At 40.4% G+C, this 65,580-nt stretch overlaps 1 protein-coding gene and 1 long non-coding RNA gene across 5 annotated transcripts; one reads left to right on the forward strand and one right to left on the reverse strand.

Annotated features, from left to right (window-relative positions):
• Positions 1–8,820: 8,820 nt before the first annotated feature.
• Positions 8,821–56,850, reverse strand: rcan1b (regulator of calcineurin 1b). 4 transcript variants are annotated; one of them, XM_044344519.1, is made up of 5 exons: positions 56,636–56,850; positions 56,198–56,343; positions 23,850–24,023; positions 17,644–17,803; positions 8,821–10,158 (listed from the first exon to the last, which is right to left on the reverse strand). In XM_044344519.1, exons 2-5 carry the CDS (start codon positions 56,318–56,320, stop codon positions 9,974–9,976), a joined length of 642 nt encoding a protein of 213 aa, XP_044200454.1. In that variant the 5' UTR covers positions 56,321–56,343; positions 56,636–56,850; the 3' UTR covers positions 8,821–9,973. The 4 variants fall into 4 exon arrangements, with proteins under 4 accessions (XP_044200454.1, XP_044200456.1, XP_044200455.1 ...); XM_044344521.1 differs by lacking the exons at positions 56,198–56,343; positions 56,636–56,850 and adding exons at positions 26,384–26,874; positions 26,950–27,083; XM_044344520.1 differs by lacking the exons at positions 56,198–56,343; positions 56,636–56,850 and adding an exon at positions 26,384–27,084.
• Positions 40,464–41,843, forward strand: LOC122976196. The gene is made up of 2 exons (XR_006400858.1): positions 40,464–40,502; positions 40,882–41,843. It is a non-coding gene; the product is annotated as an uncharacterized LOC122976196 (long non-coding RNA).
• Positions 56,851–65,580: the final 8,730 nt, after the last annotated feature.

A 65,580-nucleotide genomic window follows, 5' to 3' on the forward strand; every position in this document is an offset into this window, starting at 1 on the left:
GTTTCTATCAATTTCAGTGTTATTGGGCCCAAACTAGTCACTTTTCATCATATTCGATCGGGACTCACACCTAATGCTTGGTTCTGCTAGCAGAGTGAAGACACACAGAGAATATGCATTTTCATGTGTTTCTATCAATTTCAACTAGTCACTTTTCATCATATTCGATGAAAACTAGTCACTTTTCATCATATTCGATCCAGACTCACACCTAATGCTCGGTTCTGCTAGCAGAGTGAGGACACACAGAGAATATGCATTTTCATGTGTTTCTATCAATTTCAGTGTTATTGGGCCCAAACTAGTCACTTTTCATCATATTCGATCCAGACTTACATCTAATGCTTGGTTCTGCTAGCAGAGTGAAGACACACAGAGAATATGCATTTTCATGTGTTTCTATCAATTTCAACTAGTCACTTTTCATCATATTCGATGAAAACTAGTCACTTTTCATCATATTCGATCCAGACTCACACCTAATGCTTGGTTCTGCTAGCAGAGTGAGGACACACAGAGAATATGCATTTTCATGTGTTTCTATCAATTTCAGTGTTATCGGACACAAACTAGTCACTTTTCATCATATTCGATCCAGACTCACACCTAATGCTTGGTTCTGCTAGCAGAGGAAGGCACACACAGTATATGCATTTTCATGTGTTTCTATCAATTTCAGTGTTATTGGGCCCAAACTAGTCACTTTTCATCAGAATCGATGCAGACTCGTCCAAAACGCTCTGCTGTACTGGCAGAGTCACGGCACACACCGTACATGCATTTTCATGTGTTTCTGTCAATTTCAGTGTTATTGGGCCCAAACTAGTCACTTTTCATCATATTCGATCCAGACTCACACCTAATGCTTGGTTCTGCTAGCAGAGTGAAGACACACAGAGAATATGCATTTTCATGTGTTTCTATCAATTTCAGTGTTATCGGACACAAACTAGTCACTTTTCATAATATTAGTACCAGACTCACACCGAATGCATGATTCTGCAAGCAGAGTCACGTCACACACAGTATATGCATTTTCATATGCAGAGATATCAGTTTACCATGAGTAAGGGTAATGAGAAAAAAATGCTATTGTTAAAATAATCAAAATTTTCGATTGTAAATCAATTAAAGACCATTTAATTCCATGATTCATTCTCATTTCATCTTCCCCTATTTTTTTATTTTTCAGTTCATGAATTAGCTTGAAAATTATTTAACAACGCCATCTACAGGCGTTATGACACTTAGTCATTATTATGAGATACTAAGTCAATATTATGGTCCACGTGACATAAATCTCGTCATCAGAGGGTGTGCGCGTGGGCTCTGTGCAGACATCCGTGTACTTGCAATTTGTTGCGTACGCGTTGACCTGTCCGCACCAGTCCGCGCGGTCTTTTCGTAGGGAAAATGAATAGATCACATGATTTAGGAATAACGATAAAACGAATCGGTAAAAACCAAAGACGAAAACAAAACAAATAACAGCAGAAAAGGCACTTCAGATGTCATGGAGCAGAAATTAGTGGTTTTTCATCAGATCTGAGCCAGAATCATCCAAAATCACTCATTTCATGAGCACTTTCACTTTACACAGAATAGTACTTCATAATCTCTCTTTTGGCTATTTTCTACTTACTCTGCATCAAAAAAGAGTGTTTTGCCAGGATGACACCATGTCATTGAGTAGAAATTAGTGGTTTTTCATCAGATCTTAACCTGAATCATCCAAAATCACTCATTTCATGAGCAGTTTCATCATACATAGAATGGTATCTGGATCTGTCATTTCTGGCCTTTTCCCACGTACTGGGGCTCCAGTAGCGGTGTTTTGCGAGGATGACAGCAGAAAAGGCACTTCCCATGTCATTGAGCAGAAATTAGTGGTTTTTCATCAGATCTGAACCACAATCATCCAAAATCACTCATTTCATGAGCACTTTCACCTTACACAGAATAGCAGTTCATAATCTCTCTTTTGGCTGTTTTCTACTTTGCATCAAAAAAGAGTGTTGGCAAAACTAATATCTGCACCACTTCCTATGTCATGCTGCAGATATTAGTGGTTTTTCATCAGATCTGAACCTGAATCATCCAAAATCACTAATTTCATGAGCATTTTCACCCTAACCCCAACCCTAACCCTATTTGATCCAGACTCACACCTAATGTTTGATTTTACCTGCATAGTCACGGAACGCACAGAATATGATTTTTCATGTGTTTCTCTCAATTTCACCGCTATTCGACACAAACTAGTCATTTTTCATCAGAATTGAGACAGACTCATCCCAAATGCTCAACTCACACACAGCAGTGTCACGGCACACAAAGCATATGTTTTTTTTAAGTGTTTCTATCAATTTCGCTGCTATTCCCCACAAACGAGTCACTTTTCATCAGAATGGACTCATCCCAAACGCTTGATGCCACTAGCAGAGTCACGACACGCACAACATGTGCCTTTTTTATGTATTTCCATCAGTTTCACTGCTATTCAACACAAATTAGTGACTTCTCATCATATTCGATCCAGACTCACACCTAATGCTTTATTCTGCTAGTAGAGTCACGGCACACACAACCTGTACCTTTTTTTATGTGTTTCCATCAGTTTCGCTGCTATTCCTAGTCATTAATAAAATATGTGTCGATTTTCTTCATCCTTGAGAGAAAATCATCCAAAATCATTGATTATATGAACATTGTGAACGCCACACAATCAGTGGCGTTTTTACATATAAAAAAATCGGTGGGGCACCAACTACTTCAATATACCAGGAAAAGTATAATACTTGCTCTTGCTTTTTAAAAAAAAATGTTATGGCTCCACAAAATACTTTTAACAATAAAGTGGCTGCTTCTAGCAGACCTTGTACACATCTACAGAGGAAGAGAGAGAAATTGTGTGTGTGTGTGTGTGTGTGTGTGTGTGTGTGTGTGTGTGAGTGAGTGAGAGTGAGTGAGAGAGTGAGAGAAGCCCTCACTGGAGCTCCAGGCTCCTGTGACATGACCAACATCAGACACATGCTCACCCTCATCTGCACTCGTCTTACCGGCCAGGAGCCCTGGTACACACACACATACACACGCATACTCTATTTACAAAAATTACAGGGTTACATTTTTTTGATTAAATAAATATTAGGAGTCTGCATGTAGACATAGATGATCATTGCATTTGTGTTGGGCTGGTTTATTTGTGTTATCTTAAAAAAGAAAGTCCTGCTGTGACTGCATATTTCCGTCAACGCGGGCCAAAAATAAATAGGCCTATGAGACCACTTACACCGGAGTTGAATGAAGGTTAAAACTGGTTGTTTGATTAATCGAACACAATTATAACACATTTCATACATTTATCAAAGTCAGCCCTATGGCTGTATTATAAAAGTCCAACTCCCAAACACACAACATTACCCAAGCATGTACCACCTCTTCCGTCACCATTAGAGACATACAAATAATAGCATATAAGCCTGCTGTAATTTTGCCTCACTGTAGTCGGGGCCTAAGACAAACCCTATTTTCAAATATATATAATGTACTATATTGCATTGTCGCCTAGGTTAGATGCGGCCTCGTCGACGTGCGCATGTGTAACCATCACGTGTGTAAAGTTTGCGCTTGTAATGTATTTTTTTTTGTATTGTTCTTATTTAGCTGTTTCCTATGAACACGGAAGTGAAAAAGACAATGTATGTATGTATGTAACGAGCGGGAACTGACGGTAAAACTGGGAGCAAACAGCACATAAGCGGCAATACAAAGCACGGGAAGAAAAACAACTGATAAGAATGAATAGGGAGAATACGCTATCACTGAAGTATAGCACCAGTCGAGAGTGGCCACATGCTCTTACGTTGGTCTATGAACTTCAAGGGAAAAGAATAAACGGCATAATTTCGACGCAAGGGCTGTTGAACAGCCCTGCGCGTGCAGAACTGACACGAAAGGGGTACCTAGAGCGTCATGGTTTGAAGTGTCGGGCCATTGACCAGGCGGCAATATTTGACAAATTAGGGATGAGAACGTGTTGCAACAGACTAGTGCTGTTTCATCCGATTTGAGCCAGAATCACATCAAATCGCTAATTTCATGAGCATTTGCATCATACACCTACACTGTAATTTCTGGCCATTTCACACTCATTCGGCCTCATAGATCGCTCTTTTGCAGCATTGATGCATGAAAAGCCTTTCCACTGTAATGATACATAAATGATTGTATTTTCATCACATCTGAGAGAAAATCATCCACGATCACTGATTCTATGAACAGTTTCTGCCTCAAAACAATGTTTTGCAGTATCCTCGCATGAAAAGTGAAAAGCTATTATTTGTACAGAAATTAGTCGTAAGTCATCAGATCTGAGGCAGAATCATCCAACTCAGTAATTCTATAACCAATTTCATCATACATACATAATTTCATCATTAGACTTTACCAGGGAGGTCTGGGGGGAGGAATGTTATTGTTTTTTAAATAGCCATAAAATGTGTGTTTGTCTTGAATGTTTAGAGTAGCAATACAACAGATCTGTCTCTGCATAGTTTGTATTTGCCACGGATCTAATATGAATTAAAAGCTATCCATCCACTTACAACAGGCACAGATCAAGCAAAGGCATTGAAGTAAAGGAATGTTACCTTCTCTCTCATCATTAATTTCTCCACCACAAAAGTTCTTGTGGTGGAGAAATTAATGATTTCTTATCAGATCAAGCCAAGACTCATAGAAAAACACTGATTTCATGAGGAGTCTCAGGATACGCAGAAAAATACTATTTTCTTTCTTTTCTGCCCGTTTCCCACTTCTTCTCCTTGAAATATAGTGTTTTTGAAGCATCCCAGCAGAAAAAGCACTTTCACTGTCATGGTGCAGAAATGAGTCGTTTCTCATTAGGGTTAGCCAGATGATTCTGGCAAAACCACCATTCGTTTGAATGGTTTTTGATGGTGCAGTATTTAGTGGTTCTTCATCATATCTAAGCCAGAATCATCCAAAATCACCAATTCTATGAGCAGTGTCATCAAAAGCAGCTTTTTTCTGCCTGATTCCCACTTCTTCTCCCTGAAAAAGAGTGTTTTGGAAGCATCCCATCAGAAAAATCACTTTCACTGTCATGGTGCAGAAATTAGTGGTTCTCATCAGATCTAGCCCAGAATCATAGAAAGACACTGATTATATGAGTTCCAGGATATATAGAAAAATAACTTTTCTTTCACTTCTGCTCCTGCGTGCTGAATTTGACGCTTCTTTTCCTCCCAAAAACAAATAATTTTAAAATATTTGTATGAAACAAATATTCGTAAAAACCCACTATTTGTGCTAGGCACTATTTGTATTTGGGCACACCCTCATTCCCTAGTTAATTTGTGAAGTTAGTTTATAGAGTTAATCTACCTTCCTAATCTTTCTTCATGTTCTTTATATTCCAAATTGTAGTAGAATTTTTTTCCCCCATTTTTCAACCCTGGCTCAAAAATTGAGGTCTGAACCAAATCATTACACCCTTACTTTCCACCACTGGTAATGTGTTGTGTTTGAATTTTCCGCGCAAATTTTCTAAAATGCACAACACTTTGTGGCAGATCCTCCATACTACCTTTTTTTGCTGTTTGCCCCTGGGACTAGCATTGACAAAACAAAATTTATGATGATCAGGGTAATAGCGGGTTGTTGTGAGGTGGTGACATCTCGGCTCTCAAGCCTTCTTCAAGATCCAACAATCATAGTAGGACACAGGCACTGGACACAGGACCACACCCTAGTGGTACAGCTGATGTTCCACCATTAGGGTGAGAAAAACAATCAAAAGGCCTTCAGCACTTTTAACAAATAGTGACAGGAACTGCAAAGTATTATATATATAGTATAGTATAGTATTATGCAGTGTGTAACTTCTTGCTGCCAAATTCAAAGGGAATATATCACTTTTGGCCTAAATACAATCATTATAATTGGCCCTGACCATCAGCATGTACAAATGCAGTCCACCAACAATACTAAACCTTCTGTTAAAAACCTAGTTTGCTATTGTCTCAATCTTGAACTAGATATTAAGAAAGTTGTCTTATCTTGTTTTTACTGTCTTAGAAATATTGCCAAAATCCATTAAATTCGTAGATTCTGCATCCATTTTAATCCTGATCCTGAGTCTCCTGACTGGAATTAATCAGAAAACGATCCACATACTGACAAAACTGCACAAAATTCTCTAGATTCTTAACAAAGTAAAAAAAGATCATTTACTCCACTTGTAGTATTTTTACACTGGCATAAGATTTTACTTCATTGCCTTTACATCTCTGTAGATGCTGGATGTGGAAATAAACTGTTTGCTAATAAGTTTATCATACTGACTTAAAGGTGATCATCTATAAATGTTCACAACTTGTTTCCCAAAGTGGTGAAAAAAAAGGTCCTGAAGATTTAAAGACACGTGAATTTAGATGGTCGAATCCTTATTTAATGGTGACTCAATAATGTTCATGACCTCTTTAAGATAAATGAAATTGCAACACCAGTAGTAAAAAAGTAACTAAAATGACAGAGCACTCTGCAACAACAAGATGATCTGTTTGCTGGCAGTGTGTCATGTCTGTCACAGTGCTGTTCCACAAGACAACATTCTTTCTTTCTTTAATCACCCTGAATGATTCTTTTAGAAGAAAAAAAAAGACAAACATTTTCTTCAAAATTGACATCTAAAGCAGAGGCCTGTAGCAACTGATAATAACTAGAAATAATGTAATAAATTACATTTTTCATCACATAAAAATAGTCAGCATTAATACATTCTGCAGTCAAAAGTTTGGATACACCCACTCATTCAAGGGTTTTTCTTTATTTTTACTTTTTTCTTTTACAACAATTCTGAAGACATCAAAACTATAAAAAATAATACTACTACTATCATGTAGTAAACAAAAAAGCATTAAACAAACCAATATTAAAGCAAAATATGTTTCATATTTTAGATTCCTCTAAGTGACCACTGTTTGCTTTGATGACAGCTTTAGTATTATTGGCAATATCTTAACCAGTTTAATGAGGTTCACCTGAAATGCTTTTGCAGTGTGCCTGGTCAAAAGTTAACTGGTTGAATTTCTTGCCTTCTTAATGTGTTGAGACCATCAGTTGTGTTGTCCCAAGGTAGTGTTGGTAATAGCACTATTCCACTACTGTAGTAATACAAATTATGGCAAGAACCGCTCAGAACCGCTAGAGAGTTTCTCCAAGTGTAGTCACACAAACCATCAAATGCTATGATAAAACTGTCCCTCAAGGGGACAATCCCAGGAAAGAAAGACCAGGAGTTACCTCTGCTGCAGAGGATAAATTCATTAGAGTTACCAGCTCAGAAATTGCCAATTTGAAGGAGAGTGATGGAGTGTTGCATCAGATGACCTGGCCTTCACAACCATCCAACCTAAACCCAGCTGGTGTGGTTTGGGATGAAATGGGCCGCAGAGTGACGGAAAAGTAGGAACTCAAGACTGTTGGAAAAGCATTCCAGGTGACCTCATGAAGCTGGTTGAGTGAATGCCAATAGTGTACAAAGCTGTCATCAAGGCAGCAGTGGCTACTCTGAGGAATCTAAAATATGAAACATATTTTGGTTTGTTTAACACTTTTTTGTTTACATTATTCTAAATGTGTTATGTTATAGTATTTGTTCTACAATATAGAAAATAGTAGAAATAAGAAAAACCCTTGAATGAATATATTTGTCCAAACCTTTGACTGGCAAATATCAATTTAACATTACAAAAACAACAGCTTTTATTGTTTTCAACAAATTTAAAGTGACATTTTAATGAATAGTGAGTACATTATCCAATCAATTATCGATTACTACAACTAGCCTCAGAATTAAAAACTAAAGGTTCACACCAAGACAATAGAAACAAAGAGCTATCTTAATACACATACAAGGTGTGTTCTGATTCATATCATGAACAGTTCAAATTAAGAAATAGACTTGTTCCAGTCATGGAAAGTGTGCTGGAACATCAGGGTAATCTTGTATGAATCTCTTATCTAATCCTATATTCTACTCTGGTTGTTTTACGCAGATTCCCACTTAACACTATCATTCACTTTCTCATTATTTTCATGCGTGCACATCCATGTAACAGGTGCAATTATTTGAGGGAATGGTTTATGTAGAAGGTTTCAGATGACTGCTCCTGTTTTAAATATCATCTTTGTGAAGCTGACAACAGTTGCAACAGACAATCTGTCCAGATAGTTTTCATAATTTGTTTTACAAATGGGAAATATCAGTTTCCTCAAAAAACATCCCCAAGCTATACAAGTGATTAAAACTAGTATGATTTATAAATTATTTTGATGTGTGCCAACTTTTTCCGTCTGCAGCATTTCTTTATTGGTGCAGGTCAAACTAACCCAAAGTGTGGTCTGTAACATCTTTGCATACCTCTGACCTATCATGAATGCTAATGAGAGAAGTTTTGCTAACAACTCCACTGCTAATGGAGAGACAATAGTACACATCTGTCTTAACAGAAGTAAGATACACATACACATGCTTCTCGTTCACATTTTTCCTACATACTGTACACAAACAACCAACCAGCCTGTACAAATACAAAACAAAATAAACTACACTGTTTGGGATTAATCCTCATAAAACATACAATCTTTTTTAAATGGGGGCCCACCAGAAGAGGCCCTGAGTCATAACAGCACCTTGGTTGTATTTTCCCACACAGATTAGAAGCAAGACTCAATAGAACATAATACTATTTCAAGTAAGTAGCCCAAATATGAACAAAAAATAGTTAGACCTGTTTTTTTTCCTCCTTTATTTTACCAACAACGTACCATGGTCAGTGTAGTTGAAGCCCCCAGATTAACTTGGTGTGTGTGTGTGTCCGCTACATTCAAAAATGTAATGTAAAGCATTGAAATTCATTGCATGTCAAATAGCACAGTCCTTTACTACACTACAACAAAAACACAGACAGGCCCAAGAGTAAAATAAAAATTCAAATAATCTCAAATAACACTTAGAAAACATTACAGGAACAACACAGTGGCTGCAAGCTCCTCATTTTGGAACAATGTTTCAGTGTAAGCAGTACACACAAGAGTATTGCCGGTAAAATGTAAATAAGGTGAGCTTTGACTTAACTACACATCCATGACAAAACTGCAAATGTGACATCACAGATATGCAGTTGCAGCCCCAACATGTCCTCTTGGGTAATGACCACACAAATGAGGGAAATCAGAAAAAGCACACATTAACAATGTGTAAAATGTAGCTTTTCAACTTCTACACCTGACTGACGTGTGTAGCACCAGCAGTCGCAAAGTTATGATCAAAATAAATCTTTTCAAAAATTGTTTCCTTGTGTCTGTCCAAAACTCTACTTCAGGAAAACACAACCATGACTTGTCATAAAGATGCTGCATTCATGTCATGTGGGAATAACCATATTCAAATCACTCTGATGATCTTGTATAGACTTTATTTTCCCTTTAGCAGCTTTATCTCACACACACACAGTCATGGTATATAACCACAAACCAAAAATCCAGCAAAGACATGTTCTCCTGCCATAGTTTCTTAAGCACGATCATTATAGTAGAATACATTATTTCCTACACTTCAAAACTAGCATGTCCTTCAGTTCCATCTCAAAACCTCAAATTCACGAGCAGTGTGTATCACTTGATGACTAAACTCAACAGTAATTTCCATGAGGAACTTCATATCGCCTGTCTTTCCCACGGGACATGAATGCAGCATGTGACACTATGTTTTCTCTCTCTCCAGCTTATGAAATGCTCGTGTACGGGACAACGCAGCACCGGCGGGTGCCTTCCCAAAGTCCCAAACCCTTCTTCAAAGCTCTGAGAGCATACTCTGCTCTTGAACCAATCACTTCAAGATGAAATGTTACAGCTGTCAACTGCGGTCCCCGCTCATTGTTGTTCACTGCTTGACACTGGGCGTGTAGTCCGGGCGCCGTGTCTGGATGATCTTCGGCCGTGAAGGGCGGGGCTTGTCATCTTGGTCACTGTCGTCCTGGGCTGAACTGTCGCCACGCTCGTCCTCACAGACGTGGACAACCACGCTGGGGGTAGTGGGAGTGGCAGTATGGAGCTCGTACTTTTCCCCTGGGAATCAAACACACACACACAGTCACAATCCAGGATTACAGATCTATTTTCTGTAGATTCTAACAGAACAGGACCTTCTAATAGTAAATCCTCTTTACTGCCTTCTTAGACCATTTTGCTCAATATAGGATAGTCATTTTTTCACATAAGATATTTAGTCATGTCACAGTAGGAAAAGCATGTGTAAATTATCAATGGCTGAATTTTATTGAGCTGCTTCATTTTCAGGGACCTGGTATTGTGATCACATAGTCATGACTTACTGGAACTCTTAAACAGAACAGAGCCATAGTTCATTTAATATCTGTGCTTTTCCCACTATGAAAAGTCAAAATGTCTGCTGGGAAAAAAGTCTGTTGATGTAACCAGATACAGAATAAAGAGTATAACTGACCTTGCACTGCTTTCATTTAAGTTTTCCATGAGATTTCATCTAAGACAACAGAGACCTGACCAGAGAGTTTATTTTTATTCACCAATGGGCACTGTCAGCAAGATGGCTGGAAGTTTTGTGAGTAGTAAAAGGATTTAATTTTTTCATTATCTTTTTACTCACCCTGCATGCCACCTGACGGGATCAAAAAAGAACAAATTATGCTAGTACAACATAAATAGTGTAAATTAATGAGCAGTAAATTTTATACATGCCACCTGCCGTGCTCCCGAAACCTGTCTCCTGGCTGACACAATTTACCACAAATGTAACACTGCTTCTTCCCAGAGTCATAACCCAGTCAAATGGAAACACACACATTGTGGACATCTCACTACAATCTGCAGGATTCACTCTTTACAGTGGTGTCAGGATCTCCATCATGAATAAACATACTTAAATCCAGAGAAATCACATTTAAAAAACAATCTCCTCATTCACTTCAGATCTTGGTCCATTATCATCAGACTCAAACTGTTTCTTAATTACCAAAGTACTCCAAGTGATTGATATCTGTACAGTCTGAACAGTAACTCCTAGCGGCATGACTTTGCATGATGCAGATGTGCCAGAAAGTAGACAAATCGTTAAAGGCTAAAAACACAGTGTTTCAAGTGATACATTCCAAGGTACATATAGGCCTATTGTGCTACCAATCCAAGCAGAGGTCAATCCCTGTTACCTGTTCAGGTAACAGGGACTGACCCTGTACAATACATTTTCCACATTTTTTGATATATTTGTCCCACCTATCAGTGCTTCTATATGACATTTGCTCATAAGAGGCTAGTTTACCAGTATCAGTAGACCAGTCCTGAAAGGAGCGGCTCCGTGGTGTCTTCCACCCCCTCATTAAAACCTGTCTACCCACCATGATGCAAGTCAAAATCCAAATCGGACGCACTATAATGGGCAACTTGTAGATGATCACCTACCTACAGCCTTGGTTCAAAATCAAAATTGTCCTCAGAAATTTCTGTAATACGTTCATGGACCTGCTTCCAAAAGTCTTGGATCACCGGGCACTCCCATAGGGCATGGAATAAAGTGCCCTCTGAGTCTGAGGCCTGACACCTCCAGCACTCTGCTGAGTCCTTAAGACCTAGTCTGTGAAGCTAAGAAGGTGTACAGTAAAATTGGTTGAGAAATTTGAATTGGATAAGCCTAATTCTAATATCCCTTGACATTTTATTAAAGTTTCCACCAGAAATGCCCTCCCACTCCTGTACAGTTAATCAAAGGCCCAGGTCCCATTCCCAGGCTATCTTTAGAGTATTAGGTACTGGTATTGGCCTGATCAAAGATCTTTGAATAATAACTACGCTGTTCCATATAGCGTAGTGACAGCAGCGAGAATATCGGAATTTTGAGGGACATTTCTGGGTGAGCCAAAGACCTGCATTACTAAATGCTTTACTTGTAAATATTGACAGAACTTATTAAATATTTGAGAGTGTTTTCTTCGTGTAGATCTCCAAGTGTGAGAATGCCTTTATCCAACCATTCTTTCCATAAGAAAGGGGGCTTTGCCAGTTAGTAATTTGGGATTCAACCATATACTGGAATCTGAGTTAAGATAAGGATTTAGATTGAACGTCTGACATATTATCCTCCTTGTATCCTGCAGATGGAATATGATAGGATGGGACTGATACCAAAAAAGCAGTTCAACAGAGAGAGAGGAGAACCTACTAACTGCTCCATCTCATACCATGGGGGAGCCCTCTCTGGAGGTAATGCCCACTGAGCTAAATGTCTGGTACCGAAGGCATAATGATAAAAATAGCAGTTTAGGCAGCCCTAGACCACCCTTGTCAACTGGAAGTTGGAGCCTTTCCAAACGCATCTGGGGAGGTTTCCCATTCCACAAGAAATTGCTACATATTCTATCAAAATATTTGAAAAACTTTCTAGGTATGTTGACAGGTAGAGATTTAAGTAGATACTTTATCTTAGGCATGCAGTCCATCTTCAATTTGTTCACTTTTCCCCATAAGGATAAGAAGAATGAGGACAGCAGGGACTTAACAGTACATGTTAATGATGAATCCTCCGTGAAGGCAAAAGTTAGACACGGAGTTCCACAAGGTTCTGTACTTGGACCAATTCTATTCACCTTGTGTATGCTTCCTTTAGGTAATATTATTAGGAAACTCTCCATAAATTTTCATTGTTATGCAGATGATACCCAATTATATTTATCAATGAAGCCTGATATGAAACCAATCAGTTAAACAAACTCCAAACATGCCTTAAGGACATAAAGACCTGGATGACCTGCAATTTTCTACTGCTAAACTCAGATAAAACTGAAGTTATTGTGCTTGGCCCTAAACACCTTAGAAACACATTATAAATAGCTACTCTGGATGGCATTACCCTGGCCTCCAGCACCACCGTAAGGAATCTGGGAGTTATTTTTGATCAGGATATGTCCTTTAACTCCCACATAAATCAAATCTCAAGGACTGCATTTATTCACTTACGTAATATCGCAAAAATCAGGCACATCCTGTCCCAAAAAGATGCAGAAAAACTAGTCCACGCATTTGTTACTTCTAAGCTGGATTATTGCAATTCCTTATTATCAGGCTGCTTTAACAAGTCTCTAAAGACTCTCCAGCTGGTCCAGAATGCAGCTGCACGTGTACTGACTAAAACTAGAAAAAGAGATCACATTTCTCCCATTTTAGCTTCGCTACATTGGCTTCCTGTAAAATCTAGAATAGAATTTAAAATCCTTCTCCTAACTTACTAAGCCCTTAATGGACAGGCACCATCATATCTTGAAGAGCTCATAGTACCGTATTATCCCACTAGAACACTGCACTCCCAGAATGCATGCTTACTGGTGGTTCCTACAGTCTTTAAAAGTAGAATGGGAGGTAGAGCCTTCAGCTATCAGGCTCCTCTCCTGTGGAACCATCTTCCAGATTCGGTCTGGGGTGCAGACACCCTCTCTATGTTTAAGAGTAGGCTTAAAACTTTCCTTTTTGATAAAGCTTATAGTTAGGGCCGACCAGGCTCACCTTGGATTAGCCCTTAGTTATGCTGCTATAGGCCTAGACTGCTGGGGGACATACCATGATGCACTGAGCTCCTCTCTCTTCCTCCTCTCCATCTGTATGCATTCATGTAACATCAATGCATGTCACTAACTTTGCTTCTTCCCCGGAGTTTTTTTGTGCTTTCTCATCTCGCAGGAAACCCTGGGTTCTGGGCCGAGCCTTTGCGGTCCTTCACAGTCCTGTTGGCATCCTTCCCTGGCTGTTGCTGTTGCTGATGACGTTATGATTGTTGTTATTCTGCCCCCCCCCTTTCCCTCTTTCTTTCTCTCTCTCAACCCAACTGGTCAAAGCAGATGGCCGCACACCAAGAGTCAAGTTCTGCTTGAGGTTTCTACCCGTTATAGGGGAGTTTTTCCTTACTGCTGTCAGCAAGTGCTTGCTCATGAGGGAATTGTTGGGTCTCTGTAAATCAAAGAGTACGGTCTTGACCTGCTCTATGTGAAAAGTGCCTTGAGATGACTTTTGTTGTGATTTGGCGCTATATAAATAAAAATTGATTGATTGACTCAAAGTTTTTTTCTTTTTTTTCTTTTTTTTTTTTTTTTTTTTTTTACACAATATCACTCAATTAATGAGGAAATAAAAAGCCCTCAAGAGGGTATAAGGTACCTAGACCTCATACCTTCTTGAGGCCATTGAAATGACCCTGCTTGGAAAAAGGATTTGGGGCATTAGGAAGTCAGTGGGAGTGCTTCAGATTTTGACCAATTCACTTTATACCCAGAGAGTTTTGAGAATGAGTCAGTAGAGTTAAGCAAGATTGAGATGGACCTCACCGGATCACATACCATCGACAAAATATCATCCACATACAACATAAGCTTTTGAACTGTATTCCCTATTCTGACCCCTGGGAAGGTGTCATTTCAGCGTTTTGTAGCCTCTAGTGGTTCCAGTGCTAAACAGAAGAGTGCAGGAGAAAGACATAAGCCTTGTCTAGTGCCTCTGCCTAATGTGAAATGGGAAGAAATGATTCCATTTCTCTGCACCCCTGCCCCTGGTTGATTATCCAGAACCTCTATCCATGTCATAAATTGCTGACCAAACCCAAAGGCTCTGAGAATGTGGAACAAGTATCTACATTCCACACAATCAAACACTTTTTCCGCATTTAGTGAAACAGCTGCAATTGGACAATTTAAATCCTGGACTGACCACATTATATCAAGTATCAGATCTTATGTTATCAGATGAGTGTCTTTTACTAATGAATCCCACCTGAATCGGGATGAATTAGAGATGTGATCACTTTGTCAATTCTATTGGCCAGTACCTTCGATAAAATTTTTCAGTCTGTTGAGATCAAGCTGATTGGTCAGAAGCTTTTACAGTCACACGGATCCTTAGAAAAAGGATATTAATGGCTTGTGATAAAGAAGGGGGCAGTTTACCTTCTCTAAAAGCTTCCAGCTGTTCCTAATTGAGCCTGGGAAGGTTCAAATCATCCACAAAAGATGTTTTATCTTCATCACTTGCTAAGTATTCTAACATATAAAGATCTGTGTAAAACACCCTGAATGTACCTTTAATATCCTTTGGACACAAGATTCCCTCCCTGAGACTATATTGCAGGAATTGCTGAGCTTGACTGCTTCTGCTTAATGTATGTAGCTAAAAATTTCCTTGCCTTATCCCCACATTCAAAGTAAGTTTGTCTTGCCTGAAACAAGAGAAACTCTACCTTTTTGGAGAGTATACAGTTCTATTCATATTTGAGTTGTGTTAACTCCCTCAAGTTAGATGCAGACATATTCTACTTCAGATTAGTCTCAGCTATTTCTATCTTCTTCTCTAGTTGGGTGAGCTGAAAGGTATTTAGCTTTTTCCTGTGTGATGGATATTGAATGATATAGCCCCTAAAATTAGCCTTCATTGCCTTCCAGGCAATACCAGCAGAGGGTGCCGTGGGCACATTGATTTCCATGTAGTTTTTAATGTGTGCCCTTCTTTGAAAACAGGGTCCTGTAAAAGAGAGGAGTTGAATCTCCATCTAGATGATCTAATTGTTTCACAGTATGGTTATAAGTCCAACTTAACATTAGCCCGGTCAGAGATCAGAATATTCCCAATTGAGCAGGATAAAACAGCAGGAAATAGAGAAATGGAAGTAAGAGATAGGTCAATTCTTGAGTATACCTTGTGAGCATTAGAGTAATAGGTGTAATCCATGCCTGTAGGATTCAACATCCTCCACACATCTGTAAGCCACAAAGACGTACATAAATTTCACTGTGAGAACTGAGTTGGTTAGTTTACTACCTCTATAGCTACTCCGATCTAAAGTCTGGTCCAGAGTGATATGGGAAGTCCCTACTCTCAAATAATTTACTCTCAAGGTCTATAAAGAACCATTTGACGCATAAATATTAGCCAGTATCACTGACTGTCCCTGAATTTCTGCCAACACAGTGATAATCCTACCCTCTCCATCAGATTTCCTTAAGACATTTAAATTGCATCTGTTTGCTGATTAAAATAGCAACCCCTTTGTTTCGACTTGAACACCTGCCCAACCCAAGAAACTAAAAACTTATCCTTAGGCCCATGAAAAAGGGAACAGGATGGAGATGACAATAGATTAATTGCCTAACCATATTGTTGGTGGGGGTTAGTAAAGTGACTGCAGTAACACTTTTTTTTCTCTCAGAGAAAAACAAAAGAGGGCTGTCCTTCCAAGAATCAAATTAATTAAAAATCAAACATCTATATAATGTTTTACAGTGCTTTTACTGAAAGTGTTTTAATGTTCTGCATCATCTGCTGGTTTAGAAATGTTACTGAGGCGCAGAAAAAGACTGTCAGAAAAACTGACAGCCAGTAAACTGTTAGGGATTATGTGACCAAGTATGTAATGCATCTACAGAGATAGAGTGATGAAGAGGGCAAACAAGACTGCACCCCCTTGCCTCATTTGAATTGTTGCCATCCAGGCAACGATACTGCCCCCTCTATTCATTAAAAATGGATCCAAGTTTTCATTTGTTCCACAAGCCCTTCAGTTTTTAAACAGGTAATGCACTAGCACCTATCCCACATGCACTTTGACCACTCCTTCCTGGTCACAAAGGATGTCCAGCTGGTCTGGACTGTCCTCCTCCTCCTGGTATGTGTATTGGTATGTGTAAAAGTATGTGTATTTGTGACTTTTATGATGAAATGCCTTGTGATTGTGCTGCAAACAAATTTCCCCACAGGGACAAATAAAGTATCTGTCTATTTACTTCTTAAACAGATACAGATACAGGTTTGTGCTAAACCCCTACTAATTATTCTGGTGGTACACTCCAGACTCCATATGCATCTTACCTATATTTATGACAGTACACCTAGCAGTTTTCCAATCACATACAAGCTCCTATTTGTTGATAATAGGGCTGCAACTAACTTACTTCCATCATCGATTTATCTGTCAATGATTTTTCAGATTAATTAAATACTTGTTTTGTCTTTAATATGTGAGATAGACAAACAGTAAAAAATGCCCATCACAATTTTTCAGAGCCCAAGGTGACGTTTTCAAACAGTTTTGTCTGATGTTTCCACAATACTGTCAGACATGCAGCCCCCAGCTGTAGCTACAGTTTGCACTGCGGCAAGTTTATGCCTATGCCACTGTGAAAGCTCAGTCAAAACAATGAACAAGCTATGTTAGCCACTTTAGAAGCCATTGTCTGCCTGACTACATAATCTTGGGCACTCTGGGGTTGTTGTCTTGAAGATAGAGTGATTTTGCAACATGATTTGATCAACAATCCTATCAAGAAAGTTGAAAAGCAGTGAGTATCTCTTTTATCATCATCTTTACTGAGTTCCTGTCAGCTTTGATTTAAAGTCTATATTTGCTTTTACTTTGTGATGAACAGCTCCCAGAATCACAGCCTGTGCACTTTATAAAACACAGATATAAGACTAAATATGATATAGCAATATGACAATTTAAAATTCCAGGATGTTGTGTGATCAAAGAGAGTGCTATTGTACCTGGTCCTAGTTTTGAGATGGCACACAGCAGGTCGTAGTTGATGACTGGGGTGGCGTCCTGAGACTGTTCCCAGCCGACTGGAGGCGAGGCGGGGGGGGATATCAGGAACTGCTTCTCAGGTTTGGGAGGCTCCAGCCGAGGACTCCCTATGTGAACAGACTGTAGGACAGAAGAGTAGAAATGGGTCTTGGTGACAGTGGAGTAGGATAGGGAGTCGGATTAAAAATACACTAAGAAACTTTGAATGTTGGTGGCCCAAGGTTATATTTGAACTGATATTAAACAAATAAGGCATTATGAAATAAATAATCACGTCAATACATTGCGTAAAATCTTAATTAACCAATTATTTATTGTTGTATTGTATTTATTGGGACAATATACAGTTTTAAATATAAATGTTAACATCTGATAACTTAAGAAATCAACTCATTACTGTGAAATGTTATTGCATCAGATTTATTAAAATAATCACAGTTCATTTTGCTTTCATTAAAGACAATTTTATTTCAAAATGCCCTATTTTGTTTCCCAATTATACTTTTGTTTCATGTCACACTTCATTTCATAATGTCACTTTCTATTTCATGAATTCACATTTAATGACAGTGGCATTGTCACCTGCCTCTTAATTCAACAACTGCTAACTAACTAGGGTGAGTCAGTGTATTTGGATGTCAGCATCAAACTGAAGAGCCAGTGTTAGCAGTGTTGGCTAGCTCCTATTGGTGAGAACAAGCACAAGACTGTCTTTTTACTCTTCATAGTAGGGGTGCGCAAAAAAGTCAATTCACATAAGAATCGCAATTCTATCTCTGCTGATTCAGAATTGATTCAGAAATTCCAAGAATCAATCCACATTTTTCAGTCTTGACATAACGCTGTTTTCCATTTTTTCCTGACATGAGTTAGCTGCTAAATCCCGTAGATGGCGCAATGACACCATGCCAGTTTTCGCCCGGACCCAACTCTGGGGGCAAGAAGGAAGTGAAGTGTGTGTCATGGAGAGGCCGCGAGCAATAGAGTGCTTGACAGAAAAACAAATACAACCTGTCCCACTGGCAGTGAAGGCGATCATTTGGACATATTTTGGATTTTATTATCTCAAAGGGAAGAAGGAGCTTGACAAGACTAAAGCCATTATCAGGTGCTGCAGCGCACTTCCACAGGTTTGTGTGGCTGTGGGCTTATTTATTTATAACCGCTGTGAAACAGTCAGAAAATAACGTTTTATTGATCTGATTCACCAACTTCCTCACTCACGTTACCAGCGCTCCCTCTCTTTATTTACTCTCCAGCTCGCTCGACCACTGCCTCTCTCTCTCGTCTTTTTGAAATGAGTCAGGAAGCCGTCAGCAGAGCCTTACTTTACTTTTAATGTTATCAAACGAAGAAAAATGTCCTCCCCTCTACCTAGTAATGTTTTTGTCATAGGGCAGCGTTGTCCAGTGTTACAGATCGCATTTCTCCAAAAGTTGATTCTGGTTAAACTTTCTTGCTGCGGCCCCTGCAGCCCCCACCCCCCGCAGCCTAAACACACAACGGACAACAGGTCTGCTGCCGGCTGGTTATCTGAGGACAGGAATGAGAAATGAATTTTCTCTCAATGAAAAACGTAGTCTCCTTGAAGCTTATGACAAACTGCCAAAAACGGGCCAACGAGATGCAGCAGTGAAAGCGTTAATACATCTGTTCTGTATTTTGAAACAGTCAATAAAATTCAGTAAATAGCGAAGCTGCCCGTTTCATTACTTTATATTCGTGTAGTAAATATACAAATATCAATTATATGGTAATCTGCATGAGAAATTAAGAAAAAGAAACTAAATCGGTTATGATAATCACCCGCTAATAGTGATCAATTTTCTTGTTTGCAATTTGCAGCTAAATGTAGTAGGCAACTATTGTTTGTTTGATTTTGTTAACTGAAGTGGGAATTTAAGTTATTATTTGACGTTTTACACTTAGCAGTTTATCTTTGCAATCATTTTTATTTTTGTATTAAGTATTCATTTTGACCCTTTGTCTCAGGGCTGCCTTGGTTTCCTGATGACTGAATGAACTAAAGGAAAATAAATCTTACTCAGAGTTGACATTGAGTAATAAATGTTTACGTTTGATTCAGAGTTATTTTTTTCCTTTGAGAACTATAAAAGTGTCTACTGCAGTCAAATGGAAAGAGTAACTCAAAACATCAATCTAGAATCAAATCTATGAATGTATTGAATTGAGAATTGATTTTGAATCGCAAATCGATTGTGCATCGAATCGTGACCCCAAGAATCGGAATCGAATCAAATCGTGAGATTTCCTGAATCGTGCTCCCCTACTTCATAGAGTTGTGTCTTTCTCCAAGGATCATGTTTAGAATAAAAAAAATCTTAATCTTGCTAAACTAATAACTCCTATCATGAAAAGTGCCATGACATAAAAAGTGAAATGATGAAAATGATTTAAATTGTCACATGAAATAAATTGTCATTGGTAAAAATTCCATTATGAAATAAAAATAAATACTTGAATAGGGGCAATCTGAAGTAAACTTTACCATAAATATAACTGTGAACCTTTATGCGCTCAACAGAAGAAGGCAGCTCAAGCTTTGAAGGAAGGAGTGAGACCAATCACACACTTCATCAGAAAGCCTACAGCATTTCAATAATTGCACACTCAAAGTTCTGCCATTCGTCCCACCTTAATCGGATTTGAATGAAACTCGGTATGTACAGTACAGACCAAAAGTTTCGACACACCTTCTCATTCAATGAGTTTCCTTTCTTTTCATGACTATTGACATTGTAGATTCACACTGAAGGCATCAAAACCATGAACTAACACATGTGGGAATATGTACTTAACAAAAAAGTGTAAAACAACTGAAAATACGCCTTATATTCTAGTTTCTTCAAAGTAGCCACCTTTTGCTCTGATTACTGCTTTGCACACACTCTGCATTCTCTTGATGAGCTTCAAGAGGTAGTCACCTGAAATGGTTTTCACTTCACAGGTGTGCCCTGTCAGGTTTAATAAGTGGGATTTCTTGCCTTATAAATGGGGTTGGGACCATCAGTTGTGTTGTGCAGAAGTCAGGTGGATACACAGCTGATAGTCCTACTGAATAGACTGTTAGAATTTGTATTATGGCAAGAAAAAAGCAGCTAAGTAAAGAAAAACGAGTGGCCATCATTACTTTAAGAACTGAAGGTCAGTCAGTCCGAAAAATTGGGAAAACTTTGAAAGTGTCCCCAAGTGCAGTTGCAAAAACCATCAAGCGCTACAAAGAAACTGGCTCACATGAGGACCGCCCCAGGAAAGGAAGACCAAGAGTCACCTCTGCTGCGGAGGATAAGTTCATCCGAGTCACCAGCCTCAGACATCGCAGGTTAACAGCAGCTCAGATTAGAGACCAGGTCAATGCCACACAGAGTTCTAGCAGCAGACACATCTCTAGAACAACTGTTAAGAGGAGACTGTGTGAATCAGGCCTTCATGGTAGAATAGCTGCTAGGAAACCACTGCTAAGGACAGGCAACAAGCAGAAGAGACTTGTTTGGGCTAAAGAGCACAAGGAATGGACATTAAACCAGTGGAAATCTGTGCTTTGGTCTGATGAGTCCAAATTTGAGATCTTTGGTTCCAACCACCGTGTCTTAGTGCGACGCAGAAAAGGTGAACGGATGGACTCTACATGCCTGGTTCCCACCGTGAAGCATGGAGGAGGAGGTGTGATGGTGTGGGGGTGCTTTGCTGGTGACACTGTTGGGGATTTATTCCAAATTGAAGGCATACTGAACCAGCATGGCTACCACAGCATCTTGCAGCGGCATGCTATTCCATCCGGTTTGCGTTTAGTTGGACCATCATTTATTTTTCAACAGGACAATGACCCCAAACACACCTCCAGGCTGTGTAAGGGCTATTTGACCAAGAAGGAGAGTGATGGGGTGCTGCGCCAGATGACCTGGCCTCCACAGTCACCGGACCTGAACCTAATCGAGATGGTTTGGGGTGAGCTGGACCGCAGAGTGAAGGCAAAAGGGCCAACAAGTGCTAAGCATCTCTGGGAACTCCTTCAAGACTGTTGGATGACCATTTCAGGTGACTACCTCTTGAAGCTCATCAAGAGAATGCCAAGAGTGTGCGAAGCAGTAATCAAAGCAAAAGGTGGCTACTTTGAAGAAACTAGAATATACAACATATTTTCAGTTGTTTCACACTTTTTTGTTAAGTATATAATTCCACATGTGTTAATTCATAGTTTTGATGCCTTCAGTGTGAATCTACAATTTTCATAGTCATGAAAATAAAGAAAATTCTTTGAATGAGAAGGTGTGTCCAAACTTTTGGTCTGTACTGTATGTTCAAGATACAGTGCCAAGTGTCTCTGGTGAGTTTAATCAGGATTGCTCATAGGCATCTTGAATTATGAGCAAATATGTGATAGGCCACGCCCACTTGCACCAATTTGGGCCGTGATTACAGCACCACCATCTGGCTAATTGGGATGCTAAGGGGAGGAAATTTTCCCATCGACTGATAAACTCCTGTGACAACACCGGTAAGTAATGTAATGGTGTATGCCCCAACACCGTGTAACACAGGTAACATCAACCAGCCTAAAGAACATACACATCATTTCCAATTGTTGGGCCAAGTTTCATGGTTTTTGCCCTTTCAAGTTCACGCAAATTTGAGCAAATGCAGCAGAAAAATAATAATAATAATAATAAACTGGCACAAACAGAAGGTTTCTAACCCCTTTGGGGTTTGAACCCTATTAGTAATAATAAATATAGCCACAAGCGGCAATTAGCAGATTCACACCTTTTTGCACTCAACAGAAGGAAGTACCTCAATTGGCCAACATTAAAGCCAAGAACAGCAACAAGTGGGTGTCAGGCTTCACAAAGGTGAGAAAACTCATTTCAGCTACTAATTCTGTTTATACTTGTTTCATCATCACAAAGCCTGTGGCATTTAAATAATTGTGCACTGTGCAAAGTTCCACCATTCATCTCATTCAAACAAAACTTAGTGAGTATGTTCAGGAGATAGTGCAGGATGTCTCCAGTGAGTTTAATAAGGATTGCTTAAAAGCATCTTGAGTTATGAGCAAATATATGATAGGCCACACCCACTTGCACCAATCAATATGGCACTTCAGATTTTGGTTGATACTTGCCCCCACAGCATGCACACCAATTTTGGTGAAATTCTGTCCACCAGGTTTTCAGAGACGTGTTTGTGACATTTTTAGCACCCCCTATGGGTTGGGCTCAAAATGCTTTAGTAGACCTGTTCCCAAAGCTACCAAATGCTTTGATAGATCTGTTCCCAAAGCTGGTCTGGAAAGAGTTCTACCCCTTCAGAGTTTGAACCCTAATAAACCCAGACAAACACAAAAGGGTTCTAAACCCTCTGGGGTAATCTTTGTCAGACCGCAAGGCATACTGGGTAATGTAGGGCCAGCATGGGCCATCCTCTTCATGTCAAATGTTGACAGAAAGTTAAAACTGAAAACCAGTGACACTGAAAAAAACCCCAAAAACTGACAGCTTAAAAAAATCTGTCACTGAAAAAAGACAGACATTAAGAAAAAAATCTAAAGATTGACATGGAAAAACACATTATAATGCAAAAAATTGTAAGATTGTAATTTTTTTAATGTCCGTGTTTTATTTTTCTGTGGAACAATGCTTGTTTCAGTGCCAATACAACTTTTCCAATTCAAGTTTTTCAATGGCAATGTTTCCTTTCTCAGTTCTAGTTTTGTTTTTAATGCCAAATTTAATTTTCACTGTCAAAATGTAACTGTCACTGTCCTGACACCACATCTAACCCCTTCAGGGTTTGAACCCTAATAGACTGGCACAAAGTCAATAGGGCTCTATCCCTTGGCCTTTCAACCCTAATAATAAACCAGCACAAACTCAATAGGGTTCTAACTGTTCAGGGTTCAAACCAATATAATGTGTAAAGTTATTTCATATATCACTGGTTCATTTAGATATTTAACCCAATCTATGCATGTGATTATTTATTTCACAATTATATATCTATAAGTTTAATATTGAGCAGTTTGGACCTCCATACAAATGGCAGGAAGATGTGACTGAAAAAAGTTCTAAAATCCAGAAATCCAGAAGCAGTTGGCTGTTGCAGACCAGTGCAGCAAGTGGAAAAAGATGAATTTCAAAGACATTACCTGAGCAAAGTAGAGTCTCATCTCTTTGCCATTTAAGTCAGTCTTGTGCAGTCGGAGTCTCGCCTCAGCTGCAGCAAGAGCATCATTGAAACTTATCCTGACCCGACGAAAAGACTTGAAGTACTGGAACTGAACCTCTGGGTCGAATGAACGGAACAAGGCCTCAAAGCTGGCCTGGAAAGAGAAGAACAGAGGGGAGGAAAAGTGGAGGAAGAGATTGACATGATGATTGAATTCAGGAAAATTAGACCAGCTTCTGCACAATCTCCTCCAGTTCCACTCAATTTGCTCTCTTAAGCTCATCTTTCTCTAAAAATACTAAATACTGTGAGCCAGAGGCAGCAGTGGATACAGTTATGAGACTTGAAGTATGAATAAAATTTATAAAAATAGCCTCTATTACCAGACACTTATATCTGTCCCTCCTCTTTGCTCAAGAGAGCCTGCAGCCTGTGTTTCTTACTGCGTGTGCTCCTTGTGTCAGCAAGGGAGAGCTATGTCCTCATTTTTAGATGATCAATTATTGCTATAGAAGCTAATTAAGAGAGAAAAATTAGCCAGACGGCTGACCTTGGCTACCACTTCCAAGAGGACACACATAGCGATGGCTGACAGAATTCCATTAATATAAACACTTGAGATGACAGCATATCTGAAATTATGGGATGCTACTTAAGTACGCACACGCACACAAACAGTTGCCTTTGTAGGAACAGGCTATTAAAGCAATACATTTTCAGCAGCCGTCTGAACACTCCCTCTTCTCAATCTGAGCCTAGTTAGGTCAGTGTTTACACAACAAGACAAAATGATGAGCTCTAGCAGATCCCAGCAAATAGCCATAATGATGCTGGAGAGCAAGGCCTCCCAAATAATGATCATGTCTGTGCAGCCTAGTCACAGTAATGACTCCCTGACTAAGTTGTTTTCACTTAGTTGCTATGATGCAAGAGCCTTTATTAAAACCTGCCATGTCTCGTCAAATTTGCTCAAAAAAACATAATGCAGTAGGGAACATTTTGGGGAGCGGTTGTTTGCTGTCAAATTCAAAAGTCAGATGGAAAGATGAGTGTTATTTTCATCTCTGTATGTCAAGTATATAGAAGGGCCTGTGAGGTGTCGAGGTGCAAATGTTAGCTTAGAAAGTGGAAACAGGGAACCTGCTAGCCTGGCTCCATCAAAAGTGAAAAACTACTTTGTTTGAATACATGAAGACAGAGAAAAGACAAAAAAGGACAGAGACTGGAAGGGAAGTAACTTAAAGAACTGAGGTTCCCAGTGGGTTCTGAGATCAGTCAGAGACTGAGCTACACAAACAGGATAGACACACAATAGTGGAGTCAAATGCATACGCCGCTCAAGGGCTGGCAAATAAATAGGGACTGCTCAAACAGTCCAGTAGTCAAATTTGCTTGAATAACAGAAGGTGAAAATGCGCTCTACAGTAAGTCTGAACACACCTTCAAGGATAAGACTAATGATATTGTGTATTTTTTCTTATTGTCAACAAATTCCATGTGCAGTATCATGTGTCTATTAAAGCCGAATATATCTTATTCCTCTGGGACTCCAACGTTGTCCAAATACTGAAAATCACATCAATGAGCCACACTGAAAATAGTCCAACAAATGCATTATTTCCGCCAGTTTGAGTAATGTTTGTTAAAAATTACAGTGACCAGCTATTTAAGGAAGTTATTAAGTGTTAAAAATAATAATAAGGTAAGGGCAATGTAGACTACACAATGCAATGAACCAGTACCACTGCTTCCACTTCATATAGTTAAAGTTAACATAAATTAAGTATGTTATTGTACAATGATTTTTTGACTTCTGAAAAGATTATACATTTGAATGCATACAGTTATTAGCGCATATACTGTACTTCACTGCACGTAACCTTTGCACATTTCTCAGAACACCTACATTCTGAATTTTTTCTAAAAATAAAGTCTGTTTTTTTAGATTATTTGAGGTTTTAATAAGATTATATAGCAACACATTATTGAAAAATGATAAGATAGTTACTGAAAGTTGCAACTTTACAAAAGATGCATACAGCATGTTCCCAGCCAAGGCTGAAAAAGTAATGGTGAACAAATGGTTTTAAATCAATGAATATTTGTATAATAATAGCATTTCACAAGTTGTCCCTGTCACCTTCAGTGAGGAGTCAGTGTTGTACCCACTGCTCTGTACTGCACCACAAGAGCAGTCACTAGCCATTGACTTGTGCAGTGAGTCATGTGGAAGTCAAAAGAGGAAGGAGTATTCAGCCTGGCCATAGGAAGTCTCATAATAACACACTTAAACCTAACCCCATGTGGTTCACTGCTCTGGGTGAAATTCAGGTAATCCTGCTCATCAGTTTCCCTTCCCTTAATCCCCTTTAACCGAAAAATATTAGTATTGTAGCAGTCTTCAGAAATGAACCTGTACAGTTTGAACTATAAGCAAAACAAAGTGTAGTGTTGGTTCATTTTTAGGGAACCTGGATAGCGAAAGCAGCACAAGAAAGCAGAGTGCTCTCTTACCTGTGCCTCGGGACAATTGAATACTTCCTGGTTGGTCACCGAGGCGGCCAGGCAGAAGTGGTTACACTTGGTCATCTTGATGTGCATGACGGGCGATCCGGGAAACCTAAACCTTTTCCACCTGATACCTGAGGTCAGGACGCAACGGGACGCTGAAACAGACTTCAGTGGTGGCGAGGATGATGTCGGTGATGATGAGGAAGAGGAAGGGGGGAATCGGGGGGGTCGGAGGAGCGTTGCCTTCCCCAGGGTGACAGATGAGCAGGAAGTGATAGATGCTCCCAAACCGGAAATGGGTTATTTTTTTTCCACCACTGGCTCTTTTCACGTGGTGGTAAAACGCTGGTATCTCTTCTTTTGTCTTCACAGTGAACCAATCCCTAATGTTAGAGATACACTGTGCTACATTCAAGTCACTTCAGTCAATATATAGACTCCTAACCCAGATTCAAAGGTTATCCACTCTGAATAACCTGCTGCAACACTTGAAACTGCAACAAAAAGACAAAATCCAACATTCAACGTCTGGCTCCTCTCTGCTTCACTTCAGTGCTCTGTCTACTTACTATTCAGCCTTTTCCATTCTCTCTCAGTACATCAGTGAGCCCGCTCTGCAGCAGCCTGAAAACTGAAGGAATTTTCCAGAGATTTGGGTGTGGAGTGCCGAAAATGTCATGTCTCTCTCTCTTTCTCTCTCTTGCTCCACAGCCACTTAAATGAGTCCCTGCCAGCCGATGACGCATTACCCACAAGTCCCTCCCCCTTTTTTTCTCTTCCTATCCCTCTACTGACAGATACAACCCGATGCTGACTAATCATACAGAATGAAGGGCAGTGTATGTATGTGTGTGTGTGTGAGAGACAAAGAGAGAGAGAGATAATATGGAAAATAATGACATCACCGCTGAGCAAACTGACAATCTGCTTTCAGTTGCATTTAAACTCAAGACAAAAATCCTTTGTTGAATGGAAAATATGTAACAATAAGCTTTTCACCTATTGATTTCACACACATACCAAAGACTTATCACCTGACTCCTGAGTGCAAGGAGCAAGACGTGGAAAACACGTCAGTCTTAGTAAATATGGATGAAGTCGTGAGAGAGATGGAGGCAGACAAAGGTAAAGAGAGAGGACAGCTGACAGACAAAGGAGACAGAAAAGAGATAGACAGGAATAGAAAAAAAGAGCGGAAAGAGAACGAGAGACATGGCTGGTTGGAAGAATGCATGATGAAGGGGGAAGAGAGGTGGTGCTAATGGAAAGTATGCAGTTTGATAACATGCTTTTATGAGGTATTAATAGCACAGAGCTTGAAGTGGTGGAGAAGTATGTGTGTGTGCAGCCAGCAGTTGGAAAAACAAGACGAGCCTGTGCAGCCAATTCACAAACATTTGCACCTGTGTGAAAAGGTCAAAACAGTTGGGACACAGTCTTGTTTTGCAGACTCTAACCCTCTGTAGATTCTGGACTTAACATCTAGAGGAGCTAAAAACCCAGCTTTTGTTTTTAGAAAATAACTATGCACTTTTTTCTCCCTGTAGCTTGATACAAGAAGAAATCCCTCCAGCAATTTCAACACATACTATCATACAAAAGGCGCACTGTGCTGTTGTGGCTAGGGTTGGCATATTGTCTACATTGTCAACAGAGATGGCATATGACAATGTCCACGGTAAAACATTGCGATGATATCGGGAGGAGTGATAAATTATTCTTATTGGCTTTTTACTTGCAAAGCTTTAATTGCACTTACAATAACGTAAAAAGTGTAGTTGTTGTCAACTCAAGTACTTCACCTGGTTCACTGTCTCTTCTCTGCTCCTCAGAAGACACATACACACACACTCACAGAGTGCTCAGCCCTGCCTGTGGTAAAACAGGAGAGGAGAGAAACTTAACATGACCATAAATGACAGCAAAACGCAGTAGACACTGTTTATTTATGTTATTTACCTATTTTATGTGTAATTATTTTATTTCAGGTCAGTGTGAGCATCTACTGCGTTTAACTGTCATTTATGGTCCCATTAAGTTTCTCTCCTCTCCTCTGTTTTACTGCGAGCGGGGCTGAGTGCTCCATGCCTTAGTGTCTGTCCTCTGAGCAGAGCAGAGGAGAGACAGAGAACCAGATTGACTTGACGACAGCTAACTACACTTGTTGCATTACTGTAAATTTCATGAGTAAAAAGCCAATGAGAGTAATGTAATCTATGCAAAAGATGGACAGATGAGGGTGAGGTACTTTTAAATCACAATGTTACGATGGTAGAGGCTCAGTGGTCGATGACTGTCAGCCATCAGCGATGTACGATGGCATCACCCATTGGCCCAACCCTAGTTGTAGCATTTATCTGATCCCTGATCAGTTCAACTGTTGCATGGGTGAGAGAACATTGATCATATGGATGAGGGATTAGAGTGGGTGAGAGCCCGAAAAGACAATAAATGTTATTCATCCATGTGTTTGTATTCATGAATAGTTTTTGCTAGCTAGCTATTGCTAATGCTAGTTAATTGCTGTGTTGGGTTTGAATGGGGTGTGTATGGTTACTAGCTATGCTAATCCCAAATGAAGGGACTGCCTGGACAAACCCAGTGAACATGCTTAGTTTTGGTGCACAAGTTACAGTTGGGACTAAGGTGGAGCAAGGGGTCATCATCATGGTATGCGAGTGTTGGTGGTGTCTTAAGGTGGACATGAGTGTTGTCCTGCCAAAACCCAACATTCAGCACTGACTTTAACCGATACACATTTTACCATTCTATTATGGGAAGACTGAGAAGAAACCCTATCTCCAGGTTTTGTGGGTTCATAAACCAGGATTGCACTACCAAGACTATATGCCAGGTGAGTCTGTGATGACTGTACCATAGTAGTTGTTGCGGATCTGAGGGTTTGCTCAACCAGACTCATGGGAACGAGGTAGGTTGGTATACCGTGGTGAGAAGGGCCCTCTCACAGTCGGAGAACTTCATTTCAACGCTGCTCAGGGGTCGGCTCGTGTAGGCGACAGCTCTTTTGTCTGTGTCGTACTTCTGTGCCAGCGCGGCACTCACGCAGTGGGAAGAGAATCTCGCCTCCAGGTAGAACTCTCTGTCCTTGTCTGGGTAGGCCAAACAGGGAGCTGAGCAGTGTTTGTCCTTCATATGGCAAAAGGACTGTTACTGTGGCTCTTCCCACGCGAGTGACCTGTCTTTGCAGAGGAGCTCTGTGAGAGGTCTGGCTATCTCTGCATAGTCTTCAATGAACTGTCGAGAGTAGTTAGACACCCAAGAAGCTCCTGAGCTCCGACACATTTGTCAGGGCTTTGATGTTGCGGATGGCTTGAATCCTCCCTGATTGGGGTTCAATGCCTTCTGCACCCACTGTCAATCCCACACACTTGACCTTTGTTCGACACCATTGACCCTTTTTGAGTGACAACTTGGCACCTGTGGCGGAGAGCTGGTTCAGCACATGCCAAATCTCAGCTCGTCAAAGGTCCGACTCCTCATCAAGATGTCGTCCACATAGATGAGGTTCCCACGGGCGGCGGCATTGCTCATCGCTTTGTGGAGGAAGATGTTGAACTCGGCAGGGGAGTTTGAATACCCGAACCGGCAACGGTTCCATGTGTATTGGCGATTGCCCTAAGAGAAGGCCAGCTTGTACGGGTCAACCCTCATGGTCGAGAAACCGTTAGCCATGTCCACAGTAGAAAAGAACTGAGCCCCTTTCACCTTGGCCAGCTCTTGGTCCAAGTGAATCATGGGCCAACGGGAAAGCGGAACCTGCTTGTTGAGAGGGCAGTAGTCAATGGTGAGGCGCCATTTGCCGGTTGGTTTCAACACTGGCCATATCGGAGAGTTGTAGGTGGAATTACACTCCCGAATGTTCTGCTTCTGCAGCAGCTGGTCGAGGAAAGCCGGGGTAAGGCTCTTCAGGCGGGGACTGAGTCACTGCAGCACCTGAGGCTGTGTCTCTGGGTTGAATCACGAGGGCGTACACAACCATGTCACCTTTGGGACTCGGAGCTGCGCTGCAGATAGCTTCACTCTGCAGCGTCTCGTGGTGGATGATAGTGATCATCTTGGTCAGGTACATGAAGAGGACACTCTCCAGGTCATGGTCTTTAGCTAGGGAAGGAGGCAGCTCTCCTACAACTGACACCGTCAGCTCGAAGTTACAGAAGGAGACATCAATCAACATCCCCAGTGGGCGACGCAGCGTTACCTGGGTTGGGAGGTGAGTGAAGTTCTGCACCAGAATGTACATAGAGCGGTTGTCCAAGGCGAGCAATGGTGTACCACAGACTGTCCGGTTGAGCTCCCAGAAGAGGGGCAAAGGCTGGAAGAAAGCTTGTGACCCAGGGATTTCTGTCCTTTGAGATCACAAAGCGGATGGGGAAGCCTGCTGTTCGTACAGGAACCACAAGATCAGCTACACTGGCAACCTGACATGCCTGGGGGATCGTCTGGCCTGACCTGATAGCATGTATGCAGGCTCGACGGTCAGGGGGTGTGCTTCAGCATTGGCCTGGGACCACAGGACTTGGGTCACTGTGTACAACTTGGCACCCAGCCTGACAAGATCTGCAAGATTTGTAATTACAATACAGATGTTGATGGGGTGCACAAGAGTCATTTCTCGGAAGGTGAGGTCGATCCAAGTGCGTTGGGTGATGGGAGACCTGTTCTGGGTATAACTAGTTATACTCACATTACAGGCCTCAATTTGCAGGGGTTTGCCAAGTGAGAGCATCACTCTGGCAACCTCTGCTAACATGCTAGAACACATAAGACTGATTTCTGAACCAGTGTCAAGTAGTGCCAGGGAGCTGATGCACCCCCCTACCACCACCGAGGTGTAGATGCGGTGACCATTGCCCTTGCGGACTAGGTCACCAAGGAAAGTCAGGAAAGGGGTGTGTTGAGGGTCAGAAGTGCTTAAGTGAGGTAGTGGCTTGGCCTTCTCTGTTTCCCTTCCCCAGTCCACAAAGTAAACCTTGGCGGAGGTGGGGGAGGGGACTTGGCCTAGTCAAGATGACGAGGGACCCTGACCGGGATCCTTTGCGGGATCCGGTGGTCCTGGAAGGCTGCGAGGTGCCTCAAACTGCCTTGACACCTCAGTCAAGCATCTCCGCATCAAGTCCTCCATTTTCCTGCTGCCTGTTCAGAGCTTTACCTGACTGATTCAGATGCTTAGAGTTCTGCTCGAAATGGACTCTCCCTTTCGCCTGGTGAGAGTCCTGCCTTCATGGCTTACAGTGACCCTGGTCCTGCGCTTGGCCACCACCTCCTCGGCTCTGTGCTTCACCCTGTTGCCTCGGTGCGAGGCACTTCGTCGCCTTCTAGCATCAGGGTGTCGTTCTCCGAGGTTCGGACCTCCAGGACTCTGGCTTCCGTCTCATGCCCTTTGGTTGGGCAGATGCGCGTTTCCCATGCCAGCTGAGCGTACCTCCTGATTTCCTGCATCGTACTGGATGCTATCACGGAGGTTGTAAAGGAAGAGGGATCGGAAGGCTTGCTCCTCTTCCCTTTCAGGGGCGTTGCGCCCCTGAAAGTAGGTGGCTCTCAGACACCTGTAATACTCACGCAGAGGCTCGTGCTTCCTCTGTGTGATGGTAAGGGCCCTGAGAGTGGCGGAGGCTTTGTCCATGTATGGCGAATATTCCTCCCGCAAGGCTCTACAGAGGGCTAGGTACCAGTCTCTGGTCTCTGCCGGCAGTTTCCATAAAAACATGCACTTCTCTCGCCATTGTTTTCCACACCAGCGTGAGGAGGCGTATGGAAGATCAACTAGGCACCGCTCAATCTCTCTGAGATAATCATCGATGTTTGACTCGTGACTACTTGGGTCGAATTGCTCTACATCACGGGCGAGACACTCGATCTGACGGGTCCTCAAACTGTAACTTGGCGGCAGCGGGCCATCTGCATCAACCCCTCATAGCCAAACTCATCATGGTGGTGAGACCGGTACCTTGTACTTCGCAGTGTGGAGGGAGTGTGGTCGTAGTACTGACCCCTTTGTCTCAGGGCAGACTGCAGCACATCCCAAGATGGTGGAGCGGTCATGCTCCATGAGTGGACCGTTGACGAAGCTTGGTATGTGTCCAGAATGGAGAGGTTGGAGGCTGCGTCACCATGGGTTGCTAGACACCTGGGGCGTGTCAACTCGAGTAGTCAGCTGCTGCAGCTGGGCAGCTTCAAGTTTCCTGTGCAGGGCAAGCTCCCTCGCCTGCGGAGCTTGAAGTTGCATGCAGACAGCAGACTGGCTTCATCCGGTGCATTGGCCTCCTGCATGAGTGGGGGGGGGGGCTGCTCTAGGTTTTCTTCTTGCTGTAGCTGAGCTTTGCTTTGCTGAATCAGGAACATCTGACCAGAAATTATTAAACTTAATTAATAATGCGGGGCACCACCCGGAGACTGGGACTAATAACCAAACTGTAAAAATAGCCTCATAAACAAATTATTCAATTAAGGGGAGCTAATACCTGGTGTATCAGCACCACTAAGTGAACAGTGAAGGTGAAAGTCCGAGCACTGACTCTCAGCCACTTATCACAATAAAAGATGCACAATCATGACAAGAAACTTCTCTTTAAAAGCTATAAATAGTATTTATTAACTTCCACAAGGATTAACAAAGTCAACAATTGCTTCAATAAATACTATGCTCACAACTAATACTAAAGAAAAACACATAAATCAGCAGCTGTGTAAAGGCAAACAGGTAAACCAAAGTGTGTGCAAGTGTGTGTGTATGTGTGTGTGTGTGTGTGTGTGTGTGTATCACAAGATGGCCGGCGTGGATCACGTGACGATGCACGTGATTCAAGATGGCGTGGCTTCCGGGGGGGAGTCGCGTCATGTGAGAACAACCGGCGGAAGGCGCCGCAGAGTTCTGGTTAAGAATAACAGATAGCGCCGACCGGTGGTCAATGGCGTTTCTGCACTCACGTGTCTGATGGCGGATAACAAAGGGGCAAGACGGCGCTATGGCCCTTTGTTATCTGACTATCAGATGTGTGGAAAACGTGCATGGTTAGGTGAATGTGTGTGTGTGTGTGTGTGTGTGTGTGTGTGTGTGTGTGTGTGTGGGAAAGAGAAGAAAGGAGATCGACTCTCGGTCCCATGACCGTGAGGGGAGAGCAGCGGTTGCTTTGTCTACAGAGAGCGAGTGTACAGATGGTAGCCTGTACGCACGTTGTCTGGTTGTGGACTGACAAAGCAACTTACTTTTCACTCGTGGTGGCACATACACAGAAATCCTGAGTGGGATAACATGAACAGTTTAGTGTGGTGAACACAAAACTAAACAGGCAGCAACTTAAAAATACTCCTCAGAGTACAGCAACATTAAAACACATGACAACGATACGAGCACTGAGCTCATAAACACACAATTTTAATACTATCTCTGCCAAGACAACCTCTTACTTGTGTCGCTCTCCGGAGCGAACCGGTGTGTGTGTAAAAGTCCATCAGTGAAATCCAGCAGCAGGTCCTCAAATGTGTGATGCTGGTGGAGCCGTCTTTGTTTCTCGAGACTGATGGAACTGGTTTCTTGGCGGGGCAGCGAAGAAACACAGAATGGTCGACTCAGTCGGTAGAAGTTGGGGCGTAGAAGTTGTCTGCGTCTTCGTGGAGAAAAGTCCTTTCTCCCTTCTGCAGGTATCAAATGAGAGTGCTGGGTTGCAAAAAGCAGTCTCTCGCTGATCCGGTAATGTTACTGGTGTTAGGAAGAACACGGGTCGAAGTCTCGTCTCGTCCAGCGAGGGGAGAAGCTCCAAATAAAAAAGGGGGAATAGCACACGTGTACGAGTCACTTTCATTGGTGATCGAGCTGATCGAAAAGGCGAACCTTCTCCTGAGCAAGAATACCTGAAAGAGAACAAGACTCTCCCCCGGCCCGTGTTTAAAAGGGGGAATGACGTCACGGCTCCGTTGCCATGACTCCCTGTCATGTTGATGCGTCTCTGCCAATCAGAGTCTGTGTTGAGGCCATTTCCTGTTTAACACCTAGGTGAGAAAATGGTGCATGCTGGGGAATGGAGTTTGTGATCAGCCTTTAGGCACTGATCCTTTGTTTCAGAAGAAAAAAGGAACCCATCTTTGTCTGACTGTATGTGGAGGCCCAACAGCTGTAACTAAACTGCGGAAGTGGGGAAGTCTTTTGGCAATTACCAAACATTACCAAAGAAACCTAGTGCTGTTTTTGGTCTGAATGCCTGGTTATGCACAGGTGCACTCACATACAGCAAATGATTTAATTACTTTTAGATCAAGTTTAGTGGTAAGTTTTATATTTAATTCAATGTAAAGAATTTGCGCAAGTTTCAAGGCAATCTGAAAAACCAGAAAACTAAAATCAACAAACAAAACTTTGGGAGAAGCTAGCTACCTAACCAGCTAATTGTTAACAACACCAACTGTCAACTGTCAGCTACCAACTGCCATGGAGACACAGACCTAAACCAGGACAAAACTAATAAAAAGGACAGCAAAGGGAGGGGAAGACAACAAGAAACAAGATAACTAAAGAAAAAAAAAAACAATTTTAAGAAGAGCACATTCCTGAGAAGAATAATGGACCCAAAACTACAACCAGATGGATGGAGCCTAGATAGTTCAGTGATCCACTACCCAGAGGACATGACCAATGAAGCAGGGAGGATAAGAAATACAGAAGCAAACTGCAACAAATAGACTCAAACACCAAGGCTTCAACTATGAGAGCTATTGCTCAAGCAGGTTCACCCTCCCAGCCTTCAGATCCAAGCACTACTGCTCCAGCCTCCCATGTACACACAGCCTCCAGCACTCCTTCGCCTGCCCACTTTAACAGCACTCAGACACCCAGGACACCAGTGTCAGTGCAGTGCATTCAGGAATGTCTCTCCCTTCTATAAGTGGAGATAATAGAATTCAAACAAAACTTATGGTGCGTCCAAAATTACATGCTAACATACACTGAAACAGTATGTGAGATTTTTGATGTCCAAAACCAATAGTATGAAACCAATAGTACATGAAGTGCATATTATTTCCTGGGAAATATTGCAGTATGCAAGCACTGGACACTAAGCTGGCATAAATATCCCACAATGTATATGTATGTATGAGTATATATATATTTTCACTTTACGAGGCGAAATACATTTTTTAAAGTTAGTTCATTCATCATTTGGTCACTTCATTGTATGTATATGCACTATTGTGGTTGCAATGTTAACTATGTTAACTAAAGAGCCAACTAACGTTACCATTAATTAACATTAGCAATGTTATGTGACATAAATGAGAGGGAATAGGGGGACGTACTTAACTTTACTCAGGTAATTTAGGAAGTTACCTCTCTTCCTGTGCTTATTGCTAAATTTATTTTAATTCATGTCGATTCCCCATTGACAGATGACTTGACAGAAATTGATCCGTTGGCGTGCAGCCTTCAAAAGCCACGCAACACCACCATCAAAGGTTTTGAGTAAGTTCAAAGGAACAGCTGTTTCTCTTTCAGGGTTCCCGTGGGTCCTTAAAAAGTCTAAAAAACTCTCATTCAATAGCCTTCCAGCTCTAACAATGTCTTTTTATTTTAAACAAAGAGTAATGCTATGAGTACTCTTTTTCACTTAATTGTACTATAAAATTAATTAATTGCCACCGAACAAAAAGGTTGACAAAGATAATTTTTGTCTGGGAAATAAGCATGAAGCTTTTGGCCTTAACAGTTGTGAAGTAGGTCTTAAACTGCAGTCTAAATAGTCCTTAAAAACTTTGTTTAAAAGTCTTAACTTGACTTGGTGGACTCTGCAGACACCCTGCTCTTTATTGTGTGTTCTTAATTAAACACTCTTAACTGTTTGCATCTGATAAAGTCTGCTGTAATAATAACTGTGAACATAACTGTGTTTCCTTTAGGACATTTGTCAAAGAAACTGGTCTCTTGAAGTCTTGAACCCTGCCTGGTGAAGAAAAAAATGGGAAAATTTAAAGTAAGTAAATTGGTCAGTTGTCACAACAGTAAGTCTTAAAAAATCTTATTTTTTTGGTTAATATTTATGCTTTCATGTTTTGTAGGACTTGAAATGTCCCCAGTCAGGAGTTAGTACTGACGGTGGTGAGGCTACAGCAGCATCATGGAAGTGGTATGATGCTAGAGAGACAGGAAGAGAGAAAAACAGAGACACAAGAGAGAGTAAGGGAGATTGAGAGAGGTGAAAGAAAGAGATGAAAGATGAGAGATGCAGAAAATTGAGAGAGAAGAAAGAAGAGAAAGGGAGAGAATTGAAAGAGGAGAGAAGAGAGAGGGAGAGAATAGACAGAGAGGAGAGAAGAGATAAGGAGAAAAGAGAGAGGAGCGTTTTCTGAAATTAACGGAACTTTCGGTTAAAAAATAGTTACAGATAAATGGTTAATGGTTAATAGTTCAAAATATTTAAAGAAAATAATTGAAAGTATATTTTTTAAAATAATTTGGTATTGTTTGATATTTTTGTTTGATATTAAAGAGTGTGATTATACTTTTTTGTCATGGTGTATATTTTAGAAATGTATTAAAGAGGGTTTGATATTTACAAATAGTCTTTAACTTTATATATTTATTACCTGAGTAAATAACTGCTTTTAATTAATACATTTACTTGTAGGCTAATTGAGTACAATATTTGGAATGTAGTGGGTCTTGTATTTGAGTATAAATTTTAATGCTCCCCCCTCTGTAGTAGCTATTATGTAGAATGTAGGGTGGTGTAGTGTAGTATAAAGAGAAATATGTTCTGCTCTATTTTAATGTATATGCCACAGCAATTACAAGCAAGCAGTAAGTTTAATAAAGAAGTGATTTCACATTACAATCAAAATATACTGTATTATTGTCCTAATTAAAACCATCAAATATATACTAATATAAAATATATATATGTATTGATTGACCACCACTGAATATATAGGCTACTGCACTAAAATACACAGTGCTATACTATACTATACAATACTACACTACTATGCACCACACACCATATAGGATATTATGTGATGCTCACATAAGATCACATATTTACAAACTATTTACAAGAAAAAGAATTAATGGGAGAACAGTCTTTGCCACAATAGTATTTTCACATATTTTCATATAGTCATGCTCTTGTAAGGCAGGTACTGCAGCCTCAGGAACTGAAACAGCTGCTGACAGTGTGTCCCTTAATGTGTCCCCTGATGCTATTTCAGCACAGCCAGATACTCCCCATTGTCTTCATCAGCAGGCTCCATGACATCCTCATCAACCACGTCACAATTCCAAACAGATGTTGTGAAGAATGGCACAACAGGCAACAACCTCCGCAGCAAATGTGGGTTTCACTTCAAGGGCCGCATTTTCTAACAGCCCTAGTACTCCTACAGATGTGAAGATTAACCAAAAACTCAAGAGGTTCATCATGCTTGCTGTCAGGTATTGCAGATGCTGGTAGATGTGAGGTTACTATGGTAATACGTCTCGCTACAACTAATGCTCTCAGGAAGTGATGTAGTAATAGGCTGAGTAGTGCATCCAAAAAGTCAAATACTACTGTTTATTCACACAAAAGTATGCTTAAGGCATATTGAGTATGTAGTGCACAGTATGCAATTTTGGACGCACCCAAACTGTTGGAGTCTGACACAATTCAACAGCTGAAAAATGAAATGAAACTGTTTAAAGAGGAAACCAATACTGGTGTTAGTTGAGAGAAAGTATGAATGTGCTTCATAGAGCAAATGAAACTCTCAGGCATGAACATGTCAGGTGAGAAAGGAGATGGAGCAGAGAGACACCCTTCTTATCAAGAGAGGCTGCTTAGGATGGAAGCAACAGAGCAGCATCCTCAAACTTAAACTAGAGACACAGGCTCACAGACTGGCTCCAGCAGCCAGGCAGCATCACAGGCCAGCCCTCCACCTAGTGGCTCCAGCAACCAAACAGCATCACAGGCCAGACAAGCCAGCCCTCCACAAGACAACACTGCCCCTCCAGCCTTACACACAGCCCCTTGCCCAGCCAGAGTAGAACCAATCACAGAGGAACAAGGACCACTCTGTCACCAGCACCCTAAAACTGCAATCCTTATTGACTTCAATGGCAAATTCCTGGAACACAGAAAGCTGTTCCCTCGTAACAGTGTGGGGAAGTTTACTAATTAAACTTGGCTGTAACAAAAATAAATGAAATCTATCATAAATCAGCCAGTAAAGCAGGTCTTACTAAGAAAAGCTCTGCATCTAAACAGAGACTAAAAAAGAAAGAGTGGTATGACAGGGACTGCAAAAATGTCAGAAAAAAATTAAGACAGCAGTCCAACCTAAAACACTGTCAGCCACAAAACACAGACTTGCGACAAAATTATGCTGAAAACTGAGAGAATACAAACAGATAATAAAACATAGAAAAAAACAGACAACTTGGCCCACAAAATGGTAACATTTGGAATTGTTGGGTCTCTGTAAATTAAAGAGTACGGTCTTGACCTGCTCTATGTGAAAAGTGCCCTGAGATGACTTTTGTTGTGATTTGGCGCTATATAAATAAAAATTGATTGATTGAACATTTTGAAAAATTATATGAGCAACCTAACCTCACAATCTCAATCGTGAACAGAAACAGAGAAAAATTGACAATCCTTGAATCAACAATCAAAAATAATCAGAACCTCCCTTGATTACCTAATAACAATGAAAGAATTAGAAAACAGCATAAAAACACTTAAGTCTGGGAAAGCATGTGGAGCTGACGACAGCAGGACAGAGATGCTGAAACACAGCAGCCCTGAGCTAAAACAGGCCCTGCTTCAGTTGTTCAATCTCATTCTTCAATCAGGTTGCTTTCCTGAGATCTGGAGCTGGGGGCTTATTTTCCCAATACATAAGCGTGGAGATAAATTGGACCCTGGCAACTACAGAGGCATCTGTGTGAGCAGTAATCTGGGGAAGGTGTTTTTGTAGCATTATCAATGCCCATATGCTGGCCTTCCTTATGGAACACAATGTCCTGAGTAAGGGGCAAATTGGCTTTTTACCAAATCACCGCACTACTGACCATGTTTACACGCTACACACCCTAATTAATCATCATGTACATCAAAAAAACAAGAGTAAAATTTTTGCATGTTTTATTGATTTTTAAAAGGCTTTTGATTCTATTTGGCAAGAGGGATTACATTATAAAATTCCCCAAATCGGTGACGGGAGTAAACTTTATGACACAATTAAGTCAATGTCAGTAATAACTACAGAGTAAAAATTGGCAACAAAACTACAGATCTCTTCACTCAAGGGAGAAGCATCTTTCAGGGCAACAGCTTGTCTCCAACTCTACTTCACATCTAGATTAATGACTTAGCAGTACTGTTGGAGCAGTCTGGAACCCCTGACCTAACCCTTAACAATAAGGAAGTTAAATTCCTGCTATGTGCTGATGACCTGGTGTTGCTGTCACCCACGCAACAAGGACTACAGCAGCACCTGGACCTCCTGGAGCAGTACTGTCAGAACTGGCCCTTGACAGTCAACTTTAACAAATCTAAAATCATGATCTTCCAAAAGAAGCCCAAATCTAAGGAAACCAAATAACAATTCAAACTAGGAAACACCCATCTAGATCACAGCTTATATTACGATTACCTGGGGCTCAGAATCAGTGGGTCAGGTAACTTTGGTCTTGCAGTGTATGCACTGAACCAAAAAGCATGTAGAGCATTTCATGCAAAAAAGAAAATTTTACACAATAGACATACCAGTTAGAATTAGGAAAAAAATATGATAGTATAATCCAACCAATTGCCCTTTATGGTTGTCAGGACTACACTAGATGGGACAGGTATCCCATATAGAAACTGCATGCAGAACTCTGTAGATCCATTTTTATCTGTTCCATTATTTACTATTGAGAATGTCATGTTATTGTTGTATTACCTTAATTTAACAGTGTTTCTATGCTTTGGCAACATTGCAACTTTACATAGTCCTGACAAAGCAAGCACTGTACAGTAAATGTGACCTTATAGTAGAGTTACACACACACACACACACACACACACACACACACACACACACACACACACACACACACACACACACACACACACACACACAAACATGTGTTTAATGTTCTCTGCCATTTTCTTGTTCTTTTTATAAATTTATTTGTTTATCTTATTTTATTTAATGAATTGTACTTTTTTCATCTCATTATTGAACTGTATTATCCTTGGCAATATTATTCATCTGTAAATGTGATTATTCAAAGTGAATTTAACTATACAATAGAGCTACATACACACACACACACACACACACACACACACAAACACAGTTTGATTAAATCAGATTATACAACACGTAGTTCCGACCAAGCAATCTGATTGGTCAACTAGATATTTAGAACGTGCTCAAATCAGCATGACAGCACACATAGCCGTGCTCAAATGAAAAAAACCTCATCACTAAAAATATTACTCCGCCATTCATTAGAACTACAGGCTGTGACGTTGCGCTAACAACAACAGTTATTTCTGGGTAGACGACTGATGGTTGATTTGAATTGCAGAGCTGTGTAAACTTGGCAAACTTGTTTTTTTCTGTTGTCATTTTCAGCTGTAACTGTAACTTTTTTAGATATATAGTTAAACACGGTGGTCCGACCAATCTGACGTTTCTGTAACTGGATTGAACTGAACTGATTAGGGGTTGTGGGGAAAACAAAACAGACCCTTTGCCGAGTGGACTGAACTCTGAGACTATGGGACGAGTTACACACGCATGCTGGTGCTACAGTGCTACTAGCTTAGAAATGCCTGTGAAGTTTGCGGACAAAGTAGCTAAATCTGTCCATGGAAAAAATATTTTTTTTCAGCGGATATCTTAGTTACAACGAGATTGAGCTAGCAAAGCAGTTTTGTGTTTATATGTGAGGTATTTATTCAGTTTGGGAAATGCCGCGATCTCCAGAGAGCATTAGCCGAAGTTGGCTGGCTGAGTCAGCAGGGACTAGAAATCGTCTCTGTTGCTAGGTCGTTACTAAGGGTCGACCTACTTGCTGGAGTAGTAAACTAGGTTCCATTAGATAGGAGTCTACTGGCGTAACTGATTGTTTTCCAGGTATTAGTCATACCCCATGTATTTCCACGGAAACGGAGATAACACAAGCAAAACGTTTTTATTTTTAGAGCGAACTGCTTCACAATATGAATAACTTTTGTTTATATCTTTTATTTTGTTGGTAAATGTTGTATAATCGCAATATTACACGAGAGGGTGTGCTTTACCTTAATGTCAGTGCTTACGGAACTCGGCGCAAGCGCCTCGTTCCTGACCGCATCACTGTCATGCCAACAGTGACAGTAAAGCACACCCTCTCGTGTAATATTGCTTAATTAGCCCAATCATCTAACAACCTTTCACATTTGAATATGATTTCACTCACAAACATGGCCAAAAAACCCCCCAAAAAACAAAAAACCCCCACCACAAACACACACACACACACACACACACACACACACAAAACGCATTTAATGTTTGCCATTTTCTTGTTCTTTTTTATTTATTCATTGATTTTATGAATTGTATTATCCTTGACACTTGGCAATATTGTTCACCGGACATTCATGCAAATAAAGCTTATTGGATTGAACTGAGTGAGGAATTAAAGGACAGAAAAAAAAACTCTTTTGACTGAATTTTTTTCAAGCCACAGCCAAGTCATATTCCCCAACTGCAATTTGTAAAACATGTTACAGGTAACATGACTTGACGCCTGCTAAACAAATAACACAATATGTAAAATTATGAGGTTTCAGCACCACTCCACACATAACCATGGCTGCTGTTCTCTAATGCAGCCATCAAGTTTAAATACTATAGACCAACAGTGTTTTAAGGGAAGAAGACGCTTTTGAAAAAGCTCTTCTATTGCCAGTTTTCTTTTTTGTCATTTCAATGTGATTTTCAATCTATGAAATGAGACTGATACTTTTTTTGCAAAGCTTGTCTCTGTTTATATATTTACTTTAATATAATCTATAATTTACTTTTTTAATTTTGTTTACGAATGCAGAATGTAGAATTCAGACGAACAAACAGTTGAAGCATCCATGTCAACATATAAAAAATACAATTTATGAATTTTATTAAAGCCATTCATTTGATCCTGAATTGTGAAGCAGTCTGTTTCAATATGACTACACTAAGCTGAAATGAGACAAGTGCACAAAAATTAGGCAAATAAATATTAATAATATTATTTATTTACCTAATTTTTAAATATTAACAATATTTATTTACAACACAAATAAATGTAGGCCTTATGGATGGATAGATAGACCAATCAGTCTCTATCTTAAAAACAAATCTTGATTATGTGATTAGGTAATGTAAAGCTGCAGCACTTGATACACTGAACAGTTACAACAACACTAATATCAATTTAAAAAAACTTAAGCTTCACTGAAGAGCTTTTCTAGCTACTTACTTTGTTTTCTTTTGTCTGACATTGTTATTTGATGATGCACGTCAGTTAATGTCATATATGATCCTCTTAACTCTGATTCATTTGTCTGTCCCATGAAAGCAGCTCTAGTCTGCCTGCTAGCTTCAGCATGGAAGGTTAGTTTGTTTTAAACACCTGCATATCAGGAGCTGGTGGTGGTTTGTTGGTCAATGTTAACAGTAACAGCCGTCTCTGTGTCTCATATGGGGATACAGTGTTCAGACGGCAAACAAAACAAGCCATCCTAGAAGCTGCAATAAACTGCGGTAGGAAGCCAGTCTGAGCTACCAGTTGTAAAGTGATGAAAGTTTGCATAAATGTTATTTCTGAATTTGAGAGGTGGCTAAACAGCATTTAGCACTACCACCATCTTGCTAATATACCTTACATTACATTTGTACATTTGTTTTTATTTCTTTCGGGAGGGGCAGGGGGTCAGGCAATGCTAGGGGAAACACTGCACATCACGTGAAGACACGGTTTATTTATGACCTTTAACTTGTACAGTGGGGCACGTAAGTTTCTCTACCTATTGCCCTATTAAAAAATCCACTTGTCCCCAATTAGAGGACAAGCCTTAATGTCAAGCACTGTCATGACTTTGCCTGATTTGCCTCCCTGCCTCCAGGCGAAGAAAAAAGTCGCAGCGTGCCTCGATCTGCTCACTGTGGCAGACCTGTTGATGAACACTAAAGCATAAAGTTGTGAAAATGCCACAGAGTTGTTGTCTAATGGCTGTGTGATTTAGCTATCTGAGGCCCATGTTAATGCTAAACTAGCATCTTGAATAGAAGCACCTGCTTGGTTAATGAAACCCCACCCCAAATTCAAAAACTCACAAATCACACAAATGACCTATTTGCGCTAAGTGACTAAGTTTGCATCCCTGTGTTTGGCGGCTAAATCTTGGAAGGTATTCCACTACACTGATGGGTAAACGTTTGTACCAAAATAGTCATGTGTTGCAGCCAGAGACTCAGGCTCACACTGGGCTGCAGTACAACTTGCAGATTCTTTATTTACACACTTTACAACCAAAATGAAGCAGTATGTTGCTTACAGTCCGCCAGCATATTTTCTCTACTGTTAAAACCACTAAATTTGTGCAAACTACTGCAAAATACAACAACAACAAGAGAACAAGTTGTTCTTCTACTACTTCTGCTTCAAAACTCTCTCACCTTACTTGTAGGCACAACCTGTTGGTGGAAGTCGTACAACACATCCACAAAGCTTAATACTGCATAAAATGCTAAGTTATGACCACTGGATCCTGGAAAACATGTTAGATCAGTATATCTTGGAGTATAAAGATTACCTCCCTAGAAATGAATTTCTTTGCTGATATCCGATATTTCTTCTTTCTATTGTGGCCGATTGCCGATGCTGATACTGATATAGGCACATATTTTTTTTTCCAGCAGGCTGAGGAGACTATTACATATGTAAGCAGATTGTACTCAGTATGATCAAGAAAGACAATATATGAAGGAAGAACTAGGGCACCGTCGCTCAGCCTTCCAACCAATTTCTCCCAGTGGCCACTCACGGTAATGCAGCGAAAAATCCCCCTGCGACCCAAAAAGCATTTTCCCCATAGATCACCATTGTAAAACAGACGTCTGTAAAACTGTTGACAGGACACCTCGAACTGCAAACAACATCAATTATGACTTTTTCTATTATGAACTTTTGATTCATGGAGGTTTTATATTTGTAAAACTTTCCTCAAGCCGAGAAAAGCGATTTTGAAATCCGTGACATCATCACAATGAGCGGGAACTCACGGGCGGGGCCAGCGGGGAAACACTACTGCGCATGTTCAGTGGGCCCCACAACGTGGAAGCAAACTCGGAAGCTAGAAACTTTTTTTGGCGTACGCGCTGAATGGGAGCCATTTCTGGTATCCAGCTCTTATAATACATCCATGAGCCGAACATAGCAACTCCTCGATGGACTGTTTCTCCCTGATGGTCCCGGTGCTGCCCATCAGACCTGCTGCTTCTTCCCACTTTAACCTGAATAAAAAAATGGCAGCTGAGTGAAGTGGAACCTGCAGAGGAAACACCGGACCGTCAGGGTGAAACAGTCTGTGGGGGGAGGCACAGTTAGGCGGCGGAGGAGAGGGCAACAAATCGGCCTCTCATATTCGAAAGAAATGGCCAATGCCGATATTTCATTTTAGAGCGCTTATCGGCCGATACTGATGACATGCCGATAATATCGTGCATCCCTAATACACACTATATATATATATATATATATATATATATATATATATATATATATATATATATATAAATAATGAAGACATGTGCACCATATGTGTTTTTTACCTTTATCTAAACAGTGCCAAAAAACTGTAGGAGTGCTCAAGACTGTCGGAGGCAAATCAATTTATTAATTAATATATTAATTTTACATTTAGAATGTTTGCACTACTGCCTACTTTTTGATATAAAGTTATATAGAAGTACATTATACACTGAAACAAATGTATATGTGACACAAAAAGGCAATTTATTATTTTGCTAGTGAAAAAATATGCATGGCTGATGGATTTTTTCATCTACAAGTCCCCTTGGCAGGTGAGTCAAAAAGTTAATTTTGGACACTGCAATCACACCTACTTACACTTAAAAATCCCCCCTCCACCTGTTGCAGGTCTTTGGACAGTGGGAGGAAACTGGAGCAGATGGAGGAAATCCATGCAGACACAACATATAAATTCAAACACAAAAGGCCTCAGCTGGGTTTGACCGCTGAACATTCAGGTAACACAGACTCGCAGTGACCTAACAGCCACCATGTATATTTAAAAACTACAGTAAATCTCAGCCATGTATAGGCAGTGACATCTGGCAGGTGGTCTGGATGGAATGTGCCCATCGTAAACTATTAGTCTAACATGTCGACACACAGTACGTCATTTTTGCTGCCTGAGTGCAGGTGTAAATGCATAGTGAAAGGACTAATGGCACTGTCCTGTGTGTGCTGGATGGAAAGTGCATGTGGAAAAGAAAATGGTGTGATGTTGGTGAGCCTCCCACCAGTGAAACCAATGTTCTCATGTAAGTGTTGTTTGTTGATGTTAAACATTATCTTCTAAGTATGTGTTGGTAGGTGCTAATCATCTCCAGACCTCAACGACACCCTGCTGTGGCTGCTAGGAGAGTGTGTTGTGCGAGTGTGTGTGCATACTCAGCCCTTCATTTTTTCCATTCCTATGTTTTTGTTTCATCTCCCCATTTTTTCCATTGCCTCACTAGACAGATAGGCAGGCAACACACACACACACACATACACACACACACACACACACATATTAAAAAAAAAGTACAACACTGAAATAAAATTAAGGATGACGACTTTGGTTTGCTGATGGAGCAGTAGATGCACAGTGAAACCACACTCCCAGATCTATTGCAATTTACCCACTAAATAACTCAAAAACTTGACAATTATTAGCGAAAGGGATAGATGAGTGGGAAGAAATCACCAAAGGCCATAAAAGAGAGTAAAAAAATGCGAAAAACTCAAGGTATAAGCACCTCAGCGGTGAAAGCTAGCAACATCAAAGAGAGCGCACTTGCAATTGAAGAGACACTGCTGAAGCCAAGAGGAACCCTGGAACGAGCATAGACCCTGAAGACATAATTAGGGCAGTAAAGGAGATAAAAACTGATCTCAAGTGGGACAATGACAGTCTGAGACAAGAAATTAATCACCTGGGACAAGAATTCAATGGCAAATTTGACAACCTTGTGATGAAATGCAGAGTTTGTCTGACTGAGTTGGAGAAGCAGAGACACATGGGGAAAGGTGGAGGGATGGGCAGCAGAGGTGACTGAGGTACTCAGCACCTGCTTGGAACAGCAAAAAGTCCTGGAGCAAAAACTAATGGACTTAGAGTCCTGGAATAGGAGAAACAATATACACATCTTTGGCATGGCAGAGGAAACTTGGTAGCACGGTTTATTGTGAAACTCCTCAGAAGTGAGTTGCTATTACCAAAAGACTTGGATTTAAAAATACAGCGGGCTCATTGGTCCCTGGCGCACAACCTCTGATCTGAAGCCCCACCAAGACCTATCGTTATCAACTTCCAGGAATTCACCATCAAGGAGGATGAGAGAATGAGAGAAGCTTGGAAAAAGGGAAAAATCCAGCTGGGCAACAGAACTCTCTACTTAGACTTTCTAGTTGACACTATGGATGTGAAATGCGATTGTGTGTAGCTTTGTATTTTGTATAATGTGTTCTGTGTGTTTTTTGCTTTGTACAGTTTGTTATTGTGCTGTTATATGTTTTAATTTTAAGGGACTGCAGATGAAAATTAGCTTGAAGTTAAATCTGGTACAGTGCATCATTTAGGTTAAAAACTGTCTTGATAAATAAATACAATTTCAATTATGCGACTGAGATAGTCAAGTAGCGCAGGGAATACAATGGGGTAAAGGAAGCCCAAAGGAAAAGGAGATTTGCTTTCAAACACCATACACGAAAATGTGGATCCATTGGGATATGGGGCTTGAACATGCAGCAGTGCACAGGACACGCAGCGGGAGCTGAAGAGATGTGGATTTCCCGTGGAAGAGCCAGAGACAGCCCAGCCCAGAGAGTGAGGGAAAAACTCCAGGAATTCCAGAGGGGACACATCAAGCAAATATGAACGAGGACTTAAACTACAAAATCTGGGATGGCTTTACCCTCTCATTAGGAGGAGCAAGAGCAAGAGTTTAGAAGACTTTGTTTTCGGGAGCTACTAGCTCATTTATTATTTAGAATATGTATGACAAGGTCACATAACTTGAGAATTACTTCCTTAAACGTGAATGGCCTGAGTAATCCAGTCAAGAGGAGTAAGGTGCTAGCAAAAGTGGAAAAGGATCAGACAAGTTATATTTTTACAAGAGACACCCGTTATAACAAGAACATAATAAGCTGAAAAAGTTTGGGGAGTTGAGGGCATATATATATTATTATCAAAGGAAGGATAGACAATGTTCTGGTCGCATTTGCTAATATACACACCCCTCCGGAGAGTGATAGGGAATTCTTTAAATTCCTATTTGATACAGTAATCTCTGAAAGTGAAGGAATTTTTGACTGTGTTGGAGAGTGGAACACAATGCTTAACTACTCTATCAATACAACAAGTACAACAAGACATAAATCCCATGCAGTTCAAAAGACCTCAATATGTTCAAGAGACAGGTATGTATGATTGTTATTGATGATGATTGATTGTTTGAGAGAAACCTCTATGCACTAGAAAAATACTTTACTCACTATTCAGCTAATCATCAGGTGCACTCCAGAATAGACTATTTCCTACTGAACACTATAGATAGACACAGGATGGGAAAAGTGGGTCAATAGGAACAGCAGATGTATCACATCGCAATGCAATTTATTTAACTATAAACCTGACACTAAATATATGTAATACATATAATACATAGTATATAATACATCTGCTTCAAAGCAGATGGCTGCCCACCAAGAGCTGGGTTCTGCTTGATGTTTCTTCCCGTTAAAGGGGAGTTTTTCCTTACCGCTGTCGCCAAGTGCTTGCTCATGGGGGAATTGTTGTGTCTCTGTAAATTAAAGAGTACAGTCCAGACCTGCTCTATGTGAAAAGTGCCCTGAGATGACTTTTGTTGTGATTTGGTGCTATATAAATAAATTGAATTGAAAAATTGAATTGAAATTGAATTTGACAATAAACTTCCGTAGTTGGCTCTCTCAGACCTCCAGGTTTAGACATGGAGACAGATAATTTGTAAGGTGGAGTAAAGAAGGAAAAACAAAATTCATAGAGGGAAAATTTTTAAAACTTTTGAAAAATTCAAAGGAGAATTGAATTCAGAAAATTGGGACCTGTTCAGATATTTAAAGCTAAGACATTTCTATGATACAGATTTTTAAAAAAGGATTTTCAGCAGAAGGTGAATGAAGTGATTGAAGTGTTGACAGGTAACCCCGTAAAAGATTGTTTCTAAACTGTACAGTACGAAATAGAAACTCACTATATGTAAAATTGAAATGGGAACTAGAATTGAACATTAAAAAATAAATAGGCTAAATAAAAAATATATATGTATATATATGTGTGTGTGTGTGTGTGTGTGTGTGTGTGTGTGTGTGTGTGTGTGTGTGTGTGTGGAGGGAGAGTGAGAGAGAGAGAGAGAGAGAGAGAGAGAGAGAGAGAGAGAGAGAGAAGAATCAGTTTAACAATGTTTTAAATCAAAGATGCCAAACATTTGCTGGTTTTAGGTTCTCAAATGTCATGATTCAATGCCTTTCTTTGGCATGCATGATAGAAAACTGTTTACCTTAGGGTTTTGGACTGCTGGTTGGACAAAACGTTGGACGTTTGACGACATAACTTAAACTCTCAATAGTACCTTTAGGTGGATTCCAGTTCCTACAAATAAACACCATCATTGTTTTGAAACCCCCAGCTCTGAACACTTCTGTGGTCTGTCCAGCCACAAAATCCACTTTCAGCCAAAAAGGCATCAGGTTATGGAATCCAGACTCTGACATGTACATTCCACATCTGAACAGGAAAATAAGACATGCAGCACAATGACACATCTGTCCCTTCTCCAGCTTTATCGGCCTTCCAGTGAACTTGTGGACAACTTCAGAATAATGGCAGTAAACCTCTCACTCTTCCATGCAGTTTCATTAATCCTGAGTCAGTGCATGTCAAACAAAAAAACTGCTCAGATTTTCCATTTGGCTAAAAACTTTTTCATTTTTTCATCAAGATGGTCAGAAAATTTCAGATGAATGTTTCCATCCACTCATCCATTCATCTATGTTTAAACTGCTTATCCTGTTGTGTGAGACAAAATTAAAAATACTCTTTGGAGAAGGAGACAGGGCATAACTTGCTGCCGAATATATGCATCAACATACCACAACCCGAGGGACAGTGAATAACCTAGACACAGACACACACACAAATACATGCATAGGATATACTGTATGTATGTGTGTGTGTATATAGTAAATACATACATATATACAAAACACACACACATATACACACACACACACACACACACACACACACACACACACACACACATAAAGACATACATATTAGGGATGTCAACAGTTAACTGTTAATTGGTTAACTGAAGAGAATATTTTTGACTGGTTACGCATTTCAGTCTATAGGTTAGTTTGCATACACAATCTGCTAACGGCTAGACAATTACATGTTCACAACATCTCAGATCTTCTTGAATGGATAAAGTACCAGTGTAAAACCGACTTCTACACGGAGTGTTGCATTATGTGTTGTTTGTAGCATTAATGTTGCTAGGCTAGCGAGCATCTTAAAGTCTGTTTATAGTGAGTGTGTCAGGGTCAGTCAGCCCTAAAAGTGTTTTGTTAGTCAGGTTTAACCTGCAGGAGTTTATATAGGCTTGTGTAATGTGTTTTTCTGCCATAGAGGAAATAAATTCATGATATGTGAAAATGAGTCCAAAGTGTCTTCTGACATCTCTACTGCAGAAACGGAATATGTCAAGCCACTGTTGCAGATAATAAGGAGCTCGAAAAGACAAACGGGCAGCTGTATTAATGCTAACTGCTGGAGAAAATAATTTTTTACTAACAGCTAACATTAGCTCTGAACACCTACTGCTGGACAGCTCTCACAAATGAAAGCTACACCAAAACTTTTCTTAAAAATTAACTAGTTAGTTATCGGTTAATGGGTGTCAGTCTGTTGAAACCAAAATTAACAGAAACTGACATCCCTAATAGATATACTATAAATAATTAAGATATATCAATCGTAGTGTTATGTTAATGTTATTTTGTTTCATTGACTCTTGATGCTTGGGCAATGTTGTTGTTGTGACATTAATGCCAATAAAAAAAATTGAGTTTAATGCTAATCACTTTGCTGGTAACTTTAATCAGACATATTTATTAATTAATTAATATTATTATTATTTATGTATGTAATTTTACATCAGAAGTATAGTAAGACCAGGATTTGAATTTGAATCTTCAACTTAAATCATGATGATCTCATCTGTTGCCACTGGGTGTGTCCTGCTGGAAAAGTCCAGGAGACTTGCCTGACTTTCCAGACCTACATCAGAGTTTCCCCTGACCTAAATCTGTTCTTCCATGCTGGTTTTAGTCAGCTTTCTGCTAGAGTTGGGCTGACAACACTCTAATTGACTGATTGCACAAGTTGGAAATACACTCTGCTTTATTCCTGTGAAATGATCCATCTGAAAATGTTCCCATTCTCTCCAACCAATCCGACCAATTAATTTATCCTTAATGTGTGTAAATTATCCCTTCGGCCTTATTTAATACAAGGCCATTCCACTGAAGTACACTCATTCCTTAACAGAACCAAAACAACTGAGTATTCTCAAGAATACATGACAAATACACACACACACACACACACAGCAGAATATTCTGCTATACAATACATAAGCTGACCTACAAATCCTTGCTCAGTGGAAAAGCAGCAAGATCGTGGAAGAGAGGGAAGAACAAACAACAACAACACAAGTAATTTTTTAACCAAAAGCCCTTTGCCCTTCTCCTCTGTTAGTTTTCCTTTTCCATCAATGTCAGCGAACCCCTATAGGACACCACCAAACACTGGCTCATCTCACTGCAGACTGTGCACATGTGGTGGGTAAATCGCCCGTGTGTATTAGCTATTTGTTATATGTATATATGTTTGTATGAAGCAATGTGGATCAGCAAATAAAGCTAAACTTAAAAAATTACATAACTTTATTACCTTGAACTTATACACTACAGTGGCACCTGCATTCATTGTGGACCAGTTTTCTTGTCGATCTGAAAACTGAGAAATTGGACATATAACGGATAGTGGCCAAGCTAAGTCAAGTTTAACAGCAATAAATATGGATCCCAATTCTAGTTTTGACACCAATAGTTGGTTGAAAATACAGAAGATGCATACATAAGAGGAGAATGAGAGGACAACTGGGCACGTGTTTGGTGAATGACCAATGTTAGCTACTAATACCAAACCAGTGTTTCCCCTATATTCATTCTGCAGCGGCACACCACTGTTGCAAAATTTCACACAGTCATTAATATCAATGGGTTACTAACGATTTTCACTCGCACACTGTGCGAGCATAACACCCTAGTTACTGTGGAATTGTTTTGAGTCATCCTCCCTCCCCTCATTCTTCAAAAGGACAACTACATGAAAGGTACTGTTATAAAAGTAGTGTATATCCGTTAAGGAATAGGGCAGTGCGTAATGTGTGTACGTAGCAAGTGTGTGGTTGAGCCAGCGGCAGAAAAGTGATGGTGAATGTGAGCTTGTCTATTGTTTCCACAAATGCTGGAAAAGTGACGGGGGTTAGCCCCGAAGTTAGTAACAATGGGTTAGCCTAACCTGACCAGGCTTACCTAAGGTGGACTAACCTTAAAGGTGAACCAGCTATTCTCATGTTAGTCTCAATGTCAGCCGCTCTCAAACAGAGAATGGAGAAATCTTTTACAGCTGAGTCTCTTCTGAAATTTGATCAGCCCATAGCAGCGTGTCCTGTGGGGAAACTGACATTATGTGACATCAATGTGAAGTAAAAAAGATTTTTCAAACTTCCATGAAACCAGTCACAGGTGCAAATCAGAGCTGTAGTAAATTAAAAATGATGATCAATGAAGATTGTACCTTCAGTAAGTTTTCTCATCTTTCACCTTTCACTTGCACTTAGTGGCGCTTGTCACAGAAGTTTAAGCTCGGTGACTGGACTCTTGCTGAAATGTATCTTGGGAGTTGTACTGCCCAACTCTATTCAATAAGATATTAAACCTATAAGTTGCTCTTTAAACGTAGGTCCTGCGGGTTATCACCATCCTTCAGCATTCAGCAATACATGAAATCTGAGTGAGAACACTACCTGATTGTTTTGCTGTTGCTGAGAAGTCTATCTGTATTTTTTTAAATTTAGCAACTAACCACAGACCAAATAAAGTTAAGGCTTGTTTTTATGCTCAGTAGAGTAGATTCTGTGACAGGTTGCATTAAAGCTATTCTGTGGAACCTCACCGTACTTAGAGATTTTGTAGTTAGTTTTACCTTTCATTTGTATCAAAGCATCTTTTTTCAGTACAATGCTACAGTAACTGTAGGCAGTGTATTTTGCTCCCATATAAAAACACTTTTTGTATTCAGCTGTTTTCCACTGATTTTCCACTGAGTCTGATTTTCCCTTGTCTGACTATTGTTCTCTACTCAGGGTTCAACATAACCCATGGCATGATAGCCCAAGCCAGAAAAAATTTATGCAGGGCCAATCAGAGTCGGTGACGTGAGCACATTATGTCATCGTTTTCAAGACACGTGACCGAGGAAATGCATTGTGATTCGCTCAAATACTTGTGGGGAAGGCTGCGATCTTTGCCCAGTAGCCTCTTACTGGTGAATCTGATGGGTCACCAAATATGGTGTAATACCAGTACTCGAAAAAAATATCAGCGAAAGAAATTTACAAGGCTACGAAAAGAAAATGGAGCTTTCTATTTTCTTGGAAGCAACAATGCTCCTGGGTAGAAAAACGGACTGTGGTATGTTTTGAACAGTTTGCTGGCTAACTTGCTAGCCAGTTAGCATCCTCACTGTGTAGTTATGTGCATGTCTTCTGTGTAACTTTGAGAGCAGCAGCTTCGGAGACACACAGCTCTCTGTTTAAGTTTTAATCACCAAGTTTTATAAATGGCAACATACAGTTTACTTAAAACCAACAAAATGATTGCTGCTGATCACCAGGAGTGTTTTTTATGACATTACTGAGGTGTAGCCTTCATCTCTGTGGTTCCTGCCAACTTTGTCAACATCTACCGCAGAAATCTCTCTTCTAAAGTATAGATATTACAGCTGTTGCTCTGTCTGTTTGTTTAACTGTGGTTAATATAGGTTTAATCCTTCAGTAACTTACCTGAGTTTTAATCCAGAGTGGACACAAGCAAATACTATTATGTTCTTTCTCTCACTGTTCACTGTTAGTACATTTCTGCAGATCTCTCATCATTTATTGAATTGTTAATGTTGATGTTGTTAATGTTAATTTGTATATTGGGCGTATTGTCAAGGTCATCAATACTTGCTGAAATGTTATTATCATAAATTCTGTTCTCTTCTCCCTATGTATTCCATACTATCTGGCTTTATACAAAATATGGAGAAATCTACATTTATACACCATTCATTTACTGATCCAATATGTGCTTAATTTTATATTTTGAATATTTGTGTAATATATCAACATAACATATCAAATAACTAAATGAAAACAACTAAAAATTGCTCCTGATGGCTGTGCCATCAGTGTATGACTGTGTGTGAATGGGTGAATGTGACTCATAGTGTAAAAGCGCTTTGAGATGTCGGAAGACTAGAAAGGCGCTGTACAAGTACAGTCAATTTACCATTTACGTGATTTTGAGATCGCAGAGGGATTTCTTCATTTTTCTGCATCGCTCAGTAGGTGTTCACTGACATACACATGCACGACTGGTTGTGAGGGTGAGCTGCTGGCAGGTAGACCTCATTTATGTTTACTTGTGTTATTTACCTAATTTATGTGCACTCGTTTCATTTCAGCTCAGTGTGAGCGTCTACTGCATTTAGCTGTCATTTATGGTAGCGCTAAGTTTCTCTCCTCTCCTCTGTTTCACTGCGGGCGGGGCTGAGCGCTCCGTGCATGTGTGAGTATGTGTCCTCTGTGCGGTGCAGAGGAGAGACAGTAAACCAGGTCGACTTGCCAACAACTACACTTCCTGTGTTACTGTAACTGCAATAAAGGCTTTGTGAATAAAAAGCCAATAAGAATAATGTAATCCACACAAAAGATGGAGAGACAAGGGGTGGGGTCCTTTTAAATCACAAAGTTACGATGGTAGAGGCTCAGTCAATGACTGTCAGCCATCAGCGATGGACGATGGCATCCGCCCATCTGCCCAACCCTAGTAAGATGCTTTCAAATTAATTAATTCATTAATTAATGCAATTAACTTTAACTAAAAAGACTGCAGACCATTTATCTTATCTGACAGTTATGGTTCATATTTACATTGTATTTCAGTGAAATAAGGACATCAGTGAATAGCTTGGCACACAGTATACTGGAGCAAGAGACTGAAAATAGTACACCCATTTCTATTCATTCAATCAAGAATCGGTTTTGAATCAAGAATTGATTCTGAATCAAATCGGCACCCAAATATTATGATAGTATTGAATCTGGAGATGAGCATATTGCCCCATGACTACAAAATAACTGCCAACATTCGTTACAACCTGTATTTTTCATCTCTTTGTTCCATCTTGGTATAAAATTTAAATCCCTATGGACAGATTGTGATTTTTTCACTTAAGTGCATGACACTCAAAAGGTACGCGCACAAACTGGTACGTGACACGTGATTCAAAATTAATGCCTCAACCATGAACCGACAGAGCAAATATATATATATGTATATTGTTTTTAACTATGCTTAACAGTGGTATGCTTAAAGTACGCTGTGTGAGCTAAGAATACTCATATGTTTTGTTTTATGAAAGTATTCAGTTTAAGTTATGTTCCTCTTTCATCACCAACACTAGGATATTTTTTCAGCTTCAGCTACCACATAAACATCCTCCTAAGGTAAGCAGTCACAGGGATGCAAGCAAAACCCTGAAATAGATCAATATGTTCAGTGTACTTTACACCTTTGTTACTCTGTTGTCTGCTTTAGTTGACTATTTCAAAATCTACTGTTCAGCAGAACCAGACTGGTACCAAATTCCAAATGAATATTAATGGTCACTTCCCAACGACACATATCTGTGTGTCATATGAGGACAAAATTAAACAAAATAACTCAGAGTAACTAAGGAACCAGGAAGTGTGTACTCTTGTTAGCTCAGTCATAACAACAGCATTATTATCTTAACCATTACCTCCATCTAGTGGTCTTAATCCATTAGAGTCGGTAGTGGGTTCATGCTCTGATGGAAATTTGTTTATCTGATACTGTCACTCAAAGAGATATACATGTGACCTGTACAGTATAGCACCAAACTCCATCGAGTCTTTTTGCTCAATCGCATTAAGTGCATATCTCGCAGAAGAGAAATCCAAAGGAACCACTCTTAATGTCGGCGCACATCCAATACACTAAAAGGCACGCAGCACAATGAAATGCCAACGTTCATAAATGTTCCACCTATGTTACACACTGGGAAGCTGAGAAGCACAGATTTAGGGCACTTTGTTTGACCTTACCTGCCGTGTCCCTTCGTTGAATAAATCCTCCGGTACTTTGCAGGCGATAAGGGCGTTTGGTAAATCAGTAAACTGGACATCTACCGTCGCCTCTTCCTCAGCGTCCTTCTCTGACTGCTGCATGACGACTTGACTTATACCGTTTTCTGGAAATACATAACAAAGACCTTTGAAGCAAAGCAAAAATATATACACATACTTATAATTCTGACTTCGCTAACGCCCACCATCTGTCTTCCTAGCTGTTAGTGGCTAAGATAGTGATCTATTTACGTACCTATAGCTATAGACGTTATTTCATGATAATGTGGAGTTAAATAGCGCTGTCTACGATATTGCTCTCTAAACAATCAACAGAAATATAGCCGTGCTCCCTTTCAGTATATTAGCTTAGTTTACAAGCTGCTATAAGCTGGCTAGCTAGCAATTTATACTAACCTGGGACCTGAAATGATACCGCTAAACAAGCGAAGCACACGATATTCCGTGAGTATCTTCACTTAATTAACTACGAATGAAGACAGTCGTTTGGTAGTTAGTATTGTCTGAAACCAAAACAACACAATATTCTCTGTTTAGCCTGTAACTGCTAATAACCCCCCCCGGAACTGCGGTCAAACTAGCCCCCACATTGTTTTGCGCTATGTGTATATACTGGCCATTACGGTAAGAGCGTTTAAGAACTGATTTCAAAATAAAAGCAACCTTCCGGTGAATGTGATATCACATTCATTCAGTCAATCAATCTGCCAATAATAAATGAATAAATAAACAAACAAACAAACAAATAACTAACTAGATAAGACAAAATGAATAATTATTAAATAATAAATAAATGAATAATTACAAAAAAATATAATAACTTCTGCCTGCAAACTATTTCAAAGAAAGCTTGAGGCTTTGTCATTTCAATTGTGTGAATAATTAGTCAACCTTAATAAGATACAATTGTTCTGGTGCAAAATTAAATTACTTATTATATTTATTATTTTAGAACCTATGTTATTGGCTGTGGTTCTTTGTTTGCTAAGGTTGTTTTTGTTTTATTTTATTTTTTTTTATTTCTTTTAATGCACTGATCAGTAGAAGTGCTCCTAATTTCATTGTATTCTGTACAATGACAATAAAGGCTTTCTATTCTATTCTATTCTATTTTAAAGAATACATTTCCAAAGACCAATCTGACTTTAAAGCACCAAAATGACAGACTGTCATTGAAAAACTTGACAATATCAGGATACTCTGGTGTTGAATTTCAAAATTAAAGCCCTCTAAAATGTCATACTTGAGCTATGATCCCTCTGAATTCAGATAAGAATAAAAGGTTAACTTCCTGTTTCCACTAGGGCTGTAGTCTCCCAGTTGACTGGTCGATTACTTTGTTGATATGCTCCTGTCTGACCAAATACTCATTAGTCGAATAATCGTCATGTTACTTTCATAACGAGAAAAGTGCTACATCAGTAGCCTTCAAGGATTAATCCACTATTTCCTGTGGCAGGAAGGTGAAACTAACAAATTACCTGTGAAAATTGGGGTGTATTCAAAACACCCCTGTTGCTTTCACAACTTTGAACTCGCCCAACCTAATGGAGACTGCTAGGTTTAACTGTAGTGAACATTTACTGAGCGTTTATGTACTGAACATTTAGTCAGTGTTTCTCACATAATTATAACAACGAGAACCCCTGTCAGGCCAAAAAAATATTTTTCTAATCCCAAAAATCTATTCATTTGGAAATCAATAGCGCTTGGGAGCCTCTGTGCAGTGCTGTTCTGAAACGTGAGTCAACCTCTGTGTCATTGCCTGAGAAACTCTTAGTAGTATAGCTCCATTAAGAATAGGGCAGTGTGTAATATGTGTGCATAGCAAGTGGGAAAGAACGAGCGGCAGAAAAGTGACGGTGAATGCGAGTAGAGCAGAAGAAGAGGTTAGCAGTAAGTTGTCAGTCTGGCAGTAAACGTATAGTACAGACTACAGTGTGTCAGTTAATAAATGCTGCAGCCTCTCAAGAGTCACGTCTGTTATTTCCCTAAGTGCTGGAAAAGTAAAGGGGGTTAGCTCTAAAGTTAGCAACAATGGGTTAACCTAACCTGAAGATGCTAAACAGAGAAATAGAGAATGGAGAAATGTGTGGCTGCTGAGTTCACTCTGTCCTGTATCATCCAACAATTTTTATTTTTTTTCCCCCAGGCGATTTCAGTCGACCAAGATTTTCTTTGGTTGACTACAGCCCCAGTTTCCACAGAACATTTTCATTTCACATTGATAGTAGACCACCTCAAAGGGACACTCAGAACATATCCTGGCATTCTGATGTTGAATTTCAAAATTAAAGCCCCCTAAATATCAGTTCTATCTCACAGGCTCCACCCTCCATCGGACTGTATGGGTAATACTCTCCTCCAATCACACACACATAGTCACCCACTGAAATTTGCATAAACGTAGCTGGCCGATCAGGATGTGCCTACCTGAATAAGTGTGGAGCCCACAGTATATACTGTAAGGCAGCATGCCCACTGTCCAGCATCCTACAACCTCCTCAGTGAGTGGTGTAGGAGTGGCAGGGCCCGTAGGTGGAGGGCTCCACCTGTGCTAATAGAACCAGGGCTATAATATTGTGACTATCGTTCTATCCCACACAGGCTCTGCCCTCCAGTGAACTCTATGGGTACAGTGGATCAGGTGAAACACAGCTGACATACACACCCACCTTTTTTTACCAGTCTTGGGTCGATCCACTGAGCACAGACTGTGAAAGGAGCCCAACATGTCTAAGAGATAGAACCATATGAATGGACAGGGCATAGACCACGACGCTGCCATGCATATGTCCTTGGTACTCATCCTACTAAACAAGGCTGCTGGCACTGCCACACTGTTGTAGGATTTTGTGCACTCAAATATCTATGGTTTTATGGGTGAATTTATGAATTATTCTTGTGTACAACTCCAACATGAAATTATTTGTCCAGTGACATAATTCATATTAGAGTAGGTATGATAATAGGGAAATAGTCCTCCTTGCTGGCCACACAAGAGAGGTCAATTAGAATTATGATTACTAATCTTAATTATGATTTTGCAAGTGTAAAGATCTTTTAAGGTTAAGTGACTGAGATGCAAGCACAAGAAAACAAACAAGTTCACTTTAATTACATACACATTTATTACTAATACTACAGCTACACGTACTAAACACTACAACATTTTACAAACAAGACACAAGAGGGAAAGGGAAACTGGTACACAATGCTATGGCTACTGAATGATTCAAATGCATGATGCAGAGTTATCTATTGTGCAGTCGGTATGAGAGACCTGATTAACAGATGAGATGACTGTGGTCTGGGAAACAGCAAGTCAAATCAATGGTACCACAGCTTAGTTCTGAATTGCCAATTGAAGTTACAAATTTTGAAAGCACCAGGGTTAAACAAGTTGATGATAGTTTTGTATGAATACTTGCTTGCTCCCTGGGGTGGCCTCTTTCAGAGAATGGAGTCTGATGTGCTGGGGTGAGAAGCTGGAGTCTGGATCTTGTAATGATGAGTAAGTTGGCCAGTCCAGACTTGAGAAGTTTCCATCAGAAGAGAGCTCCTGGCTTATGCTCTCATGCTCTCCTAAGCTTGATCCTCAACTCATGACTCTACCTTCTGAGGTTTCACCTCCTGTTGCTCTGAGTCACATCTTCAGACTAGCAAACTGCAAGCTTTCTATCAGCATAGCAGAAAGCAAGAAGACAAAGTCAAAAGCAAGAAGAACCAGCAAAAAGCAGCCCAAAAGAGCTGTCTATAAACAGCTTAAAAATACCACAGAGTCTCAGATAAGACACTGTTTTAAAGTTTCAGTCTGCCCACCCAGAAGGTGCATCCTGGCCAATTTCAGGGGTTCCTGTCACTGGACATTCTTACCCTCTCCTGCTTCATTACATTCTCCCACACTCAACTCAAGATCAAGTCTTCCACCATACAGACTTACCTCAGTGGAATCAATTTCTTTATTAAATTGATTTCCGGAGCGCCATGCCCAGCCTTGTCCCACTCTCATATTAATATGTTAATTAAAGGTCTCCGCAAGGTGGAACCGCACCCCACACCAAAACGTTCACCCCTTACGTCGGACCTTCCGGCCCGATGCATTCACACACTCCACACAGGCTACTTGTCTCCCCACATAGACAAAGCCCTGGAGTCCATGTTTTTACTAGTCTTTTTTGGCTTCCTACACTGCTCAGAAATCACAGCTCCTTCCTACTCCTTTGATCCATCACTACACACCACATTGTCCGACATCTCTTTCCACTCTTCAGACACACTCATCTACCACCTCAAACGCAGCAAGACCAACCAGTCGGGTCAACCTCAACCCATCTACCTTTTCCGCCTAGATTCATACATAAGTCCTTACGAACCCATCCACGAGTACATCAACACAAGATTAGCCAACCAAGCTTCCCCTCAAGACCCTCTGTTCATCACGGAAACGGGAAGGGTAGCAACACGTTCTTGGTTCCATCACCACATGTGCTCGGTACTTGCCAGATCCGGAATACCCCCTGACCAGTTTTCAGGACACTCATTCCGCATTGGAGCCGCTTCCACCGCCTCAAGACAAGGTATTCCCGACAAGATCATCAAAATCCTCGGCTATTGGTCATCTCCCGCCTATCATACTTACATCCATCATGACCTGGATAACATAAAGAAATCCCATTCTCGCCTCTCTGGTTTAAGTCTCTTTGGGGGCTTTGTACAGATGCTGGATCATCGAGACAGCACCCTCACCCTGAGTCTCAACCCCCTTGTTCCCACTTACCTCCCTGACGTCGACGCCTCTCCTCCTTTCATCTATCACTCTCCTATCCACTCCCTCCTTCCCCTCTTTCCCGCCTGCTCTTCTTTCTCCCCATCCCTTGACCCTCATCCCCTCGACCCTTACCCCCTCATCCCGCATCCCACAACCTCGACCCTCACACCCTCGACCCTCTCCCTTCCCCCATCCATCCTTCCCTCTCCTGGATGTGATTCCTCCTTTTCACCCTACTCTTCCATCACACTCCCAATAAACCATTAAATCCATATTCTAGAAGGAGTGGTCTTAGTTAGTGAAATTAAGTTTATAGACTTATAAACAAAGTTCGGGAACCAAAGACCACGCCTTGTACGCATCCCATTTCCGCACCACAGGGTATTAGCCACACCACATCCGCTCCTCTCCCCTTTGTCACAGCTTGCAAGTCCCTCCCACCCGACCCCTCCGCTAACTTTCCTCTCTTCTCTGCTTGAACACAGGAACAGGGGGCTTGGTACAGATGCCGGATCATTGAGACAGCACCCCCACCCTGAGTCTCAACCCCCTTGTTCCCACTTACCTCCCTGACGTCGACGCCTCTCCTCCTTTCATCTATCACTCTCCTAACCACTCCCTCCTTCCCCTCTTTCCCGCCTGCTCTTCTTTCTCCCCATCCCTCGACCCTCATCCCCTCGACCCTTACCCCCTCATCCCGCATCCCACAACCTCGACCCTCACCCCCGCATCCTCACACCCCCGACCCTCTCCCTTCCCCCATCCATCCTTCCCTCTCCAACCATCCCTCTAACTATCCTTCCTCCTTTTCACCCTACTCTTCCATCACACTCCCAATAAACCATTAAATCCATATTCTAGAAGGAGTGGTCTTGGTTAGTGAAATGAAGTTTATAGACTTATAAACAAAGTTCGGGAACCAAAGATCACGCCTTGTACGCATCCCATTTCCGCACCACAGGGTATTTAGCCACACCACATCCGCTCCTCTCCCCTTTGTCACAGCTTGCAAGTCCCTCCCACCCGACCCCTCTGCTAACTTTCCTCTCTTCTCTGCTTGAACACAGGAACAGGGGGCTTGGTACAGATGCCGGATCATTGAGACAGCACCCCCACCCTGAGTCTCAACCCCCTTGTTCCCACTTACCTCCCTGACGTCGACGCCTCTCCTTCTTTCATCTATCACTCTCCTATCCACTCCCTCCTTCCCCTCTTTACCGCCTGCTCTTCTTTCTCCCCATCCTTTGACCCTTACCCCCTCATCCCACATCCCACGACCTCGACCCTCACCCCCACATCCTCACGCCCCCAACCCTCTCCCTTCCCCCATCTATCCTTCCCTCTCCAACCATCCCTCTAACTATCATTCCTCCTTTTCACCCTGCTCTTCCATCACACTCCCAATAAACCATTAAATCCATATTCTAGAAGGAGTGGTCTTGATTAGTGAATTGCTAATAACCAAACCTGCTCCTAACTGAGTCCCAACAATAGCTATAGAGACATTATTCCAAAATCTTTGCAGATGCAGCTTTCATATTGAAAAAGTATTAAATTAGGCTAGATTTACATCAAGCTTTACATTTATAAAATTTATCATGTCAAAAAGGAGAACATCAGAGAAGTTGCTTGTTATTGCTTGTCAATATTATAGAATATTATAGAATAAAAAACTATAAGCCTAACACAAATCTACTTACTTGGTTTTGTTTGTAATATAAATACCATGGTAAGAAAGGAAATGTTGGATCACCTAATGTAATGTTCTTTATAATTAGGGTCAACCATTTCAAACCATTCATCTCAAACTGATTGTTGCTCTGTTCATCTTGCAGTCAGATATGTAATTTGCAGTCAACATTCTGCCCTCCTGTGGCAGGCTATACTTATTACAGGCTTTGACAGCATTATGCAGTTGTCACTGTAATCTGAATTTATAGAAGATATGCCTATATATTCGCCTAGTAATGTTTCACTTAATTGAATATTTTGACAATGAAAACATTAAATCAATTACTGGCTATAAGTATTATTGGCTGGGAAGGAGTGCAATGTAAGAAAAACCCTCCACATCTGGTAAAACATATTAAGATAAAAAAGGAAGAAATATAAAGATAAAAAAAAACAACAACTTGATATTATTACTGACTGTGGTGCGTTCAGGCAGAATATAAAGTTAAGATGTGGCCAGTTAGTGTAGAAATAGAAAAAAAAATCTGTAAGTCAGAGGCATGAGCAAAACTTTGAACAATAAGTTTTCATGGTCCTGTCTCAGTCCCATCTGGTCTCATGGTGTTTTCTGGGTTTTGGTTGTCTATTTGGTCTGTGTCCATGGGTGCTTTTCATTAATCCAACATTATTCCAGCGTCATTTTGAGGAGACAACTACTCATAATACACAGCAACTCTACTGTCAAATATATAGAATTCAGCTATCACTATGTAGAAATTATTAAGTAGGCCTAACAGTTTACACTCTAAAGTTTAAACTTAAAATTCATTCATACAATTAATTAACACTTTACACTGTTACTTAATAATTTATACATAGTGATAGCTGGAAGGAAAACACCTGATAACTGTTCCCATTTTTATCTTTTGATAATAGATCTATAGCAGTGTCTGGCTGTCACAGAATAAGACACAAATAGACAATTTAAACCCATTAATATTAAATAAAATATTGCTTATTGATTTTGTGACAGCCTGACATCCCTTTCAGGCTCAGGATGATATTACAGGAGACATACAGCTGTGCAGTTTCATATTTTCCTGAAGGAGCTGAGATGTACTGAAACGGAAAAGAGGAAAAGAAGCCTTTTGGCTTATGAAGAAAAATAATAAAGTTACAAGAGTGTTTTTTGTGATTGATTCAATCATTTTTATTTTATAGATAAATATAATCAGCTGCTGTTTGTGCTTTCATTCCTGTTCCACAGGTACTTTTCCTGATCTGCTGTATTACAACAACAGCCCAACTGTTTACTGTCCCGTCAGATCAGCTGACCAATAAGTAAACACATTAGATCAAAAGGGTGTTGTTGTCCGGGAAAAAACTTCCGCATAGGTTGTGGGTCCTCACTCTAAGCTCCTCCAGGAGCCTCCTCTCTCCTCGCTCCTCATCTCCAGATTCATTTAGGGGATTGGAAGATGCCCCATGATGGCAGAGAGAGATTGGTTTCTGGCTCACTGAGGAGAGAGGACGCGAGGAAGCATAGGGTACATCCCAAGTCTCTTATTTGATCTTTCCTCACTCCTCGCTCCTCACCTGAATTGGAAGTTGTTCTGATCTGCAACTTTGATGGGCGTCCCAAGTCTCTTATTTTTGCTCCGAGGAGCGAAGAGTGAGGAGGGATCTCTGAGGAGCATGGAGCGAGGAAACACAAGAGCAGCCTTCACACCGGCCGACAGGCCCCATTATAGGATATCAGTTATTGATTGGACGCTGCAGCTGATTGGACTGATCTGATACATCACAACATCACTGCAGTTTCATACCGACGTAGAGACAGATTACAGATTAAATTTAAGTGTATCACTCCCAAATTTTATATATTATTTGTTGTGTGATTCATCATCTAATTAAACATCTGTGTTAATTGTCTGGCTGATCAACAAAAAGAACCATACTTTCTTCATTTATTTAAAAGGTCTTCTCATGATCTTGTTATTTTCCCCATGAACTATTATTATGGATATAATTAAGGTCAGGGAGGGAGAGTCTGTATGTCAGCAAAAAACACATTTTAAACACATTTATATTTTACATAATTTGTCGTCATATCCATTCAGTCACATGTGAGGCTGAAAATGAGTGTTAGGTTTGATATAAGTTACATAATTTCAATTTTCCCTGACACATAACTAATAAATAATTTCCAGTGTTCAAAAGACACTGATCATATTCTGGGTTATTAAACAATGAATTCACAATCAGAATATCAAAAAATACAGACGCAAATAATTTATAAATGATATAAACATATTCTGCCTGATGTGCCTCTGAGCAGGACACAGTAAAGAATGCAGGTTTCTATTCATGTACAGGTGTTGCTGAACAGGTAACAGGCTACAAAGAGAACTGATAACGTGCACCTTTATTTGTATTATCACAGTGCGCATGTGTGCAGATACAAACTCCATCAAAAGTCGCTACAGCTGTTAAAGCCAACTGACAGCTGATCTGTTGTGAGCATCATCAGAAACAGATGTTACTTCACATGATGCTTCAGAAGAAAGGACGTCTCATGTCTCTAAAAACAAATTTCTTAATTTCCCCTCTCCTCATTTGGTTTCCTTGCATCTCTCCATGCATCCACAGAGGGAGGCACTAAGACGCAAGGAAAAGACGCAAGTGGGGGAAACGTGGAGAAGTCTCTTAAAGTGCTTTCCTCTGAAGTGTCACGTGAAGCGATGTCCATTTCTGATAACAGTGACAGCTGTTACAGCTTTAACAGCTGTAGAAACTTCTGATGGAGTTTGTGTCTGCACACATGTGCACTGTGCTGACTCTAATAAAAGTGCACAGTTATCACTGCCAGAGCAGCCGTTTCCTCTCTGCAGCCTGTTAC

The sequence above is a fragment of the Thunnus albacares genome, chromosome 24 (genome assembly GCF_914725855.1).
Source record: "Thunnus albacares chromosome 24, fThuAlb1.1, whole genome shotgun sequence".
Lineage (NCBI taxonomy): Eukaryota > Metazoa > Chordata > Actinopteri > Scombriformes > Scombridae > Thunnus > Thunnus albacares.

What these genes read in the sequence shown, in the direction of transcription:
- rcan1b (XM_044344519.1), bottom strand. Translation starts at nt 56,320, where the DNA reads ATGCAGCAGTCAGAGAAGGACGCTGAGGAAGAGGCGACGGTAGATGTC. An exon ending in TCAACGAAGGGACACGGCAG is followed by an intron (nt 24,024 to 56,197) that starts GTAAGGTCAAAC and finishes TTCTCTTTCCAG; the next exon opens with GCCAGCTTTGAGGCCTTGTT. An exon ending in TGAGACTCTACTTTGCTCAG is followed by an intron (nt 17,804 to 23,849) that starts GTAATGTCTTTG and finishes TCTGTCCTACAG; the next exon opens with TCTGTTCACATAGGGAGTCC.